Below are 70121 nucleotides of genomic sequence, written 5' to 3'. Positions count from 1 at the left end.
CAGGAGGACTGCCGTCACGGGAGCAGGAGGACTGAGGTCACGGGAGCAGGAGGACTGAGGTCTCGGGAGCAGGAGGACTGAGGTCACGGGAGCAGGAGGACTGAGGTCACGGGAGCAGGAGGACTGAGGTCTTGGGAGCAGGAGGACTGAGGTCACGGGAGCAGGAGGACTGAGGTCTCGGGAGCAGGAGGACTGCCGTCACGGGAGCAGGAGGACTGAGGTCTCGGGAGCAGGAGGACTGAGGTCACGGGAGCAGGAGGACTGCCGTCACGGGAGCAGGAGGACTGAGGTCACGGGAGCAGGAGGACTGAGGTCACGGGAGCAGGAGGACTGAGGTCTCGGGAGCAGGAGGACTACCTTCATGGGAGCAGGAGGACTGAGGTCACGGGAGCAGGAAGTGGCTGTCTCTGGGCGAGAAGAGCTTGATTTTCGGGTACTGGGAACCTTCTAGAGTGATAGAAATGTTCCATCCCTCGTTTGGGCTGTTGTATGTAATTGTCAAAATGAATCACAGCAAGCAGGTAAGAGCTGTACATCTTTGTGTAAATTATATTCCAATTTAAAGATAAATTTAAGGTGGGGTGTGGTGGTTCACGTCTATAATCACAGCACTTTGGGAGGCTGTGGCAGGTGGATCACCTGAGGTCAGGAGTTTGAGACCAGCCTGGCCAACATGGCAAAACCCTGTCTCTACTAGAAATACAAAAATTAGCTGGGCATGGTGGCGTGCACCTGTAGTCCCAGCTACTTGAGAGGCTGAGGCAGAAGAATTTCTTGAACCTGGGAGGCGGAGGTTGCTGTGAGCCGAGATGGCGACATTGCACTCCAGCCTTGGCGACAGAGCTACACTCTATCTCAAAAAAAATAATAATAATAAAGTAACTTTTAAGCGGTAAATTCAAAAGTAAACTCTATGTCCACCATGCAGTTGCCCTCATGCTCTACTAAGAGCTATGACACGCATGTAGTGAAACGAACCCTGTGTCCAGAGGGACGGGTGAGACAGCAAGCCCCGTGGGCTCCAGCGTTCACTGCGGACCAAAATGCGCTGCTCTCTGCTTTTCTTTCCTGGTGGTGACTCTGCAGCTCACTCATCTCTTCGTTCTCCCACTCACTTGTCGGCTGCTGTTGTTTCACCTGTGGGTGGATTCCTGAGAGAGGGGGAGGATTTGCCTTCCCCTTCATGGAGAACGTATTCTAAGAGTTACTGGAAAGTGAGCCAGCGCAGGTAACCATTCCCTGGAGAGCGCGGCATGGAGGGTGGCTGAGGATGGGCAGCTGGGGGACCTGGGAGGTTTCCCTGAGATGACACTGAGTGGGGTGTGTGGCCGGCCAGGCCGGGGTGTGGAACGGGGAGGGAGTGCCAGGCAAGGCTTTGTTCTTGAGAGGGTGGGATTGGGAGCACAGTGGTCATGGGCTGGGTTCCTTCTCTGCAGCCACAGGATGCCTCAGGGTGGGTGCACCCACGAGGGTGGGAGAGGCGGGCCTGAGACCGTGAGGGCCCCCTGCCTCCCCTTCCCTCTGCTGTCTCTTGTTAATTTTCATTTTCATCCAAGAGCTGCATGGGCAGTAGGCACTAAAAACCGCCTGTCCTGGGAGACTCCCCTCCCGCCTCCTGGACCCACTCTGCCTTTGTCTCCCTTCTCCCCTCTTAGAATTCCTGCTGCCCGACACTTCTGCCAGTCCAGGTCCACTTCCCGTTTTTCCTATCTCTTATTTCTATTTCTTTTCTTTCTGTGGTAATTTCCTTCCTTCCTTCCTTCCTTCCTTCCTTCCTTCCTTCCTTCCTCTCTCTTTCTTTCTTTCTGAGACGCAGTGCAATGGCGCTATCTCAGCTCACTGCAACCTCTGCCTCCTGAGTTTAAGCGATTCTCCTGCCTCAGCCTCCTGAGTATCTGGGATTACAGGCACCTGCCACCAGGCTCGGCTAATTTATTTGTTTTTTTAAGTAGAGGGGATTTCACCATGTTGGCCAGGCTGGTCTTGAACTCCTGACTTCAGGTGATCCACCTGCCTCGGCCTCCCAAAGTGCTGGGATTACAGGCCTGAGCCACCACACATGGCCCCTTCTGTGGTAATTTCTGGACGATCTCCTTGAGTCTTTAATGTTTAGCGTTGACCTTCATGTTTTAATTTCTAAGCATTCTTTCGGGTCCTCTGGTCCTCCTTTTCCCCTACTCACTCTGTTCTAGTTTTGCGGGTGACACATCTTATTCCTCTGAGGATGATATAAAGGTCTCGTTTGAAGGTCTTCCTCTGCCGCCGATCTCTGAACTGTCGTTTCTTTTCTGTTAGTTTCCCGCCTCTTGTCCTGGAGGTTTCCTCAAATCTCTGCAAGCCTGAAGGTTCTTGGGGTTCTAGGGCTGTGGACCTCTCAGCCTCGCTGGTCACTTTCCCAAGGGGCCCCCGAATGCCAGTGGGTAGAAGAACCTGCAGGTCCTCTGCGTGGGGGATGGTGTTACATAAGATGCATCTGGCTGGTAGTGTTCTGGAAGGTGGGGCAGGACGGGGAGACGTGAGTCACGCTGGGATGTTCTGCAGGTCTTGGGATGCCCCGATGTAGCTGAGTGTGGAGCTTCTCAGGTTCACAGTCATGTGCATACACATACACACCCCTGCATGTACACCCATGAGCACAGAGCACGCTCACCCATGCACACATATGAACCAGCGCATGCGCACACACAGAGAAGAGAAAAGTAAAGAGGGGGGGAAAGACAGTCTAAGGATAAAATTGTTCATGGACGTTACAGTCAGACCTTTGATCTAGTCCTGCTTCCCACAGATAGATCTTAGACTAGAGCCACAGTCTTAATAATAAATATTGACTTTTCTTTCAACGAATTAAAAATGAGCATTTAAATAATGCCATACTTTGCTTAAGCTTTAAATTACAAATCAGAGGAGTCGTCATAAAGGTGTGTTTGAATCTAATGTAAAGGTTACATTAATTAAGGTCTCTTTGATCTGAGTTCCCAGCAGCACACGGCGACGTCCAGTGACCTCTCTGCTGGGGCAGGTGGGTGTGATGTCACCACACGTCTCCCAGACCTTGAGATCACAAGCCAGAACACATGCAGTTTGCCAAAATCACAGAACCCCTGATTTTAAAGGACACGTTTTGCACAGTCGTGTACATAACTTGGACCTGCTATTGTTTCATAACGTGTGTTTACTTTTCCCAAATATAGTGTGCATCACTACGTGCATCATCATCTCAGTTCTTTTCTTGGGTCAGCAATGTGTTTTATTGTTTTAAAAATGAAAATGGCATATATTTATATTGCATAAGATGATGTGTTTGTAGAGACATAGCGAAGTTACTGCAGTCAAGCAAATGAAGCTGTCCACCTCCCACGGTGGCCTTTGGTGTGTTTGTGTGGTGACAGCACCTGAAACCTCTTTTGATAAATTTCCAGGGTACAGCACAGAATTTTTTTTTTTTTAGAGGGAATTTCGCTCTGTCACCCAGGCTAGGTGTGATCTCAGCTTACTGCAACCTCTGCCTCCTAGGTTCAGGTGATTCTCCTGCCTCAGTAGCTAGAATTACACACATGAGCCACTATGCCTGGCTAATTTTTGTATTTTTTTTTTTTTTTTTTTTTTTTTTTTTTTAGTAGAGATGGGGTTTCGCCATGTCCGTCAGGCTGGTCTCGAACTCCTGACCTCAGGTGATCCACCCGCCTCGGCCTCCCAAAGTGCTGGGATTACAGGTGTGAGGCACCGTGCCCAGCCAGTTCTTAACTGCAGCCCTCAGGCTCTGCGCTGGACCTCTAGACTCAGTCTTCCTATGTAACTGCAGCTCTGTCCCCTTTTAAAATGATATATTGTTATAGGATAGAAAATATGTTTTGCTGACCTTTAAAATTGATAGTAGAAATAATTAAATCACGAAAATCTGTCCATTGCTAATGGGTAGAGGTAACTAACAGGCTTGGGGGGCGGTGGGAGAAAACGGAGGAAATCCACATTTTTAAAAACCGTAAGTAAACTTTGAATAATACATTTCCCCTTTCCTTCTCAGAGTAGCTGTCTCCCTAAAGGTTCATCCCAGTAACCACAGTGCAGCTCTCTTCGGGAGAAATGAGTTTCCCATTTATGTAAAATTAGTTGGCATAGATTGCAGAGGAGGAAGATCTTGAGAACATTGCTGTTTGCAGGAACAAGCCCTTCAAATATGTCTTTACATTATGATAAGAAGCCTAATTAATAGAATGCTTGCATTATCAATTTTTGTTGATTTTAATTATTATTTTGCATTGATATTTTCCTTGTCTTTTAAGAGTTTTTATTTTTTTGAGACAGGGTCTCACTTTGTCACCCAGGCCGGAGTGCAGTGGTGTGATCATGGCTGACTGCAGACTCCAACTCCTGGGCTCAAGCAATCCTCCCACCTCGGCCTCTATAATAGCTGGGATCACAGGTGCATGTCACCATGTTTGCTAATTTTGTTTATTTTGGAGGGAGATGGGGTCTCACTGTGTTGCCCAGCCTAGTCTTGAATTCCTGGGCTTGAGTGATCCTTCCACTTCTCAAAGTGCTGGGATTACAGGTGTGAGCCACTGTGCCTGGCATATATATATATATATATATATTTTTTTTTTTTTTTTTTTGAGATGGAGTCTCACTCTGTAGCCCAGGCAGGAGTGCAATGGCTCGATCTCAGCTCACTGCAACCTCTGCCTCCTGGGTTCAAGAGATTCTCCAGCCTCAGTCTTCCAAGTAGCCGGGATTACAGGTGCCTGCCACTACACCTGGCTAATTTTTTTTTTGTATTTTAGTAGAGACAGGGTTTCACCATGTTGGTCAGGCTTGTCTTGAACTCCTGACCTCAGGTGATCCACACCCCTCGGCCTCCCAAAGTGTTGGGATTACAGATGTGAGCCACCATGCCTGGCTTATTTTTCTTTTCAATTACAGCTCCTTCACTTTTATTTTCTCATGCCAAAAATCTCCATTCTTTACCATGCAGCTAATGATAGAGTTTCAATACCAAATTTACTTTGTCCTTCAACACACACAGGGCAGTCTCAGGATAACAACACCAACACTCAGCCAATAGCATGATTGTAGGAAAGGGGTTAAGATGCCTGCCTGCCTGCCTACTTTCCTCCCTCCCTCCCTCCCTCCTTCCCTCCCTCCTTCCCTCCCTCCTTCCCTCCCTCCTCTCCCTTCCTCCCTCCTTCCCTCCCTCCTCTCCCTTCCTCCTTCCCTCCCTCCTCTCCCTCCCTCCCTCTTTCCCTTCCTCCTCTCCCTCCCTCCCTCTTTCCCTCCCTCCCTCTTTCCCTCCCTCCCTCTTTCCCTCCCTCCCTCTTTCCCTCCCTCCCTCCTTCCCTCCCTCCCTCCTTCCCTCCCTCCTTCCCTCCCTCCTTCCCTCCCTCCCTCCTTCCCTCCCTCCTTCCCTCCTTCCCTCCTTCCCTCCCTCCTCTCCCTCCCTCCCTCTTTCCCTCCCTTCCCTCCCTCCCTCTTTCCCTCCCTCCTTCCCTCCCTCCCTCCTTCCCTCCCTCCCTCCTCTCCCTCCCTTCCTCCTTCCCTCCCTCCCTCCTTCCCTCCCTTCTCTCCCTCCCTCCTTCCCTCCCTCCCTCCTCTCCCTCCCTTTCTCCTTCCCTCCCTCCCTCCTTCCCTCCTTTCCTCCTTCCTTCCTTTTCTTTCTTCCCTCCTTCCCTCTCCTCCCCTCCCCTCCCGTCCACTCTCTTCCCCTACCCTCCTCTCATTTCTTTTTCTTTCTCTTCTTTCTTCTTTCCTTGTTCTTTTTGCCCTTAGTGTATTTTCCACTGGGAATCACTTTTAAAGTCAATTGGAATAGCTGCTCCCTGGTTGGTCAGGCCACCAAATGGATACACATTTGGTTCATTTGTCTTATTTTATATTTGGTATTTAGAAATTGCTTTGTAAAGTTAATTGTGATTTATATAAGTGTGTGAAATATTTGCATGGTTCCTAAGTCAAATCTAGAAAACAGGGCATGTGCAGCTAGGAGTCGTGGCTTCCCCCAGAGCCTTCCAGCCCCTCCCTGCAGGCATCCTTGGACACACACTGCGGACTGTGCTCACACTATTTCTTTTTAAAATGTAAGCGGATAGGGAGAGATAGATTGACTGATGGTACATAGTGATGGATAACAGGCAGGTAGACCGAAAGGTAGTGCATAGATGATAGATAGATCGATACACCAATAGATAGACGATAGATGGATGGGAAGAGGTAATAAATAGATAGACTGATAAATAATAAAGAGGTAATAAATAGATAGACAGACGGATGGGTCCCTATTTCCTGCCTGTCCTGGAAAAATGGAAGATTTCCTCCACCTTACTCTGTTCAGTGGTCTGTGCAGTGGTTCCAGAGCCACGTGTGGACACAGTCCTCCTCCCACTTGCACAATTCCATGGTCATCTTTCCTGTGGATGAATGATAATAATTCAACAATCGCCCGTTCATGGGGATTTGGGGTGCTTCCCATCTTTTACTTTTACAGACTATATAATATGTCCACAGAAGTGGGTCTCATTATGTAAATGCCTGCACCTTGCTCTTTTTATTGAATATAATTGGATTTTATTATATTTGTTTTCAGTTTTTAAATGGCTGTGTATATGATGTATTTGATACGATCTCAATGGAAATAACATTTGGATTTGTTATCCCTGCGTTTTCCTTCCCCGCTGTTTTGAAAAGGCAGCCCTTTTTAGGCTTTTTTGCCTCAGAGACCACAGTCGCAGGTGCAAAGGTCCTCCCTCGAAGCCCGGGCTGACTGCAGCCAAGCCATTAGGAGCGAGCGGTTCTGTCACCGGTCGGGGTCAGAACTGCAAGTTATCCGGGTTCTTGGCATTTTGAACAAAGCATTGGACAAAACGCCCAGCAAAGCAAAGAAAGAATGAAGCAACGAAAGAACGGAAGCAGATATTTATAGAAAACCAAACTCCCCCCCACAGTATGGGAGCAGACCCGAGCAGCGTCTCTAGGGCCTGGATGCAGAATCTTCTTGGGTCTAGTACCCTCTAGAAGTTTCCATTGACCACTTCATGCTCACCTCAATGAAGGTGCAAAAAGCAACCAATCGGAGGCCAGGGTGAAGTTACACGGTAACTTCTATGCAAACCAAGACTCAGACCCCAATCAGTCTTCTTCGTTGTGGACAGTAACCATTCAGAGGCTGGAGCGAAGTCACGGAGTTGAAAACAAGACTCCACCCACAATCAGTCTGATTTTTGGGGACAGCCAATTTCCCATCAGCCTCACAGAAAAGGTGGGGGGTTTGCAAAGGGAGTAGCCTCTGGTCCTTCTGTTGCTTAGGGGTGGAAAGTTAGGGTGTTCCTTTCAATTTAGTTCTAGGAAGTCGGCGTGGAACAGCCCTAGGTTTCCTGCCTCCGGACCCTATTCTCCTGCCTCCGTACCTGGAGAAATGCATGTGTGAGGGACTGTCCCTTTAGCACTGGAAACCACTAATGTGCATGGGGGGCGGGGATAAAGCAAGTGCTGTGTGTTTTATGCAAAGGGGTGTTACACAGCAGTTACAGGAAATGTCTCAGAGCCATAGTGCATCTTCATGGACACGTCCCCAAAGCAAAATTCAAAAATGAAAAAGTAAACAATATGACACAATATTAGTGGTTATTAGTTGTGGATGACAGGAATGTGTTTCTTAATATTATAAAACAGTCACACAGCAATCAGAAGATTAAGGACTGCTGGCTTTTAAAAAAAATCTCTAAAATTAAAAACAATCGAATAAAAACCAAACCAACTGCCCCTGCCAAAAAAAAAAAAACCAGAAAAACACACAAAAAAAAACAAAAACAAGCAAAATCCCTAAAATTTTCTTTGCAAAAACAAAGATAAAATCAATAATGGATTGGAAAGAAGAGGCTACGTGTGGGTGGAGGATGAGCTGACTGGTGCAGGCATTATGTTTCTGAAGAAAATCACAGAATACGCGGAACAGAAATGTAACAAGTCCTATTTCCCGAGTCCCTGGAGGGCAGGCCCTGTGCCTGGACCATGCTGCCTCTGTTTCCCTAAGGCTGGGTCCCTGGGTTTCTGCTGAGCTTGGGCTGAGAGGCGGGGAGGGCAGACGCCAGGCCAGGAGGTGTGCCTACAGCAGTGCCCGGAGCCAGGAGGGCGGCCCTGAGTGTGTGTTGAGGGAATGAATGACGGCCGGTTGGGAGCTGGGACATCCTGATTCCGAAACAGTGGTGGCCGCAGTTCCCAACGCCGCCCACAGATGGCAGGAGGTGCCCCATGGAAAGGCTCCCTGGAGAATTCGGCAAAGCTGAGCCTGGAGCGTTTCTGAGCAGAATTCAAGGAGTGTTCTTGTCCAGATTGAGAGCTCCAAGAGAAAGGTCTTGGCTGGCTATGTCGGATCTGGAGCGAGACAGCAGAGGCTCCACTGACCCACTGGGGGCAGGCTGGACCCCCACCCTGGGCCAGGCGTGCCTCCCCGGGGTGGGCACAGGCAGCCTGGCCCCTGAGCTGCATGCCGGGCAGTGGATCAGGAAGAGCCAGGCCTCGAACCCACAGGGCAGTCCCTCTGCCGGCACTTCCTCCTGAGATCCTTGTCTCACGGCCTGGCCCGGCCTCCGACAGGGAGCGCCTGGGTCCTTGATTCTCTGCGTTTTTGTCTGGGGACCTGTCCAGGCAGGCCGAGTCCCGTCCTCAAATGTTCATGTCACTGACCGTGAACGGCAGCGTCAGGCTTCACTGCCCTGGCTTAGAAATGCTTTTAAAAATGAAAGAAAATAAAACACAAAACAGTCTGCAAAAAAAAAAAAAAAAGTGAGCCTACCAGTTTTGCAATAAAAAGACTAGCCTCCTGCTAGAAAACAGGATTACAATGAAATAGGAAACATTTAAGACCCTGAATTCGTCAGGGTTCTCCAGAGAAACAGAACCAATGAGGGGTGTGTGTGTGTGTGTGTGTGTGTGTGAGATTGTGTGTGTGAGGACAGTGTGTGACAGTGTGTATGAATGAGTGTAAGAATATGAGTGTGTCTGTGTGTGCAAGTGTGTGATTGCATGTCTGTGACTATGTGACTGAGCATGTGTATGAGTGTGTAGAATGTGTAAATGTGTCTGTGCAAGTGTGTGATTGTGTGCATGCGTGACTATGTGACTGTGTGTGTGTGAGCACCAGTGTGTATGAGTGTTTGTAAGAATGAGTGTATATGAGTGTGTCTGTGTGCAAGTGACTGCATGTGTGACTTTATATGTGACTGTGTGTGTGCGAATGTGAGCATGAGTGTGCGTGTCTGTGCCGAACTTGCTCACGGGATGATGGTGGCTGACGAGTCCCACAGTCTATCTGCAGGGTAGTTCACAAGCTGGGTCCCCGGGTTGATTGTTCAGCTTAGGTCTAAAGGCAAGAAAAAGTCAATGTCTCAGTTGAACGGTCGTCGGGTAGGAGGGATTCTCTCTTACACGGGGATGATCAGCTTTCCGTTCTTTTTAGGCCTTCAGCTGCACGGACAAGACCCACCCGCATTGGGGAGGACGATTTGCTTGACTCGTGTATTGATTTACATGTTAAACTCATCCAAAGGCAGCCTCACAGAAACACCTGGAATAATGTCTCGTCAAATACCCCATGGCTCAGTCGAAGGGACACAAAAATTCACCAGCACAGACCCCGACACGCGCTTATAGACCAGCTACAATCGGCAGGCCCGGAATTAACACAGAAAACCAGTGTCTCTTGGTTTTGGATAAAATAAAGACTCCTGTAACTGTGACAAAGATACTGATCTAGGTGGGTATATTAGTTTGTTGTGGCTGCCACAGCAAAGCGACACAAAGCAGGTGGCTTAGAACCACAGACTTTTAGTCTCTCTCAGCTCTAGGGGCCAGCAGTCCAAAACTGGTAGGTGTCAGCAGGGCACTGCTCCCTGACAGCTCCCGGGGAGAGTCCTTCCTGGCCTCTCTCAGCCTCAAGAAGACTCTTGCCCAAATGTCCAGCCCCGCCTTGAGGAGTTGGTGAAAGCTTCTAGCCATTTGTGCACGCATTAGAGCTGCTGTCTCCCTCTAGGGAGCTCATCGGCCGAGCTGCACCCAGTGCTGCCCATTGGCTGTAACTGGCCTTGGACTGGACTCTAGAGTAGGTTTGGATCCCAAAGTGTAGCCCCTTCCTATGCCTGGGGTGTCATTTGGAGCTTAGGGGTCATGCAGGAACCCTCTCCCCAGCATGAACCCTCTGAGAGAGGGTGGGCCAGCCATTCTTAGAGGGCACTTTAATAGCTCAGGCCTTCCCTGGCATACTGAGTAAAAATAAGCCAGGGGCTGTGGGGCACTTGCTGGCTCCCGGGACCACGGTGTGGCTGGGCGCTGCTGCCCTGCTCTTTGAAGTCAATTCTGCTTTCAGGCGCCCTCCTGGAATTTGCATCCAGCTGCTGCAAGAGCCCCGTGGCCGTGTTTCTGAACCCTTTGCTGGGCCTCCCCATCAGATATAAGGTGGGTCCAGCCTCTGCCTTTCTCCTGAGACCACCGTTCATGGCCCAAGATCAGATCTGCATCTGATTACCCAGAGCAGACAACTTTATGTGGCTTCACTACAAGCTCAAGGCCTATGCCCATCTTGGAAAGAAAAGTGGCTTTCAGGATGCTTGTATGAGTGTGAGGAGGGAAGGGCTCTCCTCGCTCCACCTGCCCCGGATTATTTTCAGACTCTCAGGCATACATCCTGCTCCTCCACTCCTTTCCCGTGAAGAAACGTGCAGGGCTAGACCCGGGTCAGGGACACTGGAGATCCTCAGCCCAGAAAGCACCGATGCTTCTCCCAGCCACTGTCTCTCAAAATAATTCAGGCTGGTTTTCAGGGTTGTAGAGTTTCACTTTTCCTCAATATGCTTTGTCACCATAAAATATACTTGAAATCTGTTAAGTATTAGGAAGAGATGTTCAGGGTTCACTCTTCCCGCCCAGCGCTGTGACATTCTTCATGGTGGCACGTGGAGCTGGTCTTATGCCTCTTTCTTCCGTCTTCAGCGCCACGGGAGCAGGTGACTTTTGCTTGTGTTGTGGTTTAAAAACCTCTGGGCTCATTTGATTCCTTGGGCTCTGGGTGTCTGCTGATGCAAACAGCTGGCCTGTGGCACGCTCCCATCCACCTCTGTTGAGAGAGGTGTCAGTGAGTGTGAAGAAATCTCCCAGGGTGTGTAATGGGTCTTCCAGAAGTGGGTGTTTTAGGGAAGAAATTGGCCCATATTTACCAGATTATTTGAAAGGTAAGGCTGATTACAAAACAAAAAGAGGGAGAAGCAGCGATGGACGGACATCTTAAGGATGTATTTACGAGTTGACTTTACAGTTCATTGAATCCAGTTCTCAGGCTGGGTGCTGTGGCACTGGGGGGCAGCACGGGCAACTCCCGCAGGTGCAGCAGGAGATTGTGATTTTGGAGGGAACCCGCAAAGTCCCTGAGAAACCACAGGAACCGCTAGCTCCAGGCAACTTACGCTTTCAACATTAGATTGCGTATCTTCTGATGATGGCCTATCTCCTCACGCTTTCAACATTAGATTGCATATCCTCTGATGATGCCCCATCTCCTCACGCTTTCAACATTAGATTGTGTATCTTCTGATGATGACCTATCTTTGCAAAGTTGGGATTTTGGAGGTTGCGGTGACAAAAAGCAGTAAGTGAAAATCAGTGTAGAATAGGTTTGTGAAGTTGTATAATGCCAAGTGGGGGAAAGCATCCCATAAGTGTGTAACTGTTTCTAAAAATGAGATAAAAATAATTTTTTAAAAATTTATGCATATCATTTTTTACAAAGCGACTAAGTTGTTATGATGTAACTTTTTTTAAAAAAGTTGAGATGAAATTCACGTCACCTAAAACTAACCATCTAAAAACGTACAATTCAACTGGGCAGGGTGTTGTGCACCTGTACACCTGTAGCGACCTGGGAAGCTGAGGCGAGGAGGGTTGCTGGAGCCCAGGGGTTCAAGGCCAGGCTAGGCAACATAACAACATCCCCATCTCTAAAGAAATGTAAAAATATACATGTACAATTTGTTTATTGCAGCGCATTCACAGTGAAGTGCAACCATCATCACCACCATCCAATTCTAAAATGCTGTCGTTATCGGAAAGGAAACTCCAGTCCGTTAACTCCCCCTTCCCTCTGTCCCTCAGCTCCTGGAACCACCCACCTACTTTCTGTCCCTGTGGGTTTCCCTGTTCTGAATATTGGATCTAAATGTCCCATAGGAATGTATGCACACCTATCATACAATAGAATATTTGATCTAAATGTACCATACGAATGTATGCACACATATAATACAATAGAATAAGCTATAAATGGACCATATGAATACATATATACATATCATACATATAGAATATTTGATATGAATGTATCATACAACTGTATCATACATGTGAAGCTATTTAAGCTTCATCCATGCTGCAACGTGTATCAGAACTTCCTTTGGGGATCCAGTGAATTTTCCCTGCATGAACAGACTGCATTTTGTTTATCCATCCATTCACGGATGGACAGTTGGGTGCTTTCCACCTTTTGCTATTATGAATACTGCTGCTGTGAATGTACAAGTTTATGTGTGAATACCTGTTTTCACTTCCATAGGGTAATTCTACATTCAACTTTTTGAGAAACTGCTAGACCATTTTTCCACCAATATTTTTAAAATGGCTGGATCCTAACTACTGAATAAATGGCTGGATCTTAACTACTGAATAAATGGCTGGATCTTAGCTACTGAATAAATGGCTGGATCTTAACTACTGAATAAATGGCTGGATCCTAACTACTGAATAAGTGACTGGATCCTAACTACTGAATAAGTGACTGGATCCTAACTACTGAATAAGTGACTGGATCCTAACTACTGAATAAGTGACTGGATCCTAACTACTGAATAAATGGCTGGATCCTAACTACTGAATAAATGGCTGGATCCTAACTACTGAATAAGTGGCTGGATCCTAACTGCTGATTAAATGAAACTGTTGGACATTTCCTTGGTCTAGAGTTGCCATAAAAAGATTACTGATGTACTAAGAGCGCTATGTGCAAAGAAAGTCTGGGAACCTCTCATTTGGCGGCATTTGCTGTACTTCTCAGGAGGCACTGTGCGGGGGGGCGCTCTGGAGGGACTCTAAGTGGGGGTCACCCTTGAGTAACCAAAATATGTACTCAAGTTAATAGTATCATGCATTTTAGGGTGCGCACCAGCAGAGAGGCAACCCCTAAACTCTTGAGTGGTTCCCAGGAGAGTGATGGCCAGTGGGAGGGGACCAGCGCTGTCTTAGATGGGTCACCCAGGAGTGCAGCTGTGAGACGTGATGTGAAACTGGAAGCAGTAGGGCAGAGGGACGACACAGCCCCCAGGAAAAGGCCGCAGCCATGCAGAGGGCCTGGCGGGGAGGGCGCCGGGTTGGAGAAGAAAGCAAGGAGGGTCTGTGTGACTGCAGCAGAGAGAGTGGGGGAGCAGAGGCCGCCCAGAGAGGTGGGCAGGGGTGGGTCATGGAGAGCTTCTGCGTGGTGGGGGAAGGGGCAGAGACTGCTCCACCCCACGAAGTGGAGGAGACAGGGCAACGAGTGCATGGGCTCGTGAGCTTGTAACAGAAGAAGGTGAGCAAGACTGGGGCTGGGGGAAGACACCTGTGTCGGGCTGAGCGGGGCAGACCAGGCAGGAACAGGGAGAGGTGCAAGGAGAGAGATTTCCAGGCCCAGGACAGCGGGAGCCACGGCCCTGCAGCACCTCCTTGGAGGAACCGGGAGGGGCCGGTCAGGGGAGAGGCGGCTGGAGGGCGGGGAGCTGCAGAGGCTGCAGGCCGAAGCTGGAGGGACCAGGCTCAGTTCCACCCTGAAAGCGAGGCCAGGGCTGAATTTTCCAGACACCCCGCTGCAAGTGAAGAATGGGACCAAGAGGGCCAGGGTTGAGAGGAGTAGCCGTCGGTGGTTGTGGGAGGATGGAAAAACCCAGCCCATAGCTAAAACAAGTGCGAGGCAAAGAAACCTCAGGATAATTGAAAACCCAAAATAGCAGAGAGAAAATGGCAGAAACCCCCATCAGGGTGACAGGTCCAGGATGCTGCCAGATGACGGAGCAAAAGGGGGGTAATTGGGAGGTCCCTGAAATCCCCTCTTTTTCTAAAATACTTAATGATTATTCTACCCCTTAATTAAAGAAAAGCCCACAAAATCAGAAACCCAAACTTCGCTGTGTGACTTGTTCTCCCTCACAAGTCAGCTCTGCTCTCAAGTGCCCACCTTCTCTTTGCCAGAAGAGCTTCTTGCCTGTCTTGTAAGTGTTCTTGGGTTCTTGCCGAGTTTAAAAGGAAGAAACTGAGGCCAGCACGAGACGATCCAATGCGAATTTATTCAGGCTCCCGGGTGAGGTTCCGCGGTCCGACAGGAGGGGCCGGAGAAGTCGCATGGACGCCTCTCAGACGTGGGGTTTTATAGGGAGTGGAAGCGTTTGATTGGTTGTGCCCAAGGTGACTGGGGCCCGGATGGGACAAAATACTAGGCGAGGAGTGGGGCCCAGATGGGACAAAATACTATTGGGTAGCTACTGGTGGGGCTTTTTTTCCCGGGATCCTGGTGAGGGGAGGGGGGGGGTGTCCGAGCTTCTGGCGTGGGAAGGAGTTGTGTCCGAGCTCCCGGCGAGGGAGCGGGGGTTGTCTGAACTTCCGGCGAGTCGACCAGCCTTACATGTCTCACTATTGTGGGAGGGAACCAGTGAATTCTTTCTCTAGGCTGTGTCAAGACACAGCGGCTGGGGCTAGGGTATTATGGGTGTCTGGACCCTCCTGAGCCCCCTGGGGACACAGTGACTGCCCTTATGACCAGATGGCAGTGACCATGATTGGGGTGCAGGCACTGGCACAGGGGACAGAGTCACAGCCACAGGGACTCAGGATGGACGCACTGCCAGGCTTGGTGACCAGACCTGTGCCGATGCTTCTGGACCCCAGTGGAGGGTGAAATAACCGGGCCAAGGAACCACGTGTCTGAGTTGTTGAAAGTTCTACATCAAGCTAACGAAGTGTTAAATGAAGTGAGTTCTGTCCTCTGAGTCTGACACATGCACTGTCACACCTATAGCACAGCTGAGGAATCTCAGCTCCTGCCCCCAAACAGCCCCTGTCTCTTTCTGCCTGCAGCTCCGGCCTAACCCGAGAGTGGCCTCACTGGCCACTGTGTGGACATCGGGGCTTCATGCCAAGCTCTGCCCATGGCCCTTGCATGCAGCTTGCTCTCCGCTACACCTGGGGGCTTGGGGTGCTCACGCTGGTTGTGCAGTTGCCCTTGGGAGAATGAGCATGTGCAGGGGCTGGAGGTGACTGAGGGACATTTGGGCTGGGAATTTCAGGGTCCCCAGAGCTTGCCTGATCTATGGGAGTGGGTGTCTCCTGGCCCCACTGACTCCAGGCACAGGGTAGACAGGAAGGGCCAAGGAGTTCCAGAGTGGAGCCTTTTAACATTCAGGGCCAGGCCGGGTTTGCCTCTTGTCCTGGTCAGGGTGGTCCTGAGACATAGGCCTGTATCAAGTGTGCAGTGGGGGCCATGAGCTACTCTGTCCCGGCCTTCAGGGTGGGGAGGGAGTCAGAGTCAGGAAAGCTGGGAAGGAATTTGGGAGTGAAAATCATTGGCTTATTTCAAATGGTACGGGTGCCTTAGGGACATCCTAATGCGGGCACCACATTAAGTTTGAGGGTGTGAGGCTCAGAGGAGAGGTCTGGGCTGCAGAGAGAAGCTGGGGGATCTTTGTAGAGTACACGGAAGCTGAGGCTGTGGGCTTGAATGAGCCGCCTGGGGAAAGAGGGGACGATCAGGGAAGCCCCAGGTTGGGGTTTTAAGGAGCCCCAAATGTAAAGACAATGGAGTGGAGGATGAGGGCAGAAGGAGATGAGGACGTAGCATTGTTACAGTGAGAATTCACATCTGCTCGGTGGCTTCGACTCTCAGGCACAAGCTCCTAGCGGTGAACAGCACTCTTCCCGCTGTGTTCCCGGCAGGGGATCAGTGATCCTGCGGGAAGACTCAGGAACCACTGGGTCAGAGGAGGAGCTGTCTCTGATAAGGAAGTGTTTGTGTAAATAGGAAGTATTTGCTTGAGTGAGAGCTCAGAGTTGGGCGTCAGGTGGAGATGGGTCTCCCAGAGGTGAGAGTCAGGCCCTCAATGCCTCCCCTAGATCGCTTTGTCAGAATTAATGAAGGCAGCATCTCTGCAGTGAACAAGTTATGTTCTTTTAGAAAATAGCACAACACGCAGGAAATTCTCAAAAACAACCCTGCAAGTCATGGCAGGAGCTACCATTGTAGGGGAGGGAGGAGTCTGTCAGGTAGGGAGGAGGCTGGGCACAGAGGCCCGGCGGGAGGGGACAGTGTTCCCAGGTGGCCTGCCTAGCTCAGCTCCGCTCCCCTGCCCCAAGGTCATGCCGGCAAGCGGACCACGGTGACTCCGGCTTTATTCTGGGGTCTCTGAGGGCCAGGTCAGCCCTACGTCAGCCCCACATCTCACTGAGCCACGCACTTCCGAGGGCTGAGTTGCTCCAGACCCTGAGAAGGACAAAGATGAAAGTTTAAAATCTCACTATTCATTCACGGCCTGGCAGGTGCCACACATGCACAATTTTCATCTCCTGGGATCCCCATAGACGTCCTGAAGCAGGTACCTATGTCCCCCAGGTCAGGGGTGGGCAAATGCACCACAGTCACATCCTGTCCTGGGACCTCCCGTGAGGCAGGCTGGCTGCAAGCCCAGAGACCTCTCTCTCCTGTCTTCTCCCTGGCCTGCAACCTTCACTGTTCCCTACAGTAGGAAGTTAAAGGTGGCTTCCCAGTGCTTCCCAGACCAGGGACCTTGGCCGCCTGCTGGGTCAATGCTAAATGGCCCCCTGTGAAGAAGGGCACAGCTTGAGGAACTGAAGCTCAAGAGTCACCTATTTAGATTCACTGTCAGGACATCCAGTATAGGACTTTGGAATTCTTCTGAGAAAGGGGCCAGGAGGAGGGTGGGGGAGTGGGGGAGTGGGGCCTTGCAAAGGCCGGCTGACAGCTCCCTTCCCCTCCCTCCCCTTCCCAGCTCTCACCTCCCATGGCTCTTGTTGTCTCCCCTTGTCATCCTTCCCCTCCTCACCCGCACTCCCAGGCAGGCCAGCTCTGTGGAGCTTCCTGCCCCATCTCCTAAAAACCTTCAGGTCGGCACCCCTACTGTGCAGCCACGGCTGCGCCCAGCTTTCCGCCCAGGATCTGTGCTGATTGATTTCTTTGTAACCACACTGGGCACGTTGTTCATGCAGGAACTTCATGGGGTTAATTAATGTTGTCCCATTAATTCTCAGGACAGCCACCTCCCAAGCCTGAGATGCAAATCTTGCCCTGTTATTCACTTCATCTTTTTCTTTAGATTGGTCCACTTTTCTTTGGACCTAAAATGTATTTAAAGCCAAACTTTAAATTAGTTTTGTACTTGGAAATGCTAACCTTACCAGCCTGGAACCAATGACTATTAACATAAATAGCAATTGCACGCCCGTAATCCCAGAGGGTCTGGAACTCGAATTCACAACTCCTGCAAAGGCGTTTGTTTTCCTTTTCCCAGTTATCATATGAATCGGTAAAGCACCTCAAAGTCCGCAGGAACCAAACCAGGTTGCTGCGGCCCAGTCCGTGATCTTTGTACCCGATCTGCCTCGCAGCTGGGAGCTGCAATTCGGTCTCCCTGGGCTCTGGTGCCCCGTCCAGGCACCCAGTACACTAGCAGCAGACACTCCATAAATATTTGTCGAATGAAGCACACAGATGATTAAATAAATGAAATTGGAGCGTTTTATTACTTGAATGGTGTGGGCTGTTAGTCAGCCCCAGCTGCGGAGCTGTGTGCTGTGGAGAGAAAGGCATCTCGCTAGTGCTGGGCCGGGAAACGGCGCATGACTCACTTTCCAGTCCATTCATTTTTTTCCCACCAAAATAATGACTATGTTTACTTCCAAGTTATCTTCATAGATTCAAAACCCCAATTGCTTTTTAAAACATTAGTTTAAATGTAAGTTACATTTGTGATAAAAAGCTTCAAACAACTATTTGCCAAGGAAACCAATTTTAATTTCCAGAGTATGTGGGAAAGGAAGTGGCTCCCTGGTTCCCCCAGGAGGCTCCCGAGCAAGCATCGCCACGTTGGGATGTGTGAGTTCCCTTCGAAGAGGGGCCGGATGGGAGCGGGGAGGCAGTGGGGAGACGTAGCTCCCCGCTACAGGCTGTGAAAGGAGGTCCCTGCGCGTGTGGAAGGGGGAGCCTGGAGACTCCCAGGTCTGAGGCTTCCAATGGGCTGACTTGGGACAGCCTCTCTCTTTCCAGGTGACTAACACAAAAACACCAGTTAATGTCGTTAAAATACCCTCTCCTTTAGCTCCGCCCTCCTGTCTTCATTATTCATCTCCTGTGGCCAAAAATCAGCCTTCACTCACTGTGCAGTCTCAGGAATGAGTGAGCGTTTTCTGAGGCGTGGACGTGTGCGTGATCTGTGATACACTTCAGCCTCTAAACCAAGTATCCTTCCAAGGCTGGGAATTTTTTTCCCCATACGTAAAAAACATCTTTCCTTTTCAAACCATTTATCAGTTCTACCTGTGAAAAGAGGCTGTTATTTAGGAAAGGATGAAGGAACTCTTGTATTTGAAATGGACTTTAGATTTGCTGTTGGGGCAATTTTTTAAGAAGTTATTTTCTAAGAGGAAACTCGTGTAAAAAAGCAAGACATGAACCTGCAGGGAATGAGGCTGACGACTGAAAAATGCCAGTTTCAAAGAATTCGGCGCTGTACGGTCCTGTATCTAAACATAGCATTTCTGAAATAGAACAATTTTAGAAATAGAGGAAAGATGAGTGATGCCAGGACTCCGGGGCGCGGCTGTAAAGCGCCACAGGAGGGGCCAGGTGGGGGATACAGGAAGCTACACAGGTGATTCCATTGTGTAAAACTAACACACTGACACACAAGGAAAACGAGTAAAATAGAGCGAAACTGAACAAGATCGGTGACTGTATCAAAGTCAATATCCTGGTTGTGAGATCGTACTTATTTTTCTTTGCAAAGTTTTGCAAAGTGTTAGCACTGGGGGAAACTGGGCAAAGTGAATGATTTCTTACAATGGCATGTGACTCTGCAAGAAGAGAAAAAAAGCAGAGGAAAGCAGGCCAGCTGATGCGCACGTCGAGGCCCTTCGCACGCGCTGAGCACCCAGGGGAGAACGCAGTGACCCGGCGCGTCTGTCCGTCAGCCCGCAGTCATCCGGCGGGGGCGGGGAGGGAGCCGGGGGGCGGGGAATAGACGGAAGTGACGTAACAGGGCGGGGCGCGCACCTGGGCACCTGGGCGGCCGCGGCGGCGCGGGCTAGAACCGCACGATGGAGGGCGACGGCGGGACTCCGTGGGCCCTGGGGCTGCTGCGCACCTTCGACGCGGGCGAGTTCACGGGCTGGGAGAAGGTGGGCTCGGGCGGCTTCGGGCAGGTGTACAAGGTGCGCCACATCCACTGGAAGACCTGGCTCGCCATCAAGTGCTCGCCCAGCCTGCACGTCGACAACAGGTGAGCGGCCCGGGCGGGGCGCTGGGGCGGGCGGGCGGCACCGGGGTCGGGGTGTCCGGGTCCCGGGGTCCCGCTTATCTCCCCCGGACTCACCCCTGGGGCAGCCTCGGCAGGGAAATCGGTTACCGGCGAGTCCACCGGGCCCCGGCAGTGTCCAGTCGGCCTCTCCCTGCCGGAGGGGCGCGGGGGTTTGGCGACCCCGGCGCAATCGCGCACGTCGGGGCCCGGTCAGGCGGCTCCTCCATGGCCCCTCGGGGGCCGCGTCTGCCCGGACGTCGTAAGGCGCCCAGTCGTGCTTCCCGACACTCCCCGAGTGGCCCCGGTTTTCCGGGGTCCCCAGCTCGCCGTGTGCCCCTGACCCGCGCCGTTGGGAGGCGCGTTCGGCCCGCCCGGGACCCACCTGGGCGCTGCGTTCCTCGCAGGGATTAGGAAAATTGCCGTGTGGGCATCTGGTTTTTGTGAGTGGAGTTAGGCTCCATTCGACTTACTTAGTAATTTACGTTGGAACACAAATTGGTGTAAGACAATAATTATTTCGGTCGGAAGCTCCTGCTTGGCTCGGGTGAGGCTTCCTGGGCGCCTGGCGCTTGCGCGTTGGAGCTCCAGGGCTCGGGCCTGGCCATGGGGTCCCTCAGGGGGTCCGGCAGGGGGTCCGGGGTCTTGATCCGCCGAGCGCTTCCTCGCCGCACATTCTCGTTTTAGCTGACTTAATTTCGAACCGCTGGGGAAGAACCTTGAATTAGCGCTCTGTGGCCGTGCCATGGGGCCCTCCTGCACCCCAGTATCCCTGTCCAAAAGCCAGAATGGAACCTGTCTTTCCCTACCCTGCAGGAGCGCTTAGGGTAACAAAGGCGCATGGGAAGGACGCAGAGCCGCCCCTGTTACATTCGGTGGGTCAGTTGTCATCTGTGCATAATTTGAGAGGTAGGGAGAATATTCTTGAACAACACCTCTTTGTTTTTGTAGATTTCACTGTTTACCGTTGATTTTGATGGTTTATAGGTAAGGCTCAGTGTAGAACATTTTAATTACGTATTCTTTAATGAAGCTTACATTTTACATTGAAGTCACGCTTGTATTTTACCTAGAGATTCCCTGGACACACTCAGAAGCGGCTCCTTTTAAATACCGTTTAGCCTTTGCTGCTGGCAGGTCTGGTTTCGAATGCTTGGCTGATTGAGTGATGGGGCTGCAAAGCCCCAGCTTTTCTGCAGAATGGTTGTGATGCTGGTGTCTGGGGTGGCAGTGCGTGCTGTGGCCCCACACGGTGACTATGAGGTCTCTGCTGATAAGAGGCCCAAGTCCACGCCCTTTGCATTTTCGTCCGGTAGGAGACTACCCAGCAGAGCTACTGATGGCTTTTGCCGTAACCTCAAATCCAGTGTTTCTTGGAAACATCAGTAGAGTCGTGACAAGTGTTATAAAATCACCATTAGTTCAAAGGTGAGACATTGGCCGAGGCTCTGCGCTTTCTCTCCCCGTCCCAGATCTCGGGAACTTCTCAGGCCAGGAGGGGCGCTGTGGTTATTTTGATGAAATCCAAACCACTGTGAATACCAGCCAGTGGTTAGGTGCTGAAAGGGAACCCTCTCCAGAGGGGCATTTGTTTGCTCTCTTGGGGATGTTTGTCTGATGCAGTCTTCTAGGTGCAGCAAACTTTAATCATCAGCGAACATTTTCACACAGTGGTGTGAAAGCAAGCACCTCCCTGGCCTGACTCACCAGCTCACGTGCTTAGGCTCTTCTGTTATTTCTAGCGACCAGTCCCTTATTTCTTGGGTGGCCTAGTTGGAGGTAGGGTTTCTCCACTTGAGGCGGATTGCTTAGGATATTGCATAGCTTGGTTGAAAAGTGTTTTGTCCTTTGACTGGAAGCCTTTCCTGCCCTGCCCAAAGCAGACAGGTGATGACATGTCAGGTGGCTAGGTCGAGGTCAGCATCGCCTGGCAGGAAGCACTTCACCTCCTGTACTCTGCTGGACCTGGTAGAGCAGGTTGGGTTTTCATGTGCAGCAGTGGCTGATTTTTCTGAGAAGATGGGCAGACCCCAGCTCTTTGTGAAGCTGATTCCTTTAGGTTAATTATTGACTGTATTTGCTTGAGGTCCTTGTGAGGAATGTACATGCATCCCACTTTGCTCCAGGAGGAGCTAGTTGCATTGCAGTCTCACAGGGTTGCACCCAGGCCTCGAAGTAGTCCCTGTGCCCCTTGCCCTGCCATATTTTCCAGTGCTTTTCTGAAGAGTTGCCTCTCACCCCAGCCCCTCATATCTGTAAGACGTTTCCTGAATTGCGGGACAGGATTTTCCTAGGGTCTTTGTGTGCAGCCCCAGCCCTTTACCCCTTCTGCCTACATCTTGCTTCTCCTCTTGGAGGGTCAGCGGCTCTGACCCCCACCACAGGGGCCTGGGGCTTTTCCAGGCTGTCTGGGGTCATTTATGGCCCTCTCCACTTGTTGCATAGGACCCACCACAGGTCCAGGTCCAGGTCCAGGCGAGGCTCATTTTCATCGGCAAAGGCTGCTTGCCTCTCAAGGTGGTCTGGGTTCTCCTGGCTTCCTGCAGCTCCCCTGGCCCTGGCCTTTAGCCACCCATTGGCCACAGCACCTGCCTGGGGCTTCTCTGAGTAGCAGGCCGTGCCAGGCCTTGTGAGCATGCTTTTCTGTGCAGGAAAGTTGAGGGGCTGCCTAGCCCCTGGACACTTAGCTCCCCAGGGACAGGAAGAGCCTGCCAAGGGGCCCTTTCAGTAGTTCACAGGTGACACCCCACTGGTCTGAGATTCCCTTCGTCATGGGGCCTGGTGCCTTGGAGGGTCTTGTGGGGTGGCTTTGGAGAGACAGCCGGCCTCCCTGGCCGACCCTCACCGTGGGGGCCACAGGGCCTAGGGTGGGGTGTAGGGATGGGTGCTGTGACTAGTTTGGAGACCATATTCTTTATTCACTTTATTCTTGGAGAGAATAAAGTGATCTCAAAGCCCCGTTCCTCCCCTGCCAGCCCCTAGCTAAGAAGATGCTTGGAAGAAGCCAGTGCCTGCGGGGCGTTAGCTGGCAGCAGCTCCTACCGCATTCAGCCCCGGCTGGTCGGGGCGAGCCTGAGCAAACTCTAGGTTTGTAACAACAGAGCTGACAATTGGACAAGCCCGTTTCTTGTCAGTTTTAAAAATAGCCGTGTGGGAACCCCTCCGAGGCTCCCTGGGAACATAATTGGATTAGTGTGCAGAAGGCCTCGCTGAGAGGCATCGGCTAACAGATGATGAAACTCACTTTCCGGCTGCGCTTCCTGAAGGTAGTTCCTAGGTTTCCCCTTCGGAGCTCTGTGTTACCTGAGCAGTGTCACCGCCTCCCCCACCTCCCTGCTTCTCCCCGCTTCCCTTCGCGTATTTCGTCCCCGCTTGCACAAGACCACGTCCTGGGGCCATTTTTTCCCCCTTTCCAGGATGCGTGCTTCCAGGGAAAACCGCAGCCGGCCTGGTCCACGGGTCTTTGGAAATTCTGAGCCTGGAGGAGAACCTTGGGGCTTCTCCAGGAAGTTTCTTTTAGAAATGATTGGTGTGATGATATTTCTGGTATTTCTCACTACTCCAGCGCCCTCCCTGGGAGGGGGAAGTCCACTTTGGCTAGCCCTAAATGAGGAGAAAACCAAATTCATGTAAGTGCTACTCAGCGTGTCTTTGAAAAGTTGAACCCCGAGTTAATCCTAATTAATGTCCAGAAGTTTTTCATGTGGAACCTAAAACGGGGTTCAGGGGACTGTAGGGGAGCTTTCCCTGTTCCTGCGCAGAAGCAGAATTGGCAATGCTTTCCCCAGCAGCGAAGGAGACGAATAGGGCGCCACCCCCACTGAACTGTGCCTAAGCGCAGCTGTGCTTGGAGCGAGGCACAGTTTTTAGGTTGCATTTTAATGAACACCGATGAGGGGGGTTCTGGTCAACCCAGAAATGCTGGCTCCACTGTCAGCCGTAAGAAATGTGATTTGGGGGCAGTGCGCATGTGACCGTGCGATGCTCTGTGTTCCCGGCCGCCACTCCAGCACCTCGGCTGGTTTTGGCATCTCTACACGTCTTAAAATAATGGTCATAATAATAAATCTGCAGTTCCTTTTGTGTGGTTATCAAAATAAGCCAGAAACACTACTTAAAAGAAAAAAATGCGTCGAAAAATAGTGCCATTGCTAAAAAGCAAGTGGTGGGTTCTTTCTGTGGTCCTAGTACCTGAGAACTTCTTAACCTCTCTGATCAGAAAGGCCTCTTCCTGCAGCTTGCAAGGAGGCCCTTTTAGGCTTATTGAATTGCAAATGCCGCCGGGTGACACCTGACCCCAGAAGGGCTGGAGCTTCCTAAAGCTGCTGGGGTTTCACAAGTGTGCACCTGGGGAGCCCCTGAAGAGTGGCTAGAAGGAGGGGTCGGGTGGGTTTTGGACCCTTGGTTAGCGGATGGTAAACAGTATGGAAAGTTCTGAGGATATGCCGATGCTTCTGAATGAAATCCAGGCTGGTAGGAAGGGAGCCCCCCTACCTCCACTCCTGAACCTCAAATCTCCCACGGGGCGGTCCCAGGACTGGCTGGAATCCTGTCTGCCCCAAGCCAGTTTGGATCATGCTGTCACAGAGAAGAGACTCTTGTCCATGGAAACAATGACTTGTTTTCTGGGGCAGCTGGTTTTCCTTGAGAAAATGCCCTGAAATGTGTGGCCCGTGGAAGGGGGAAGTCGAGTCCGGCCCCCGTCAGGCAGCTGTGCAAAGCCGGGGTGGACTGTTAGGAGAGTCAAGCCGGGATCGGCTTTCGGGAGGCGGCCGGCAGCAGTGGCCCTCGTTTGTTCGTTTATTGCACAGTGAGGTGAATGGGGTCTCTGTTCCGTGGAAAGGGCCCGGGGCAGGGAGAGTCAAGAACTTGCTGAACTTGGTGCGCTGCGGAGGGTGTGCTCTGCTGCCAGCCTGTGGCTGTAGGAGTCGCTAATGAGCTCGCTATGCCATCAGAAGTCACCTGGGTTTTATGTATTAAGCCCTTTGGGCAAATAGAAGAAAACACTTTATTTGGAGAGTGGTTCAGAGCTCCCGCTTAATAAGCTGTTCAGCCTTCCTTTGACTGACTTTGGTCTCAGAATACTACTTGTTATCAACAGCTTTGGCTTAGAGACTTCACTCAGAATGTTTACTTAATATGGAAAAATGACGCTTGCGGTAGCTGGCCTCTGAACACCTGAATTGTCAGCGCCTCAAAACCTTCTGGCCAGGAGGGTGTGCCTCCCATGGTTGCACCGTGGAAGTGGGTCTTAGTCCTGTGGAGGGACTTTCTCCAGTGCCCCGGGCAGTGTCGGAGAAGGGAGGCCACACGGGTCGGCGGGGCAGCAGGCTGGCCACATGTGAGCAGTAGGAAACAGACACATCGCAATTTTGATTCTTAACAAGACAAAACAGAAGCAGCAGCTGGTACTGAGTCCCAGTCCAACAGTTTGGAAGTCCGTGGCTGTTGCTGGAGTGGAAGTTGTGCTGGTGCTCCTTTAAATCCTTTAGATCGCTGAGGAGGGCCTCAGCCACCGGCGTTCCCAGAGGAGGAGAAAGGCCTGGAGCTGAGAGGTGTCATTTTCCTTCCTCGGTGCCTGGTTTCATTTTGGCTGATGCTTGGCCTTGGCTTCCTTTCAGGCCCTCTGCTTCCTCTTTTCCCAGTGCTTACTGAGGCTGTGAACAGGGTTGAGAGGCTCACGATCTGCACCCCCATCCCCAGGTGGGTCCCAGAGCCTGGCCCAAGCTCCTGGCTTCAGGGAGGGGGATTTCCCCAGGAGTGAGGGAGCAGCTGACAGTATGCTGGGAATGGGGCAGCCTTTCAGCTCAACCTAGGGACCCCCACAGGCCAGCACTGCACACTGGTGGGCATCTTGTTCCCATTCATTGGTCCTTTAACCAGAGCGCTAGGAAAGTAGGCCACGCCGGCCTCAGCATTGTCTCCTCATAATTTCACATTCATTCCTGATACTTGCTTCGCTCGTTCCCAGGGCCCGTGGGATTCTTTGCTCCTTGAGTGTATTCAGATCCACTTTTGACCTGCCCACTCCCACACCCACCCAGCTGCTCCTCCTGGGGTGCTCCCACGTCCGCTGTGGGGGACCGCCCAGCGACCCCTGGCGCAGCTCCAGAGGTGTCCTGCGGGTCTCTCTCCTCCCACGTGCAACCAATGGACCGGCCTGTAGATTCTTCCAGCAGAGTGTGGTGTCCTGCTGGCTTCCCCCTCTGCTCTGCCAGGCCCAAGGGGGTCCACGGTGACCCCTCTGCTCCGCTCCGCTGGCCTCCCAGGTGCCCCTGGACTCTGCAGGTCTCAGCTTCCCCACTCTCTCGGGGGCCCTTTCCTATGTTGCCTTCTGACTTTGGGTCTCTCTTAATTCTCCAGAGCTCCCTGGAACTTCCTTTCAAGGGGCTTAGATTTTTCGACCACACTTCTCTTCTGGGGGTGATTCTCCGTCTTCTCCCTTAGAGGGTAAATGTGAACACCATGAAGACAGGAAAGGGGCCTCTTGTCCTTAGTTCTAACATATAATGGATTCAAGCGAGCACTTGCCAGTACACAGAACTGCTTGAAATAAAGGTCAGGTAGTGCTGGGAGTACTGAAGTGGTGATCCTAGGCTGCAGTAGTTTATTGGCTGAAAATGCATTCGCTGGTTTACATCGGGATTATTAAACTTGGCACCATTGGCATCTGGGGCTGAGTAATTCTTAGCCTTGGGGCTGTCTTGTGCATGGGATGTTGGTAGCATCCTCCAGTTGTGACAGCCAGAATCTCTCCAGACATTGCCCAGTGTTTCTTGGGGGGTGAAGTGTCTCTAGTTGAGAACGGCGGGCTACGTCCTGAGACACAGAGGCCTAGCTGCAGTTTCACATTCCGGGGGGCGGAGGCGCGGGGGCAACAGGCTGAGATCTCTAAGCCTTTGGCACCTGTACCACGTATGGGAATTTCCACAGCGAGAGCTAAACAGTAGGATCCAGGGGTTCCTGCTGGCCTTTCCTTTAGGGGAAGTGTCTTCACAGGTAAGGGCAGCCTGGGAGGGGCTGAAGTCTCTCAGGGGAGGTCAGATCTTTAAGACATGGATGTGTTCTGTTGGCACTGTTTTGGCGTCTCCAGCAGGCGAGGAAATGGGAACCACTGAGTGATTTCCAAGCACCTGCTCCAGGTTTGTCACTGGGAGGAGCAGGCTGTGTCCAAGCTCCAGGCTGTGCCCCTGCTGTGGCAGCCAAGACTGGGTTATGGGCAGGGGCTTGGGCTGGACTCTGGATTCTGTGGGAATTACCCGGAGGCCACCCCAGCCAACTGCCTGCTGGCCTGTGTGTGGACGTGGAGCTGCCTCCTGGACTGTGTGTGGACATGGAGCTGCCTCCTGGCCTGTGTGTGGACATGGAGCTGCCTCCTGGCCTGTGTGCGGACATGGAGCTGCCTGTTGGCCTGTGTGCGGACGTGGAGCTGCCTCCTGGCCTGTGTGCGGACGTGGAGCTGCCTGCTGGCCTGTGTGCGGACGTGGAGCTGCCTGCTGGCCTGTGCGGACGTGGAGCTGCCTCCTGGCCTGTGTGTGGACATGGAGCTGCCTCCTGGCCTGTGCGGACATGGAGCTGCTGGGTTTCCTGCTCTAGGAGGTTGGCTCTCTCCAAGTGTGCTTCTGAACATTTCCTTTAGGGAACTTATGATTATATTATTAGAAAGCAGATTGGCCGGGCACGGTGACTCACGCCTGCAATCACAGCACTTTGGGAGCTGAGGCGGACGAATCACTTGAGCCCAGGAGTTCAAGACCAGCCTGGCCAACATAGCGAAATCCCATCTCTACTAAAAAATACAAAAAATTAGCTGACTGTGGCACGCCTGTAATCCCAGCTACTCTAGAGGCTGAGGCATGAGAATCACTTGAACCTGGGAGGTGGAGGTTGCAATAAGCCAAGATCATGCCACTGTACTCCAGCCTGGGTGACAGAGCAAGACTGTTTCGAAAAAGGTGAAAAAAGGAAAAGAAAAAGAAAAGAAAAGCAGATTTTCCAGCCCCAACCTGGAGCACATTCTCAAGGGGTGAGGCCTGGGAACCAGCATTCCAGCCAACTTCCTACCATGTCTGTGTTCAGGAACTGGTGACCTAGAACCTCCGTGGCCAACATGCGTCCTCGTGGGATCCAGCCTTTTACCCTGAACGTGTGCTGAGACTTTTGATCCATGACGCTAACACAGACCATTGCTCTGGGATTCTAGTCTGAAAACACAGGCTGCACCAGGGAAGTGACCTTAGACCAGAGGCTGGCAAGCTTTCTCCACCAAGGGCTGGAGGGCAGTGTTTTGGGCTTTGCAGGCCGCAGGGCCTCTGTTGCAAGGGTGCCTTTCCGCTTTGAAGTGCAGAAGCAGCCGCAGCCGTATTTAAATGAATGGGTGAGGCTTTCTTCCAGTAAAAGTTTATACAAACAAGGTGGCAGGCTGTGGGCAACCATTTGGCAGATTCTCAAAATGTTACACAAAGAACGTGACCAAGCAATTCTACTCCTAGGTGTATGTCCAAAAGGATCGAAAGCCAGGACTCCAGGTGTTTGTACACCAATGTGTGCAGCTGTACAGCATTATCCACAGAGCCGAAAGGTGGAAGTGGCTGCGTCCACCAACAGCTGGCTGGACAAACAGCAGGCGGTGTATTCATGCAGCGGAGTATTACTCGGCCATGAAAAGGAAGTTTTGATATATGTTACAGTGTGAATAGACCTTGAAAACATGCTTAATGAAATAAGCCAGACACAGAAGGACACATTTTATATGCTTGCACTTATATGAATTTGCCTAGAATATAGCAAAGAGGTTACTGAGGATGGGGGTGAGGGAAGGAGTTACTGGTTAATGGGTGCAGCGTTTTTGTTGAGGATGATGGGAAAGTTTTGGGTGTAGATAGTAGTGATGGTTGTTCCACACTGTGAATGTGTGTAACACCAGGGAATTGTACACCTGTGAATGGCTAAAATGATAAGTACTATGTTATATCTATTTAACTTATATATATATAAAAATTTTTTTTTTTGAGACAGAGTCTCACTCTGTTACCCAGGCTGGAGTGCAGTGGTGTGATCTCAGCTCACTGCATCCTCCACCTCCTGGGTTCAAGTGATTCTTCTGCCTCAGCCTCCTGAGTAGCTGGGATTACAGACACATGCCACCACGCATGGCTAATTTTTGTATTTTTAGTGACAACGTGGTTTCACCAGTTGGTCAGGTTGGTCTTGAAGTCCTGACCTCCTGATCTGCCTGTCTTGGCCTCCCAAAGTGCCGGGATTACAGGTGTGAGCCACCGCACCCAGCCTATATTTTTTATTTTAAAAAAATGGCTGGTTGGATTTGGCCCTTGGTAACCCCATGCTTTGGACTCATGCTGTTTCATTAGTTTGAGTGTGAGGTTGGATTCTGGACTAACTGGGCCACTCAGGTATTGGGCTTAAACCAAGAAGGTGAGTTGGGTTCTTTGAACTAACTAGTTACAACTTTTTTCATGGTTTTTGGGTTTTTTTGAGATGGAGTTTCCCTCTGTCACCCAGGCTGGAGTGCAGTGGCATGATCTCGGCTCACTGCCACTTCTGCCTCCCTGATTCAAGCAATTTTCCTGCCTCAGCCTCCCGAGTAGCTGGGATTACAGACATCCACCACCATGCCCAACTAATTTTTGTATTGTTAACAGAGACAGGGTTTCACTATGTTGGCCAGGCTGGTCTTGAACTCCTGACCTCAGGTGATCCACCCGCCTCGGCCTCTCAAGTGCTGGGATTGCAGGCGTGAGCCACCGTGCCCGGCCTAGTTACAACTTTGAGTGGAACCTCAGCTTCTTTTTCCTCCTCAGGAGGAGGGATTGTTGCCTGCACCTGCAGACTCTGAGACTCCCGAGCCTTGGCTCATGGCTGCCTGTGGAATTATCATTCACACAGGTGGACCCTCCACACGCGTTGTCAGTGGTACCTGTAAAACAGTTAGAATTCCCTCCTCCTCACTTCTGAGAACGTTCTCAGCAGCTCAGGCCTGAGACTCTGCAAAGCCTGCATTAGTGCTGTGACGTTAATGCGTGCCCCGCGTGTGTGCACTTGAAGCACTGGCTCAGCCCTCTGCAGCCAGTCGTCTTCGGGCCGGGGTGCTGTTTGTGCTTGTGGCTGAGTGACCACTGCATGTTCTTCATGCCTTTGAACTTTTCCAGGGAGCGCCTGGAGCTTTTGGAAGAAGCCAAGAAGATGGAGATGGCCAAGTTTCGCTACATCCTGCCTGTGTACGGCATCTGCCACGAACCTGTCGGCCTGGTCATGGAGTACATGGAGACGGGCTCCCTGGAGAAGCTGCTGGCCTCGGAGCCGCTGCCGTGGGATCTGCGGTTCCGCATCATCCACGAGACCGCGGTGGGCATGAACTTCCTGCACTGCATGTCCCCGCCGCTCCTGCACCTGGACCTCAAGCCCGCCAACATCCTCCTGGATGCCCACTACCACGTCAAGGTGGGGACCCGCACGGTGCCCGAGGGAGCTGGGCAGGGAGGGCCTGGGTCTTGGGGAGCAGCGTATCCAGGGGTGAAGCCCTGAGGTCGGGATAAGGGTGGAAGAGGAGGTGGCTCTTCTCGGAGGACAGAACTTGAAACCAAGGCCTTTGCAACCTAAGGGCGCTAGGCGTCTGAGCTTGTCCTGGTCGGTATGGAACCGCACACCGTGTAGCTGGAGGGTGGGCTTGGTGACCGTGGGGGCTGCTCCCCCAGATCCTGGCATATGACTCGTTCTGAAGAAAGATTACAGGTTTGTGGGTTTTGTTCTTATGAAATCAACCTGTCGGCCAGGCATGTCCTCGTGAGACCTCAGGCTCTGCAATGAAGGGACGCATTTCCTCTGTTTTCAGGGCCTCGGGGTGGTGGGAATGTGGGGGTCCCCTGCAATGGGGTCCTTAAAGTGCTGCGGAAGAAGCTGTCAGGCGGGGTGGAGAGTGTGGGGCGGCAGCACGTTGTGTCAGCGCGGGCCTGGGAGCTGGAGCTTGCTTTGGCTTCGTGATAGGTTTTTGAAACAGAAAAGTGAGAGGGATAATAAAACCGGAAGCTGCATCGCTGCTGGGCCTCGGCAGGTGTCAGCATCACCACCTTTGCATCAGGCTGCATTTCCTGTATCTCCTTTGCTGGCCTTCATGGCCAGGCCTGTACTGTTGTTGACACGTCGTGGTTACACCTGACACATGGTTTTTCCCCACGCGGTGATGTTCACACGCTCTCGAGAGGCCCGGCGTGAATGGCTGGTCCACATAACACTCGTGTCTTCGCTGGGAGCAAGAAGGAGCCGAGAGCCTTGACCCGGATTCATGCAGTTCACGCAGGGGACAAGCAGAGGAATCCCCCGCCTGCCTTGGCTGCGCTGCTGTTCCTAGTGGCACGGCACTTCCAGGCCTCTCTTGTGGCCGGGCCATTAATTAGGAGAGACCTGAATTCAGGGCCTGGCCCTGCCCCTGAGCTCTCGGGTGAGACGGGCGTGGTGGCCCGTGTGGCATGCGCACGGCCGCTCCCTGCGTGGACTCTGCAGCCGAGTGCATCTCGCGTGCCTGGCTCAGCCAAGGCGGCAGTGGGGAGGCCAAATTTTCACTTTGGGCAGTAACTATAAGTTGTTTCTTAGGTAGGTGTTGCCCAGTAATACGATTGCAGCCAGAAGATTTCAGCACCGTCCTGCTAAGTGAAGTAGGAAATTGAGATGATGGAGACAAAAATCAAGTGACTTGGCTTGAATGGGCTCTAGGGTGGTTTCTGCATCTGCTCATGTTCTGGGATTCCCATTTTCTGTGGTGGGCAGGACTGGGTTTCACATGTGGACCCTCCATTCCTGCCAATGTTTACGGGCTTCTTCCCAGGTCGAGCAGGCCCCAGGGCCCTAATGACTAGGAAGGTCTGCTGTCCAGCATGCACTCAATACCGGGAAGGGCGTGCCGGAGGCGTCCCCTGCGGGAGCTGCCCTCATCCTCAGAGCAGACGTGCAGGGTGGACGGTGGCCTCTGCTTCTCACTGAGTCTGGGCTTAGAGTGGTTAAATTAGCAGCCAGGATCGCCCAGCTGTAAGTCACATAGTGGAGACCAGAACACAATCCTGCAGCCTCCACAGACCTTGATTTTACCTGGGTTGCCACTGTGGTTGACATGAAAGAAACCAAGTGACCACCATATGCAGCGGTCACTTGGGGGCAGAGTATGTGGCCCATAGGCAGGGCCTGGAGGCAGTCCCGGGGGATGGGGTGGGAGTGCTCCTGGGGGTGGGCCTACACAGGGCTGGGCTTTATCTGCCCTCAGGAGTCGGGGTAGGCAGCAGCAGAGCCTTTAGGTGAAGGAAACAGCCCAGGAGATGCAGAGAGAGCTCTGGGTTTCCTGCCGGGGTAGCAGGCAGCTGGAATTCTCTGTCTGTAAGGATGGCTGCAGCGGGTGGATGCCGCCTGGATCTGCTTTCTCAGGGAGGCTGCTGTGGAAGGCTCGCTGGGGCCTGGCCAGGAAGTGATGGGACATCTGCGTGGTGCCCCTGGGGTCTCTTAGGGCCCTGTGTACCCTGACAGGCTGCAGGAAATATCGCTTTGGTGTGACTCGCTTCTTAATCAGGCGTGTTAGTCACCATCAAGAAGCCCAGAAACAAACAGAAAAATGTATTTACATGACATACCTCTTTTTTCTTAGAAATAGCTACTGTGTGTGTAGAGCGCAGCAGGGAGTGTTGGGGATCTGAAAGTCAGCACTTTCGTTCCTGAAAACAAAGTGTGAAAGTTGTGCGTGGACTGGCCACTGGGCGTCTGGGTGTCCTCAGTAGATGGTTATTCAGAACAGGAATAGTTTAATCTAGAATCCTGAAATTAGACCGTAGATTGCCATTCCAGCTCTGACATTTGCCTCTGAGATGGGCTACCCCGGTGTCCAGGGATTGAGTGAAACTGAGAATACCGCAGCAACTGTCCGCTTCACACAGCTTATACAGAGAAATAGTATATAAAGTAACAGAATCAAGTTAATGCTTGATGTTATTCAACATTAAATATACTAAATACCCATAGTAAAATATTAGTTGGAATCGATTTCAAGTTAAAAACGAAATAACTTAGTCTAACATCTCAGGCTGCTTTTATGTGTCCAGTTTGCCGGGAACACACGCTTTTCAAAGGGTTATACGTGGGTCGCGTCCTGCTGTGTCTTCTTTAGAGCAGATAACGACCTGCTGTGTCTTTCTTTGAAAGCCAGCAAAGCCCCTGCAGGCTGCTTTCTCAGGCTTGACAGCTGGACCTTGAAGTTGAAGGGCCACGTGCTTGGGGGCAGCTGTGAGCCCTCAACTCTCGGAGATGCAGAGTCGGGTGCTGAAGAGAGTGTTTGGAAGCCGTGAGGCATTTGCCGGTCAGGGTGGTTGCCACGGTGGCGGTGGCTGGCCGTGGAGGACGCGGGCGAGGGGCAGCCCTGGGAGGTGAGATGAGGAAGGGTGGAGGGGAGATGCAGCCGTGAGGGTCAGCGACCCTGCCGGAATTCTCAATTCCGAGCTTGCATTCTGTTGCCAGAGGTTTTGCAGAGAATTTCGCCTTGTTTTCTTTTCACCAAGTATGGTTTGGAGGGACTGGCTCTTTCTGACAAAGACACAGAGAAGGAGGAAAGGCTGCAGGCCTGGGGAGGCGCCCGGCCGAGACCTCTGCGCCTCAGTCCCTCTCCTGTCTTCCTTTTCTTCTCTTCTTCTTTTCAAAGTGATACTAGATCTCATTTTATTTTCACAACAAAGCTACTTTTATTGCCTCCTTTTATGAAAAAAGGAAACAGGCACAGAGAGGCTAATCGTCCAGGACCACAGAACTTTAACTTGTACGTGCAAGATTAGAACAGCGAGTCTGATCCTTAGCTGACGGTGGGAGGGAGATGCTTTTCTTCTGTAGTCAGCCATACAAGGGGAGAAGGAATTACCTAGAAAGTGTGTGATGCTTTCTTCACTTTTACTTTCGGGATACGTGTGCAGAGTGTGCAGGTTTGTTACACAGGTGTGCATGTGCCATGGTGGTTTGCTGCACCCGTCAGCCCTCTAGGCTATCGTCTAGGTTTTAAGCCCCGCATGCATTAGGTGTTTGTCCTGACGCACTCCCTGCCCTCTCCCCGCACCTCCCAACAGGGCCCGTGTGTGATGTTCCCCTCCCTGTGTCCTTGTGTTCTCATTGTTCAACTCATTTCTGAATTTGAAACCTTTGAAGCCGCTGATGACGGTTGAACTGAAGCTTCCTGTGCTCTTGAGCTTATTTTGAGAGTTAGGACACATTATTGTGTCCCAGTGTCCGGCTGCCGTCGAGGTTTACAGGATCAGGTGATGGTGGTATTCTGGGGAGCTGGCGCTTTCCCTAAAGGAGTGTGGCTCTCGAGGGCGGTGCAGGCCTGAAGGCCCTGGGACCAACAGAAGTGAGAGGAAATGAGAGTCGGGGCCTTGTCCTGGTGCTGCTGGCTGCAGAGGAGGCCGGTCTCTTCTCGCAGGCCTCCCCCGCAGGCCTCCCCCCACTCCCTGCGGGTGTGCTCAGGATCCTGGAAGCCCAGTCGTAAAGTCTCCCTGCCTGCCGCTCGGTGCTGGTGCCGATGACAGCAGCCCCATTGGCTCACCGCTTGGGCACGGCCAGCCCAGAATGAAGGCCTGACTCAGCCTCATTTCCTGTCACTCCATGGGTGTGTTTGAGAGGAGCCCAGGAGTTAATGAAAAGGTTTTTAAAAAAAATCCATATGCCTTGAAGGAGAGTTGAGGGTGGTGCTCCCCCTGGATCCGGAGTCCCATTAATGCTAATGAGCCGTGGCTTCTCCCACACACTGTCTTCAGCAGCTTCAAAGGGGTCTGAGTTACACTGGAGAGGAGAGGACACTGGCAGGAAAGGGGACGCTCCCATCCCCCACAGAGAGGTCAGCCTGGGAAAGTGGCATCTAGTGAGCTCCAAGGGCACCTTTGCTGGAAGGAGACCTGAGCCTGCCTCCCCCGAGTGCAGACGCCGAGGGCGTTCCTGGAGGAGCTGGTGGCTGGTGCTCCCTGGGGCCTGGGCCCTGCCAGCGAAGGTGTATATCAGACCTTCACTTGAATGCATGTGTTTGAAGCAGCCAGCGAGTGTCTGCTGATCACAAAACACCCTAGGTGGATGGGGCTGCCAGGCGTGTGTTTTGTTTGCTTTCAAGTTTAAAGAGCTTCTGAAGGTGTGTTTCCCTTTAAAGGACTTGCAGCCACTTGCCCGCCAGCCTTCCCAGCTGGCAGGTTGCACAACCGGCTCCCCGGCTTCTCTAGGAGCAGACCTGATCTTCACATGCGCTGCTCTTTACCTGAACCCTCTAAGGCTTGCCTATTCCCCTTTATGCCAACTGGCTGTCACCACAATGGCAAACATGATGCCTTCCAGAAGGTGGATTCTAATTCTTCCCGAGTTCTGTTCCAGAGAATTCCTTCCTTACAGCCCGATCCTTTAACCTGCCCACCAAATGTGCTGCTCCGAAAGCCTCCAGGCTCGCTTCTGCCCCAGAATCTGCCCCTCCATGCCGGGGTCAGCGCTCCTGGAAAGCTCTCACCCACCGTCTGGGATTGCCAAAGGGAGCTTTTGATAAAGCATCTGAAAGCATCACTGTTGGAGGCTAATGAGCCCTGCTCCCATGGCTGTGTTGCAGATCTCTGATTTTGGGCTGGCCAAGTGCAACGGGCTGTCCCACTCACACGACCTCAGCATGGACGGCCTGTTTGGCACCATCGCCTACCTCCCTCCAGAGCGCATCAGGGAGAAGAGCCGGCTCTTCGACACCAAGCACGATGTATACAGGTATGTGACATGCCGACCCCCACCCCCCACAGAGGCCAGGGCCTCTGAACCTTGAAGCTTCATGCCCTGAGCTGCAGCTTTCAGAAAGGCCTCTTACTGCCAGTCAGAAGCGGGGTTCAGGCCAGGTGCAGCGGCTCACGCCTATAATCCCAGCACTGTGGGAGGCTGAGGTGGGAGGATCGCTTGAACCCAGGAGTTTGACACCAGCCTGGGCAACATGGTGAAACCTCGTCTCGACAAAAAATACAAAAATAAGCCTGGCATGGTGGCATGCACCTGTAGTTCCAGCTACTCGGGAGGATTGCTTGAGCCCAGGAGGTGGAGATTGCAGTGAGCCATGATCGCATCACCGAATTCTAGCCTGGGCAACAGAGCGAGACTCTGTCTCAAAAAAAAAAAAAAAAAAAAAAATGACAAGGGTGGTGCTGGAAGAGTTTGGGGATTTCTTTGCTGTGAGTGTTGCTGGCCGAAGAGGAGGAGTGTTCCCAGGCGCACGGTAGAGCCACGCTGAGAGCCCTGCACTGCTGGAGCCTTGGCGTTTTTGTGACCCGTGGGTTTTATGGCTTGTCTGCTGGAAGAACCTGCTGCTTTCAGTGGTCTGGGTGTCTGTGTGCATGTGTGTTTGGACTTTCTGAAATTCACTCTGATTCTGTGAGGGGAGCAGCTCATCTTCTTCATGGCAGTTACCTTTGTTGGTCAGATATCAATACCCAGGTCACCTAGTCCCTTCCTTTTTCAAATTGTAAAGATCTTAATCCAGACTTTGGAGAAGAAAAGTGGGCGGGAGCATGTGAGCAGGCACTAAGCCTCCCACCGTGGCTCTCACCCTGCAGCTCTGAGGGTCTGACTCAGCATTTGAGCACTAAGCCTCCCACTGCGGCTCTCACCCTCAGCTCTGCGGGTCTGACCCAGCATTTGAGCTCTGCGTTTTGTCATGGCCACCCCTGCAGCCCAGGCCGACTGGTTTGACAGTAGCCATTGTGCATGTGCTTAGCTGGGGCTTTAAGCTGAGAGTTGCCTGAAGTGTCACTTTGGAGACTAGTCACAGCTTGTAGAGTTTGAGGAGAGTAAGAGCCTCTCCATTTATTCTGGAGTTTCAACTTTTGAACCTGCAGCTTGAACCAGTTTTCAATGGTGAATTGGGTGTCTCTGTAAACAGCCGCTCCCACCAACTCAGTGCTCCGTGGCGGCTCAGTTTTGGGACTTGTGTTTTTTTGTGTGTTTGTTTTTTATCAGTTTGGGTACTTTTCTGGTGTATCCAGAGTAATGTACATGAACATATCCCTGATACATCTATGTATTTCTAAACAGCCCCCTAAAAAGGCTTTGAGGCGTTCGACTGGATTGCCTCCATGTGTTCTATGCGCTTTCTTTAACAACGCTCTGATGATGAAATCTCAGCGAGCCTGTTAGGAACGCTGCTTGGAATTGGAATCCGTGTTTTCAGAGAATAAAATCATTGTTGAGGGGGCATGGCAGTAGCCCATTCATTCATTCACCTACTCATCCATTTCTTCAGTAAATGCCTGTGCAGGTGCTCTGTGCCCGGCGCTTGAGAGGCGATGATAGGCACGCAGGTGCTGTCCCCAGGAGCTCACTCCCCGCCTAGGGTGGCACCCCCTTTGGGAGTCCCTCATGCTGTCTGAAGATTTGCAGCCTAGTTGGTGGAGTTACTTGAGTCTGTCTGACATCTGAGCCATCAGCTTGCTGGGCTTCACTGTAGAGAGTTTTCTCTTTGTAAAAACAGGAGAAATCTCTCAGTGTTGTGGCTCTGTCTTTGGAAAGCTTCAGAGCAGGTTTCTTCACGCCTGTTGCTGAGGGTGAGAGCTTTCGGCTTCGAGTCTCTGGCTGTCAGATGCTAACGCGCCTGGTTTCTCTTGCAGCTTTGCCATTGTCATCTGGGGCGTGCTCACGCAGAAGAAGCCGTTTGCAGGTGAGTGGACCCGTCTTTGAGGTGTAGTGTGCTTATCTTTCCTGGAATAATGGGGGGACATCTTGTTGTCCTTTCTCTGTCCTAAAACAGGGCCTGTGACCCACGCTCCCATAGCTGCTGCTCTGTGGTATAATTTGCATGCAGGAAAATGCACAGATCTGAAGGGGCCTGTTCAATGAATTTTTTTAGGTGCCAGCTAGATTTTTTTGGGTAGTAAAATGTATATAACATAAAATTGGTCATGTTAGCCATTGAAAGTCTATAATTCAGTGACATTAAGTACATTGGCACTGTTCAACAAGCGTCACCACCGTCTAATTCCAGAACATTCTCGTCATGCCCAAAGGCAAAGCCCATGCCCATTCCACAGTCCCTCTCCGTTCCTCCTGCTCAAGCCCCAGCAACCACCCATCTGCTCTCTGTCTCCAGGGGTTTGCCTGTGCTGGTATTTCCATCTAATTCTGTTTGTTTACTTTTTAAAAAGTGTGGTAAAATATACATAACAAAGCTTAGCATGTCACCGTGTTAAGCATGAAGTTCGGGAGCGTTCGGTGTACCCACGTGCTTAGAAACCAAGCCCCAGAGCCGCCCAGTGCTGTGCATTTGCACGAGGGAGTGCCCCCCTGCCCAGCTTGAGAGCTGTGGCGTTTCCTTCCCCTGCCAGGCAGCCACTGCTCCGAACACCGTCTTCAAAGTTACCATACCTTGACTTATTTATCATAAAAATAAGTATGTTTTTAGCTTTGTTAGAGAGATTCCCCTTTCCTCTAAAAACATTTCCAGGCTACTCATGGCATTTTTTGGTGTGACCTAAAATGTCTAAAGATGAGAGTCAAGGCCTAGCCCCTTGCTAGTTGGGGCTCAGACTAGGAGCCGATGTATGGGGAAGGTGCTGGGTGAGAAGAGATCTTCCCAGCATCGCGAGATCGAGTATCTCGGCAGCTTTTTAATTTTTTTTGAGACAGAGTCTTGCTCTGTTGCCCAGGCTGGAGTACAGTGGCGTGATCTCAGCTCACTGCAACCTCTGCCTCTCGTGTTCAAGTGATTCTCCCTGCCTCAGCCTCCCGAGTAGCTGGGATTACAGGCATCTGCCACTATGCTTGACTAATTTTTGTATTTTTAATAGAGACAGGATTTCGCCATGTTGGCCAGTCTGGTCTCAAACTCCTGACCTCAGGTGATCCGCCCGCCTCAGCCTCCCAAAGTGCTGGGATTACAGGCATGAGCCACCACACCCGGCCATCCTGGGAGCTGTAAAAGAATGCTAATTGAAAGCGTGGACATGCTTCACCAGGCCTCTGCCCGCAGGTGTCCGTCCATGTTGTCTGACCGCCCGTCACCTTTCTTGCCTTCTGTGCATTCTCCCAAACAGTGGCCTGTGGCCCGAGTGCCTGTGAAACGTGGCGGTGTGACAGGTGGTGTGAGGGGGTCTGATAGATGTGACACCCGAAGCCAGGCACAGGGGACAGGTCAAGGCTCAAGCCCCTGTGCTTTATTGCTGAATATGCCTAGTGTTCCATTACTGGAATGCCAAGCATTTGGGAGTTAATAATCTGCTCAAGGTCATCGCCAAGGTCTGACTTTTCAAATTCAAAAAATTGCAATCTCAAGTATAAATGGGTTAATAGATAGGAGGGGTTCAAGGTGCAGGAGAGCAAGGCCTCTCCCCAGCTTTTCCAGTCTGTGTTTGGCGGCAGGAAGTATTCCCGGTGTTTCCTTCAGTTCGCTTTCATTTTATTTAGAGGATCAGTTGGTTTTGGAAGTCTGAATAATCATGGAAATAGAAATACTTAAGATATTTATTGCACAAGATTTAATGGGAAAGTGGAGCAAAGCGTTGTGTGGAATCCTGGCAGCTGTGGGTGATTCTCGGCTGATTTTCTACCCCTGCTGAGGCACGTGGTCTCTCCAAAGAGCTGCCATTCCATGGGCAGTGTGTTTGGATCTGGAAGGCGGAGAGGGCTGTCGGGAACGAGAATCTTGAAGTCCACCTTGAGGGTTCCAGGCTGAGCAGAAAAAAGAATGTGACCCACTGAAGGCCACCCTGGGCCCTTCCCAGTCAGTAGAAGTCATGGCAATAATAATGATAATATACTAGGGCCCACGCATGTGTGTGAAGGAGGTCGGAAAGGACAGGCGGGGCCCCACATTGTGAATTGAAGGGAAAGACCCCTCCCACACCCCAACCCTGGTGCATCTGCAGGGCAGGCCAGCTGGGGGCCTGAGCTTGGGACTGGAGTTGAAGCTGAGGAAGCCTTCTTCAGACTGTAGACAGAGTTGGGTCCCATGGGTGCAGGGCTCCACAGCTCCTCCATGGTGTGTGACCCTTGTTCCCTTTCTGGCATGGGCCGTTGATGGAAAGAGCCTCATAAGATATTGTTCTCTCTTGAACCTCATCTTCCCTTGGATGAGATGCCCAGAAAGATCTGCTCTGTGACCAAACCCACGGGCTCCATCTGGCAGATCAGAACCCAGGGAAGGAAGTAGATTTCACAACCAGGATGAGAGAGCACCGTGCCCCATGAGGATGAGGGTTACAGGAAGCTCTGGCTGTGAAGCTGAGGGAAGCTGGCTTCCTGGGATGGTGTGGGGACGGCCCCATTGTGGCCCCCCGCGACTGTGGTGTTTCCTCCCGAGGGTGAGATGCTGCCACGCAGCCCCACAGAGCCCCTGACTGTCGCCCTTCCCTTGGCAGATGAGAAGAACATCCTGCACATCATGGTGAAGGTGGTGAAGGGCCACCGCCCCGAGCTGCCGCCTGTGTGCAGAGCCCGGCCGCGTGCCTGCAGCCACCTGATGCTTCTCATGCAGCGGTGCTGGCAGGGGGACCCGCGAGTCCGGCCCACCTTCCAAGGTGAGCACCCCGGGGTTTCCCCGGCACGCTCTGCAAGTGTCACAGGAGACAGAGGTGACAGCCAGGGCAGGGGCAGGGACCAGGCCTGGGTGAGGAACCGGGCGTGTAACAGGTGGGCCGAAATGAGCCCTGCACAGATAGGTTGTCCCGGCACCTGCCTGTGGCCTCTGGTACCCATGGCTGGGCTAAAGCGACTGGAAGTGAGTTGCCTCCAACCATCTGCCCCCTGCTCCCAGCCAGGGCTGGGCTTGCTGCCCAGAGGAATCTGTTTGGGAGCCTGAGGTTCAGGCGCAGCCATGCTCTTCTCGCAGACTCACCTGGCCGATGGCTGGAGGCGTCACCCTTCTCTTGGGGAATTGAATTCCTGGGAAAGATGTGTCTCTGGGATAGGTTTGCATTTAAAGCTTATGGCAGAAAATGTATGCATGGGAGCTTACCCGCCAGGTGCTGGCCGCTCTGCTCCCTGCATCTGGCAGGTGGGGCTCCCCCGGGAAGACTTTTGCTTTGAGTCTGATGAGGCCTGCAAATGATAACTGATGGGGGGCTGGGTTTGGCCAGCAAATCGCCCATGGGGGACTCCTGGGCTTGCCTGGCGAGCTCAGCCTGGGCTGAGGCGTGTGAGAAATCCCCAGCACCTGGAAGCCCAGCGTTTAAATCGAACGTGTGTGTATGCAGAAGTTGTCATCCGAGTAACATGTCCCCTTTTCTGCCCAAAAGAAATTACTTCTGAAACCGAGGACCTGTGTGAAAAGCCTGATGATGAAGTGAAAGAAACTGCTCATGACCTGGACGTGAAAAGCCCCCTGGAGCCCAGGAGTGAGGTAACGGGCCCTTCCCACAGGGGTCTTTTGTCTCCTCGGCTTCCAGGGAGGGGTTTCCAAACCACTCCTCCTCTGTGCAGAACCCCCCGCTGCCCAGACCACTCTGCCTTTCTTCTGAGCGCATCCCGCACCCAATTCCATTAGAAGCGTAGGTCCCACGGGGCCTCAGGTCCCCTGCCCCGCTGCATCCCGGCCCCACCTCCTGTGTGCATGAGTGGTGTAAGGGTTTCCCTGACACCAAACAGCCACTCATGCGATGTGTGTGGAACCATGGGATCAGAAGGTCCAGCCCCTGCCAGGGAGGGAGAGCTGGTGTGTGGGCGTCTTTGGCGATCCAGTCCCTTTGTAGCTGCTCATAAGTGGTCTGTACTCTGATGAGTGCCACCGAGGTGATTTCAGATGTGATGAGAAATTCCAAGTGCCAAGGCTGGCTCAATAGCCTTTCAGGTAATGAGACTGGAGCAGACCTGTGAGGCAGAGCCTGATAAGTGAGCTTTATAACGTGTTATCTGGTGTTGGGCAATTGCTCCCAGACTGTTGGTGTGAGCTCAGGAGATCAGGAAACACTCAGGGTGCGCCCACTGTCTAAACATAAAGGTGTACATGTGCCAGTGAGTCTGGGAGCAAAGGTGCCCGGGGGACTGCTGATAAAGAGGCAGACTTGGGCCCTGATAAGGGAGAGAAGGCGACCTGCATGTGGAGGTTGCTCGGACACCCAGCAACAGTGCAGGACGTCGAGCCGTTCCCCGAAGTGTGGGGATCTGGAGCAGACAGGCGAGCCTAAGGGAAGGGGCGTGAAATCCTGTCAGATTCCACTCACTTACCGGAAACCTGCTGCCCTCCAGTCCCTGAAGCAAGACCCTTTAAAAGGTCCCATTGGTGTACGTTGGATTGGATCAGCCCTCGCCCCTGTGGCTGGGCCCTTCCCCCCTCCCCCGTCCACACAGTCCCCAGGCCAGCCCCACGTGGCTCCGCGGGGAGGTGGCAGTTGTGGCCACGCGTGGGGGTCCTGCCCATTTCCTCTCTGTCGTCTGGTTTCCTGCTAATGCTGGCCTGTGCTGGGCAGGCTGTGCCCCGCCACGCATGCCTCTCACTCTAGCTTGACACCGTCTACCTTTGTTTGGGTGTGCGGTGCTCCTGAGCAGGCAGTATCCAGAGCTGCCTGAGGCTGGATTTTGCACTTTAATGAAGTCGATCTTTCCTTAAGATGTCTCTGTGCTGGGTGGGCCACGCCAGCCTTTGTAGCTCCGTCTTTGAGCTCCCTAGCTGTGCAGACGTGGTGGCCGATCCGTTATCTGCGTTGCTTCCAGGGTCCTCCTTTCCTCCCCCACCTCGCTCCCATGGCCCATCTGGCTCTTCGGTGTTTGTGTCACACGGGCGGGCCGTTCAGGGTATGGCAGGGTCTTCACCTGCCCCCCTTCTGCGTCTTTGCAGGTGGTGCCTGTGTCTTCGAGGCTCAAGCGGGCCTCCGCCCCCACCTTCGATAATGACCACAGCCTCTCTGAGCTGCTCTCGCAGCTGGACTCCGGAGTTTCCCAGGCCGTCGAGGGCCCGGAGGAGCTCAGCCGCAGCTCCTCTGAGTCCAAGCTGCCGTCGACCGGCAGTGGCAAGAGGCTCTCGGGGGTGTCCTCGGTGGACTCCGCTTTCTCTTCCAGAGGGTCGCTGTCGCTGTCCTTTGAGCGGGAGCCTTCGACTAGCGGTGAGTGGGGACGGCTCTTTGTGTCCCGAGAGATGTGGGGCTCGGCAGGACAGTTGACTGGACTCAGTGGGCAGCTACACAGAATCAAGGGGACAGTTTCCTGACCCGGCAAGATGCTTCTTTGTGTTCTGTCTTAACTAATTAATTTTGGGTGTTGGGCGTTTGGCTGTGTCCTGTGTCACTTAGAATGTGAGAGGAACAGGCCACATCACCAGCTCGTGCAGCTGTCTTGCTTGTGCCAATGCCATGGGCAGAGGCTGACCTCAGGGCTACAGATGAAAAACCCCACCCAGTCCAGTGAGCCTGGGGAGGAGTCGAGCCCCACTCCCTGCTGGGCTTCCTGCCTCGGGGATGGAAGTCCTGCACCCTCTGCTCAGACACTGCTGTGCCAGGACAGGACCACATCTGATCCCTGCATCTGGCAGAGAGGAGGCCAGAATGAGCACCAGGCCCAGCACCCTGGGGCTGGGAAAAAAGCACCTTCCAAACACAAAAGCCATCAAAGTTAACATAAAAAGGCAAGATTCGCTAAGTGAGAAGAGCGCCGCCCTCACAAGTAGTTTGCGAGGGTGGCCTGGTGTTAAAACCTCCAAGGATAACCACCACGTTACAAGGCCTGGGCGGGCCTTTTGCATGTGTGGGCTCTCCGTTCACGGTAGCCCATCGCCCATGGAGAAATATGTTCTAGAACATTCTCTTTGGGTCTCGTACTCTGAAATGACATCTCGTCTTCATGCTCGAGAGAGGATTACTTTCCTGGCTCAACTCGGAACGCTGGTGTTGAAACACTGAGCCTGACTGGGAGGATCCGTTTTCTTAACGCCTTGACCCCCACCTCCTTCCACATCCCCCGTGCTTCACACGAGGGTGGAGGAGAGTCGCTTCAGGGACTCGGAATTCCAGACACGACAGTAGGATTTTTGTGGTAAATAAAACTTTTCATCCTGAGTGCTGGACTGACGTCCTCCTGAAACGAGAGGCTTGTTCCCTTCAGGATTGTCATAGAAAATGTGCCTCTCGACCTCCCCAGGTCAGGAGGTGCCACTTTGAGGTGGGGCAGGAGCTGCAGCTGCTCCTTCCAGCTCTGGGCAGCAGCTCTGCAGGCCGCTAGGCCGGGGCGTCGCAGGTGTTAAGGCTTCCGGGTGAAGGGACTCCTGCCCGGTCTTTTTAGTCTATGCCCTGTTTTCTTCTTTCTTCAGTGAAGGAATGTCTGAGGTCACTATCATCTCTAAGCACCAGGGGGGCTCGCCACCCTGCAGGACAGGCAGGGCCAGTTTTCTTCTGCTAACCCACTAACAAGCACCTGGGAGACATTCGCTGGCCTGCCCTGGGGCTCTCCGCTAGGACCAACCTTAATAAGGAGGCTCACACAGCGCTCAAACATGGTCAGATGACCAGCGAGCAGCCTGGAGGCTACGGCGCTCCTCCCGCTGAGGGCCACAGCCAGGTTCCCCGAGACACCGCGTCCCTGGGTGTGCAGCCGCACTCTGACCCTTGCCTCTCCTCTCCCTGCAGATCTGGGCACCACAGACGTCCAGAAGAAGAAGCTCGTGGATGCCATCGTGTCCGGGGACACCAGCAAGCTGATGAAGATCCTGCAGCCACAGGACGTGGACCTGGTGCTGGACAGCGGCGCCAGCCTGCTGCATCTGGCGGTGGAGGCCGGGCAGGAGGAGTGTGTCAAGTGGCTGCTGCTCAACAACGCCAACCCCAACCTGACCAACCGCAGGGGCTCCACCCCGCTGCACACGGCCGTGGAGAGGCGGGGGCGGGGCCTTGTGGAGCTCCTGCTGGCGCGGAAGATCAGCGTCAACGCCAAGGATGAGGACCAGTGGACCGCCCTCCACTTTGCCGCCCAGAGCGGGGACGAGTCTAGCACGCGGCTGCTGCTGGAGAAGAACGCCTCGGTCAACGAGGTGGACTTCGAGGGCCGGACGCCCATGCACGTGGCCTGCCAGCACGGGCAGGAGAACATCGTGCGCATCCTGCTGCGCCGAGGCGTGGACGTGAGCCTGCCGGGCAAGGACGCCTGGCTGCCGCTGCACTACGCGGCCTGGCAGGGCCACCTGCCCATCGTCAAGCTGCTGGCCAAGCAGCCGGGGGTGAGTGTGAATGCGCAGACGCTGGACGGGAGGACGCCCCTGCACCTGGCCGCACAGCGCGGGCACTACCGCGTGGCCCGCATCCTCATCGACCTGTGCTCTGACGTCAATGTCTGCAGCCTACTGGCGCAGACACCCCTGCACGTGGCCGCTGAGACGGGGCACACCAGCACCGCCAGGCTGCTCCTGCATCGGGGCGCCGGCAAGGAGGCTGTGACCGCGGACGGCTACACTGCCCTGCACCTGGCTGCCCGCAACGGACACCTGGCCACCGTCAAGCTGCTTGTTGAGGAGAAGGCCAATGTGCTGGCCCGGGGACCCCTGAACCAGACGGCACTGCACCTGGCTGCCGCCCACGGGCACTCAGAGGTGGTGGAGGAGTTGGTCAGCGCCGACGTCATCGACCTGTTTGACGAGCAGGGGCTCAGTGCGCTGCACCTGGCCGCCCAGGGCCGGCACGCACAGACGGTGGAGACCCTGCTCAGGCACGGGGCCTACATCAACCTGCAGAGCCTCAAGTTCCAGGGCGGCCACGGCCCTGCTGCCACGCTCCTTCGGCGAAGCAACACCTAGCTGGCTGCCTGCGGAGACCAGGGGTCCGTGTGGGGCTCCTGTCCTGTCCTTGTGTTCCTTGTGAGGATGAAACGATGCTGCGTGGGGCCCTGTCGTGGCTTGCCTAAACATTGACGGAGTGGAGGTGACGTGGTGGCATCAGGAGGCTGGTGCTGCTGACCGGAGCGTCCCCTCCAGGCAAAGCTGGCTCAGGTGCACTTGACCGCTCCCCAATCACCGATCTAGGCACCTGCTGTCTGAAGGGACCATGGGTCAGAATCATTTCCTTGTGCTCCTAATGGACCGCTGAGGCTGGTCCCTTGGTGAGGAAGCCCCAGGTGAGGAGGCGTCCACTCTCCTGAGGCGAGCCACCTCGGGTCACTGGAACTCACCAGTCTTGAGGGAGGAGGTGCAGGAGCAACTGTGTTTTTTATCTTCATACACGGCGGTGAGCAGAGAGGCCTGTCTCAAGGTTTTCCACGGAATTGTTGTATCTGTAAGAGATGAATGCCTTATCAGCTGTTGCTTGAGACCTGTTAAAAACATTCATAACATTGGACAGTCTAGTCTGTAAATGATGACTGAGTAGTAGGTTGGCCTTGAAAACAAACAATGTTTTATGCAACAAGGAATGAACGGTAGCAGCCAGCATTATGGGGACGTGTGTGTGGCCAGCTCCTAACTGTTCCAGTCTGTTCTTCTTCGGTGAGTCCCTGTGGACAGCTGCACACACGTGGCCACGTGCTACTAGCTGCTGTTCCTTGCTCTTTGCCTAAGATGTTTGGGGAACTCTAGAGCCACAGGCATAAGAGCCATTAAAAATTCTCCCTTTGTAACCTCAGTTCTGGGGACTGAGGCGAGCCCCCTCAGGTGGCTGGAGTGCACAGTTTTTGGGGAAGAGGTGCAGAAGAAACTTTTTTATCTTCAGACTGCATATGAAGATAACATCACATAGAATTACCTGGACACAGTATTACCCGGGTGGACACGCAGTTCATCTGCACCCTTTCCAGCTCTCATCTTTGATAGGTGGTTGTTCATGCCAAGGGATAGTGTTTTGGGGTTTTGAGGGGAGGGCTTCTGACCTGCTTTCAGACATGCATCCACACCTCAGCTGTTTGAGGTGTGGCCCCAGGGAAGTTCTTGGTTGTAGAAGATGTGGCCATCTAGTGTCGTAACTTCACTGTCACCTGTGTCCCATAGGGTGCCTTCTGAATACTGTTATTAGAATAAGTTTGTTGGAGAACGTGACCCTGTGTGCAAACACATACTGTGGCCTGGTATAGGATAGAGATTGATATTAATGTACTGTGTATGTTAATGTGAATCTGGGCAGGATACTTCTTTTCCATGACAGGAAATATCTACTCTGTTGAAACTGGCTATGTTTTAATATGCCTCATTGTGCCTTTACTGTGTTGTGCTACCATTGTGTGGACTGTGTGGGAGACAAAACGTTCCATTTGATGTCAATAAAGCAAAGTACTTGGTGCTTTTTTGAAGCTGGTTGAGACTGCTTTTTCTTATAAACAAGCTCAAGTCATCTGATTTCTGAAAACCAAAGGCTGGAGGCAGTGATGGGAGCTTGCAGAGGCCCTTCTGGAAGGCACCCGTGCCCGGAATTAACCGAGGCCTTGGGGCCCCGAGAAAGCAGGGTGGTTGGGTGTCGTCCTCAGCCTGGGCTTCTCTACACACAGGTGATCCAGTGGGGAGAGAAGCGTGTCTGGATGAAAGCTCCTAACTTGAACATTTTATTTAAATGTTTATATAGTTCTTACGTTCTGTATTTTGAAATAATTTTCAGATTACAGAAGAGTGACAGGAATAGTACATAGAACTCTGGTAACCCTCCAGCCAGGTTCCCTGTTTGCTTATATCTGATTGCACCTGCCTGATCTTTCTCACCCACCCACCCACCTGTTTGAGAGTAGGTCACAGACAGTGTGCCCTGTTAATCCTAAATCCTGCCATGTACATTTCCTAAAACAAGAGTTTCTCCTACATCTCCACAGTTTACCCATCAAATTCAGGAAGTTAACATTGGCACAGTATTACCGTTAAATCCACAAATTCTCTTCCAATTTATTGATTGTCTCAGAACTGTCCTTTATAGAAGAAGGAAGTTTAAAAACACAGCAAGGGGTGCCTCTTTCTTTCCACTCTGGCCCGGCTCCCTGTGGTGCTCAGTTGCTGCGTGGCTTCGGTTTTCATCAATCCTCTATTCCTCGGTCTTCTCTTTTCTGACTTTGAATTGTGGCATGGGCTCCTTCATGGGTTCCTTCAGGCCTTTTGGGAAGTATGGCCAGTTATTTGGTGGAATCTCTTCAGTTTAGGTTTATCTCATTTTCCTCAAGATACAGTTTAGGTTACACATTTTTGGCAGAAATACCACAGACATGATACTGTGTATCAAGGAGGGCTTTTTCCTCTCCCACTTTTGTTTATTTATGTCAATATGCAGTCTCGGATCCCTGTTTAATCGATGGGTTATACTCTGTGACTATTTTGGTGGTCAGCTTAGCCCGGATTTGGCCGGTTTGAGCACCTCCACGGAGGCTCCTGTGCCCCTCACCTCCCATTCTTCCCCGGGTGCTTCCTTGCTTTCTGACACAGTTCCAGGCCCATCTTGTACTTACTTCCCCAGCCTCAGAAGCAGCCATTTCTCCAAGGAAACCATTTCTCTGAGTGGAGAATGGTTCTTAGATGCCAAGATCTGGGTGCTGGAGGTGCTCATTGTTACTGGGCTGTCATTGCTTCTGGGCCCTCAGCAGACAGACCTAGGAATTGGCATGTGACCTACGCGAATATCACATACACATTTCCATGTCTTACCAAAAACTGTGATTTCACATCCATGCCTTCGGTTACGGCCCAGCACCCCAGGGGTCACTCTTGCTGGTTGGTATTTGTATATCCTTTCTCTGTCTGTGAGAGCCGTTCCCATCATCCTCAACACATGCACGAGGTCAGTCTCAGTGTGTGATGATCTCCCTGACACACTGTGGCCTTCTCAGCTGCACTGTGCCTAGTGACCCTGCCAGCGGGGCTCCCCAGCCCTGCAAAACGGTGACTCACCCTTGAAGATTTTTATGCCAGGTAGCAATGCCTAGGAACTGTTCCTCACTAAGACTGTCATTTGGCTTAACTTCCCTTTGTTTCCATTTAGGAACCTACATTAGTTCCTCACCTGTCTTGAAATGGTGATAATTTAACAAGGCTCCCATTTTTCTTCTTCATTTCCCAGAAAATTTGGGTATTTTCCTTCCCCTCTGATCCCTATTCTGTGTTTTTTCACTCAGGAGCATCTTCGGGTTTGCAGATTGAATGCATTTTTATATCTTCCACATTAGGAAAAGTCTGCCCCTTTGTTCCCAGAAGGAAACAAAAGTAGGTCTGTGCTTCACATGCTCTGCAGTTTTTCTGGGGCTGAGGGTCTTCTAGTAAACCCCTCGTTATTCCCTCAAGAACCCCAGCCCTGAGCAATGTCAGAGAGATGATGCTGCCTGCTTTCATCAGCTCTGAGATGTGGAGATCGTAGGTTCTAGAAGAAAAATGGTTCTTCCTGGCTGGAGCAAGCCAAGATGCAAACAGGTCCTCATGCACTGACATCCAGGCCCCTAGACCATCTAGCTTACTGCAGCCCTCCCAGTGGCCCGGGGATGAGCTGAGGACCAGGGGATGTGGCACCAAACATCCCCTCATTACTGACCAGGGTAGCCAGTTCAGGGACCAGCAAAAGAGTAGTAGCAGAGGACTCCCCCAAGGCTTCCCTCTCAGCCTCGCTTCATTCCACCTCCATGACCCTGGGCTCAGAAAACCCCTGTCCTTGGGATGCTTTCTTCCTGTCCTCCTTCATTGTCAGCTCCAGCCAAGTGAGACAGGGCCTGCTGGGCTCAGATGCACCATGATATCGTCAGCACCCCACCTAGACCCACACGTGAAGCCACGCTCTCGGAGAGCAGAGGGGGAACGCCTGACCCACGATTGGCCTGTCTCTTCCGGTTCCATGGTTTCAGTACACTGTCCTACAGATCTTAGGAAATTTGGGGCCCCACTTCAGGGTCCTTCTGAAGTCCCTCTTGAGCAGAGGGCAGTGGCCAGTTGACCTCTTGGTGGTTCACCAGGATGGCTGACAGCACCGGGACCTGTGTCCCTGAGGGTTTCCTTGGCAAAAAACTGGTTTACCCAGACTGCTCCACTCCCAGGCTGTTGAGTCAAGAGTTGCCGTCTTCTCCCAGGCCCTTGAACCTGACCTACCCCAGTACTCAGGGGGCTTTGTTTACCAGGATCATCCATAGTGCCAAGGTTAGCTGCTCATTTCAAGAGTGAGTGTGATGTGTGAAGGCCTCCTGCTGGCACTGCAGGGCGGGGGCAGGCACTGGCAGAAGATGGCATGTGGAGGACAGAATCCCTGCCCTCAGCCAACACTTTGGATGCCAGGTCCTTCACATCTTAGACTATGAGCCCTGGACAAGTTTTCCTCCCTCCCTCATTCTGTCCTCCTTTCTTCCCTCTCTCCCTCTCCTTCTCCCCACTTCTCCCATCATTTTTAACTAATTGTCGCATGAGGTCAGGAGTTCAGAACTCCACTGCATGAGGCACTGGGCCTCTGTTCTTGGGTAGCTGGGCTCTGGCCTTCTCTGCACCGCACACCTGTCCACAGACATTGATGTTCAGGAGGGCAGTGGCACCAGTGTTTACAGCAGAATGAGGAGGTGCCAGGGGGCCAGTCTGTTCTAGGAATGGTGCTAGTCACTGCTTTAGGCCCTGCAGGCAAAAAAAAAAAAAAGAAAAAAAAATTACTGCTTCATGAAATCCAGTGTCAGAAATGGCTGGATCCAGGTGTTCAGTGTCTCCTTTCCCCTGTCGCCTTAAGCAATGGGTGAGCCCTTCGCAAAATATATCCCTGTCTTCTTGTCTCCGAGGTTCAATGACCTGAGGATCTCAGTAGAAAGAGAACTCCTTTCTCCCAATAATTCCCCTTTTCCAAGCCCCAAATTAAACATCATTCACAGTTTCTTAGATGTGTTCATACTTTCTTAGATGCTGTTTTTTCTGTGTTCTAACAGCTATGAGGGAGGCGATGGCCTCTTACAATCATCATTGGCAGCATTTCTTCCTGTTTTGGAGGTGATCAGGACAATGGTACATTTAGAATTCATGGTGTCTTGGAGTGGATGTAGTGTGGTGGCCCTGTGGCAGGCTGTGCCCATCCCAAAACCAGGCATGGCAGCCAGGGGAGGGAGTGTTCCCAAGGCCCGGGCTGGGCCAGGCTGGCAGACGCCACCCTGAATGTGGAGGTGGTGGTTTCCCAAGGGAGAATCAGGGATCCTGTTATTGGAAAAGGTGGCCAAAAGGCCAGCTGTCATGGCCACAGAGGTCCCCACTCAGGGTCCCTCACAGGGGCCCTATGGAGGTCTCAGGGAGCCACTGTGGAGTGACCTGGAGTTGTGTGTAGAACATTTGCATTTGCTCAGAAAAATGGAGGACTCCCTGATCCAGGATGTCTTCCCTCTGAATCATGGGATGTTCTGGAGGGTTCTGGAAGGCCTGCCCAGCAGTGGAAACTGTGGACAGCAGCTTTGAAGCCATAGTGGGTGGGTCAGAGTGAGAATCTGGGACCACCGACTGGATCCATCAGAGGTGAGGGAAGAGCCCCTGGCCGCAATCCTCGGTGAAGTTCCCAAACTGCATCCAGAGTGAGGAAGAAAGTCGTCTCCACACACTGAACTCCAAGAGAGTCGAGGTGACCCAGGGGGGACCTCAGAGAGTGTATGCTTACCGGAAAAAGCCACAGGCCTGAATGAGGGTGAGCCCTGGGGAGAACAACCCCCTTGCTCAGGTGACCGCCTCAGCTGGCTTCAAGAGCCAAAGAACCTTCCGGAAGCTCCCAGGCAACTGCAGTGGCCGTGATGAAGGCGCTCAGCAAAGGGTCTGTTTCTCTGCCTGATGAAAAGTGCTAGGATCAGCATGTAAAATGTGAGCACACAAAGGGAGGAAGCTGAAATTTTAAAAATCGCGTTGCATGCTGGATGAAGAAGAAAATGCAAGAGAAGGTGCATTTGATACAGTATGAACCCAACAGTATCAATGTACGGCTGCATGGAGCACTTCAGAAAGGCGCTCCCCAAAGCCTGAGCTGGGCTGGCTGGCCCCAGAGAGTGGGACTCCAGGGTCGTGGGAGGACCCCTTTTACCTTGTCGTGCCTGGGCCAACCTCACCCCTTGGAATGGAGCCTGGAGGTTTCAGCAGCCTCGGCCCCTCTGAGGCAACCCAGAGGAAGTTGGCCTCCCTCCCTGCGGTGTCTTCCTTCCTCCTTACATCACTGCCTGGTCCCAGCGGTGCTACTGGAAAAACAAGACCCAGGGAGGTGGCACCCGGCAGCTCTGTGGGTGGGGCCGGTGGGGAGGCTGCTGGTGCTCCAGGAGAAAGGACAAGCTGGCCTCCTCCTGGGCTGCGGAACTCAGGCTGAGCCTCTCCTTTTTCTTTCCATCTTTCCTGGCAGCTGTAGGGGAGGACTAGCTCTTCAAGGGCTGCCTTGATTGGCGCGGGGAAGGACACTGAGTGACGTGGGACCCCATCTTTGCCTTCAGGGAATGACCCTTTAAGTGGGAAAGGCAAATGACGTGGGATGATGCTGGAGCCCAGGGGAGGGCTTGGCCACATGCTGGCCCATCAGCCAAACCCATCACCTCTGTGAGCTCAGTGAGGCCAGCCCCAGCCCAGCTGGCCTCCCAGGGTACATGGGAAGGGGTGCATGGAGGAGGAGGAAGGGAGGGAGGGTGTAGAGGAATGTGTCCCAGAAGAAGAGCAGAAAAGTACCCTGTCATGATAATGCTGAAAGATTTGCTGGTGTTTCCCTTCATTTGGCAATCAAGTGACCCGACAACTCCACCTGGTGCCCTAATGGGGCTGTGGCTGGATGTCGTGGCCTGTAGGCCAGCCGTGACCCGGTGGAGATGCATGTGGAGGTGGTGTGAGTCCGTCTGTGGGCCATGCGGTTCTGTGAACCATGTGTTCCTAGACCACGAGGAACTGAACAGGCATTTTGAAAATTTATACTCGTTAGAAATGAGCACAAGACACTACCAAGAGAACAAGGCGGATTCAGAAGGAACGGAGTAGAAGCTTTGGAAATGGAAAGTGTAGTGGGTGAACTATAAATCTCAGTGGATATCTTAACTACAGGACAGACATGGCCTCATTATAACAGAGTTAGCTCAACTCAGCAACTGGAAGGGGCAGTTCCCATTTAAAGGTAACGCAGAATATAGCACCAAGAGAAAGATGGAAATATGAACAGGAAGTTGAGATTTAAAGGATGAAATTAAAAGGAATTCTGAACTGAAAATCACTTTCCTTAGAACGTCGACAGCATTGTTCCCTTGCCCCCAAGCTTCCCTCTCTGCTGTTTAGAAGTCTGATTCGGCATCTTCTTGCACTCCACATGGAGGCGTTCAGGAACACCCCTCCAGCCCCATCCCAGCACCACCTCCTCTTCTCCTCTTCTCTTTTCTTTTCTTCTTCTTTTTATCTTTGCTCCGGGCATGGGCTGAGATAGATATGCTTTCAGGTCATCCTCCTCTGCTGGCGGGTGAATATATCTTCTCAGGGTTGGCCCTTCAAGGGTTTTGCTTTTAATGCCCTGTCTCACTTGGGGCCCTGGCCTTATCTTCTGTCTATGGGCTGTTCATCCCAAGGCCCCTGGGTGCCAACATCAGTGCAATCCTCATGGCAGTCTAAGCCCAGCTGGTGTTCACTACGCAGGCTTTATTTCCCTCTTCCTTTGGACCCTGGAGATTTTGTCCCCTTTCTTCATGTATGTTTAGCTAGTTATTTAAAAGGAGTCTCACATTTTATCCAACACTTCTAGCTGTGCAGCAGTAATGTTTTCATGTTTAGTCCATGCAGTTGGCAGCAAAGAATGCCTCCTCCAAGCTAGAGCTCAACATCCAGCCAAATGAACAGGCCTGGGTTGGGTGGAATCATACTGAATCATAGTGATGGACAAACAGTGGATTTTGATTTCATTGTGAATGATGACATAACTCTATAGGGTGGCTGTGGGTGTGGGCGAGGCTGTTATGAAAGCACCAAATCTTCATCTTCCTTAGTTTGTAATAAATACATAAAATCTTAGACGAAAAAGCGAACAAACATCAGTGTACGCATGCGACGGGGGAATACTGGAAGAAAATGCTGCAAGATTGGAGCGTGACTGCCTGCGGTGTGACACTTGGATTTGGGGGATGAGCAGGCACGAGGGCGGGGCTGCCTGCGGTGTGTTTTCTTGCCATGAGTTTTTCACTTTTTGCACTGTGTACATTTACTGATTTGGTAAAACACAGACAATAAAAAGGGAAGCTTGAAGGCAAGAGAAAAATGCTGTCAATGTTCTAAGGAAAGTAACTTTCAGTCTAGAACTCCTTTCAATTTTGTCCTTCAAATCTCAACTTCTTGTTCAATATCCATCTTCTATCTCTTTGTGCTATATTCTGCATAAGTTGCCTTTAAATGGGAACTGTCTCTTCAAGTTGATGAGTTGAGCTAACTTTGTTATGAGGCCTTGTCTATGCCGTGGTTAGGATATCCCCTGAGATATTAACATGAGAGGGGGAAAATGCCGCCTAAGCTTGTTTTTGCTGGAAGGAGGGTCCAAAGGGGCTCAGAACATGAGTGAGCCTGGCGGTGAGGGTGAGGGGGAGAGTGGGGCGGGGAGAGTGGTGGGTGCGCCTTTGCTCCGAGGGATCCCAGAATGACACGCATCAAGGGCATCCGCTTTTACTTTCTCTGAAGGCTACCTTGGGTTTCAGCATTACTTCCTACAAGAAGCATTTCTTCCACGCCCCCCACGCACCAGCTACCGGGCTAGGTGTTGAGATTTTCATGGCTTTCATGGAGGAGCACAGGTGACATCCCAGGCACATAAGTGACCTCCCCCTAAGGGACACCATAAAACCCGCTCCACTGATTTAGAGCTGATCCATTGACTTTACAACCATCCACACCAGATTCCTCTTTTCATGAAAACGAACCCTCAAATGCTCACGGTGGCTGCTTGGTGAGGTGGCGTTACAGGGAATTTTCCTTCCCTCTCCTTTAGCCCCGAGTGGGAATAATCGATGTTTACCAGGTGCTGAGTAACTGGGTGGGGCTTCTCTAATGAGCCTGTTCCTCCTGCTCGCCTTCATGCTCCCAGACTCTGGACTCGCTGCTGAAGGAAGGAGAGGCCCCTTTGCCTCCTGCCTCTGACCCCTCAGGCGGCTCCAACCTTGACCCCTCTCTGAAGCCCTAACTAGGTTCTAGCTGCACCCATGTGTGGGCCAGCCTGGCTGCCTCCTGTGATCTTAGTGGGTGGTGGGAGGTGATGGGGCCCTACCTTCAACAGCACTGCCTACGGCCTGGCCTGGTGGGTGTCGCCCCATCTGCTAAGGTGAGTGGGCCACACCCTCCATTTCCTTCCACAGGGACCTTCATCCTCGTGGCAGTGGAGGGCGTGGTCAGGAGACCTGGTCCCAGGCCTGGCCTCGCCATTCCTGACCCTCTTGGTCAAGTCATGATGCCTTGGGAACGGAGGGGGTGGAGGTAGACAGTCTACAGATCCAATGTTTCATGAACTATGAGAAAACTGCTGATGGTACAAAGAACTGGGACTCTGATGAGTATATGCAAACTGTGTATTTGCATAGCAGCACCTCACAGCACGAAAAGAGGAAATAACCCCAGGCCCATCCACAGATCAGTGGACTCACAACATGCGGTCTACCCATACAGTGGGATATTATTCAGCCATATAAACGAATGCAGCTCTGATATTGGCCACCATGTGGATATGCCCTTCAAACACGATGCTGAGTAGAAGGTGGCAGCTGGAAAGGCCACATACGGTACCACCCATTTTACCTCAGAACAGGCGAATCCACAGAGATAGACTGGCGGCTGCAGGGGCCGGGGAGGAACTGCTTCACGGGGCCAGGGTTTTACTTGGGCGAGATGGGATGTTTTGGAGCTAGAAGCAGAGGCTGGTTGTGCGACATTGTGAGTGCACTCAGTGCCAGGGATTGCTCACTTTAGAACGCTCAGTTTTGTGCTATGTGAATTCTTCCTGAGTAAGTTAAACATAAATATGGCTGCGAAACAGAGGCAAGTCCTATATGGCCAGGACACAAGCTGAAACCAGCAAATGGGTGTGTGTCCACGTGACTCTTCCAGTCCCATTGGGCTGCTGTGAGGCCAGGCGTGCTCGTGACAGTTTTTTTTAACCTTTCTTTTTTTGTTTCATAATTTGCCCCGTTGCTTTTTAGCTGTGCTAACATCCTGAAACCTACTTATGTGGTATCAAGTCAGGCTAAAGGATTCATTCATTCATTCATTCATTCATTCATTCGTTTCTGCGGTTGTTTGATAGATGTGTACTGCAGGGGTCCACACGCCCAGGGAGCTGGCCGCCAACAGGACAGTCAGGGCCCCAGGGAGCCCAAAGTCTCCCAGAGGCACCCAGCTCAGCACACCGCTGGTCACTTGCTGTCCTCGGGTTTATAAGGGTCAGGACTGCCAGGTCCACTGCCTTCTTTCCTCTACCCACCTTCTGTGTGATGGCAGCTCACCCAGGGAACCACATGAGGAGGTGCCCAGGCTGCAGGGCCAGGCCTCAGACACCTGACTGTCTCGCAGGGCCGGGAGCAGCAGAAGCCCCATCTGCTGAGGAGCAGGAGGGCACGCATGCTGGGGAGTGCCCAGGGCTGGCTGCTGCTCACCAGAAATGGGGGGATGTGGGGGTGCACGGAGCACCCCAGGGTCACCCTCAAAGTGATTTCTGGACCCTTTTTAGCGCCAGCTGGGCAGTGGCTTAGAGCTTTCTCCCTGGGGCCCCAGCACAGGAAGGAGGTGCTAATGAGGAGAGCTTCTGGCCTGGTCTGGCTGGGAGACAGGCACCAGGTGGGGACACTCAGCTGAATCTTCATGGTCAGAGTTCCCTGTGTGGCCCAAACTTCAGCTCCCAGGAAACATCGTTGCAAGAAGAGGTGGCTCAGCGGGGCGCCCTGAAGACCACACCTTCCTGGGAGCACTTCTAAAACAGCAGATCAGAAAGACTCCCAAAGGGGCGGAGGAGGTCCCGGGCACAGAAGTGCTGTGTGGTGCGAGGCCCCGTGGGTGTTCCCGGAGGGCACTGGGGAGGCGTCTCTGGACTCAGCAAGGTCCAGGAGGAGCAGTGGGGTCGGCCCAGGCAGGAGAGGCCACAGTGGGCTCTATGGGGTCTGCCTGGTGATGTTTTGGTCACAATCTGACCCCTCCTGAAGGTCCTCTCCGCCCTCACGGTGCCTGGGGAGCTGTGACCCTGACGAGCCTGCCTGTGTCATTCCTGTCTGCACTGGGCTCAGGACTGTGCATGCCATCCCGCCTCCTATCGGCCTCCACTATGGGACGGGGGGTGGACAGGCAACATCTTTCCATTCCACAGGGGGTGAACTCAGGGGACCCAGTGTGCCCGGCTTCCCGGGGGGGCAGGGTGGCCTGGAAGTTCCATGTGTGTGCCGGGCCACGCTTCAGGAGGGAAGGGGTTAACTAGACAGCTGGGCAGCCTCTGAGGTTGCCAAGCCGCTAGGAACCGCTTCTGCTTATCCGGGCACATTTTTCCTTCATTTCTCAGAGCCATGCTGCCTGTTGTGACCTGCCACCGGAAATCATGACCCCTACCTACCTGAGCAGGCCTCCCTGGGGCGGTGCCGGCGTCCCCAGCTGGCGACCTCCCTGCAGGCTTCCCCCTCCCCTTACAGCTCAGGGGCAGGGGTCTTGCTGTCCCACCACCCACTAGGAGGGTTAGGACGTGACAGCCAGGGGACTGGTCTAGTCTGTGTCTGTTAAACCTGAGGTCATGGCTGTCTCTTCCTAGGACCTGGACTAGCTCAGGCAAAAAGGCTGAGAGTCCACCCTTGCATGCATCCTCACCAGGGGAGGCAGTAGCAGTGGGAGCCAGGCCTGAGCAGCCCGTGGATACCAGATGAGGGGCCTGGGGCTCCACTTCACCCAGTGCAGGGACGGGAGGCTTCTAGAGACAGAGTCTCACTATGTTGACTCAAGTGATCCTCCCACCTTGGACTCCCAAAATGCTGGGATTATGTCTATAATCCCATGATGGCTGTAATCCACGATGATGGCTGTAATCCACGATGGTGGCTATAGTCCACGATGATGGCTGTATTCCACGATGGTGGCTGTAATCCACGATGGTGGCGGTAGTCCACGATGGTGGCTGTAGTCCACGATGGTGGCGGTAGTCCACGATGGTGGCTGTAATCCACGATGGTGGCTGTTGTCCACGATGGTGGCGGTAGTCCACGATGGTGGCTATAATCCACGATGGTGGCGGTAGTCCACGATGGTGGCTATAATCCACGATGGTGGCGGTAGTCCACGATGGTGGCTGTAGTCCACGATGGTGACTGTAATCCACGATGGTGACTGTAGTCCACGATGATGGCTGTAGTCCACGATGGTGGCGGTAGTCCACGATGGTGACTGTAGTCCACGATGATGGCTGTAGTCCACGATGGTGGCTGTAGTCCACGATGGTGGCGGTAGTCCACGATGGTGGCGGTAGTCCACGATGGTGGCTGTAGTCCACGATGGTGGCGGTAGTCCACGATGGTGGCTGTAGTCCACGATGGTGGCGGTAGTCCACGATGGTGGTGGTAGTCCACGATGGTGACTGTAATCCACGATGGTGGCTGTAGTCCACGATGATGGCTGTAGTCCACGATGGTGGCGGTAGTCCACGATGGTGACTGTAGTCCACGATGATGGCTGTAATCCACGATGGTGGCTGTAGTCCACGATGGTGGCTGTAATCCACGATGGTGACTGTAGTCCACGATGATGGCTGTAATCCACGATGGTGGCTCGATGGTGGCTGTTGTCCATGATGGTGGCTGTAATCCACGATGGTGGCTGTAGTCCACGATGGTGGCTGTAATCCACGATGGTGGCTGTAGTCCACGATGGTGGCTATAATCCACGATGGTGGCTGTAATCCACGATGGTGGCTGTAGTCCATGATGATGGCTGTAATCCCTTTTGGGATTATAGACATGAGCCATCATGCTCAGCCTTTAAATTTTTTTTCTTTATAATTAGCTGAAATTCAAATTTAGCTGGGAGCCTTGTATTTTATCTGGCATATCTACTTATATCACACCTTCTTAGTAATGCTTGGTTATCAGAAAATAATAAAAGTCATTTTTAAATTCTCTGGAATTTGGATTTTTCCTCAATAAGTGTATTCCCCAGGTTGAACTGCACCCCGCTAGCAGAGCAGTTCCTTCCCTGCCGATAGAGACAGCATGCTCTGTGGCTTGCAAAGCTGCATACTGTGGGAGGGGAGTGGGGACGGACATTCCTCACAGTGTCCCTCACGGTGGCGAGTCTCCTGCTGTGCGTCGCTGACCACCACCAGCCAGGGACTGAGGAGAGTGCTGTGAGGGTCGCAGAATCCCAGGAGACCCACACCTGCATGCAGGGGCTGCAGACTCCACCGTGAGTGCTGGGCCAGAGGCCAGGGACCAGGGCACAGAACTGGACCTGGGCAAAGCCACCCCACAGTGGCCAGGTTCAGGAGCCTGGCAGTGCCAATCCTCTCCCAGTCTCAACCTTTCCCACAGGATGGAGTGAGGACAGTGCTGGCTGCAGAGGGTGCTGGGAGGACTGGATGAGCCTTTGGGTGGACAGTGTGATGCACATCTGGCTGGCAGGACCAGCTCCTGTCCTGTTAGCCGTTGGTCAAGAATGTCTGTTTCCTGCCCCAAGAGAACTTCAGCATTTTCCTATTAATGTCATTAGTGTCAGCCAGGATGGACGGTCCTGCAAGGTGAGGGAAGGATGAGGATTGTCACTGAAGGTGGAGGAAACACTGGGGGAGGGTGCCTAGCAGGGCAGGCATCAGCTGTCTCTTCCCTCTAAGGCTCTGATAGGGTCTGGCTGTGTCCCCACCCAAATCTCATCTTGAATTGTAGCTCCCATAATTCCCACGTGTTGTGGGAGGGACTTGGTGGGAGGTAGTTGAATCATGGGGGTGGTCCCCCCATTACTGTCTTCGTGGTAGTGAATAAGTTTCATGAGGTCTGATGGTTTGATAAGGGGAAACCCCTTTCGGTTGACTCTCATTCTCTCTTGCCTGCCACCATGTAAGACATGCCCTGTGCCTTCCAGCATGATTGTGAGGCCTCCCCAGCCACACAGAATTGTGAGTCTGTTAAACCTCTTTTTCTTTCTTTTTCTTTTTTCTTTTCTTTTCTTTCTTTTTTATTTTTTTTGAGATAGAATCTTCATCTGTTGCTAAGGCTGGAGTGCAGTGGCACAATTTTGACTCACTGCAGCCTCCACCTCCTGGGATCATGTGATTCTCCTGCCTCAGCCTACTGAGTAGTTAGGATTACAGGCACCCACCACCATGCCTGGGTAATCTATTTTTATTTTTAGTAGAGACAGGGTTTCACCATATTGGCCAGGCTGCTCTCGAACTCCTGATCTCAAATGATCTGCCCACCTTGGCCTCCCAAAATGCTGGGATCACAGGAGTGAGCCACCGCGTCCAGCCAAACCTCTTTTTCTTTTTCAATTACCCAGACTCGGGTATGTCTTTATCAGCAGCGTGAACCCAGCCTGCCTGCTGCACTAAGGCCACACGGGGGAGCGAGCATGCGTAGGGCCTGGAGCCGCAAGTCTGTGCACTCATGAAGGCTTTCAGCTGAGCTTGGTCCTCAGGCTTCCACCTGCCTCTTCACCCTTTCCTACGGAGCAAGGCCTGGATGTCGGAACTCTCACTCCTGTGCTCTGGCAAGGGAGCTGAGGATCAGGGAAGCCTCTCACCTTCCACAGAGCAGAGCTTCAGGGTGGAGGCCAGGTTCCCACCTGGGCTGTCAGACCCAGAGCGTGGGGCTGCAAAGCTCTGTGCCTCTGATTAAGCTGAGGGCAGATCTTATCTTATGGACTTTGGGGTCTTTTTTTTTTTTGTTGTTGTTTTTGAGATGGCGTTTCGCTCTTGTTACCCAGGCTGGAGTGCAATGGCGTGATCTCGGCTCACCGCAACCTCCACCTCCTGGGTTCAGGCAATTCTTCCTGCCTCAGCCTCCTGAGTAGCTGGGATTACAGGCTCATGCCACCATGCCCAGCTAATTTTTGTTTGTATTTTTAGTAGAGACGGGGTTTCACCATGTTGACCAGGATGGTCTCGATCTCTTGACCTCGTGATCCACCTGCCTCGGCCTCCCAAAGTGCTGGGATTGCAGGCGTGAGCCACCGCGCCAGGCCAGTGGTTTTTTTTTTTTTTTCAGACGAAGTTTCACTTTGTCACCCAGGCTGGAGTGCAGTGGCATGATCTTGGCTCACTGCAACCTCCGCCTCTCAGGTTCAAGCGATTCTACTGCCTCAACCTCCTGAGTAGCTGGAACTACAGGTGTGCGCCACCATGCCTGGCTAATTTTTGTATTTTCAGTAGAGGCAGGGTTTCACCATATTGGTCAGGATGGTCTCGATCTCTTAACCTCATGATCTGCCCACCTTGGCCTCCCAAAGTGCTGGGACTACAGGCGTGAGCCACCGTGCCCGGCCAACTTGAGGGTCTTAATGTGAATTCACCCTGTTGGAGCAGCTGGGGTGTGATGGGGTTGTTTCTCTCTTTCCTAAAGACTCAGCGAGCTGCTGATTGCCTTCCTGCTGCTTCAGTGCCCACCTCTCTCCCCCCGCACCCCGCATCGTGCTGAAATCCAGAGCTGTGCATCCATCCATTCTTCCTCCAGGCCTGCCCCTCGGATGACCTGTGTGGGAGTCGGGGAGGGGGTCGTCGAAGCAACAGGTGGCATGTGGAGGACGAGCCATCTGTCTTTTGACCTGCACCATGGGCTCTGCTCTCGCTGCCCCTTTGGGAGTCCCTGGTGTTCCCCTGCATCTGGGCAGCCTTCCTTCCCTTAACGCCCCTCCCCATCTCTAACCAAACACTGGTTTCTGCCCCGAATCTCCCTCAAACCCGAGCCCTGACCCCTGCTTTCCTTCTCCCTGGGGAGGGCTCTAAGGAACTCGAGGTCTCCGGGAAGCCTCGTAGCCCCACGTCCAGGTGTGATGCCCTTGCCTTAAGCCCTGTAAGAGGGGGTGCTTTTTCTCCGGGTTGTACTTCCCTGTGGATCTGCATCAAGGCAACCAGGGAGGGTGTGTCCCCAGACACCTCTTCCCTAGCTCCCAAGAGACTTCCAACAGAGGGCACCTCCCAACAAGAGAAAGGTCTTTCTCTTCCCAGCAGGTTCCGGTTAGATCGATGTAACAAATGGTGGAGAATTGGGAATGTTGAGGAGGAAGAAAGGGTGGGGGACAAGGGCCAGTAGCTCCTGCAAGGGACTTCAGTAAGATAGGATGGGGACCGGGCGTGGTGGCTCACACCTGTAATCCCAGCACTTGGGGATGCCAAGGTGGGTGGATCATCTGAGGTCAGGAGTTCAAGACCAACCTGGCCAACATGGTAAAACATCAGCTCTACTAAAAATACAAAATTAGCTGGGTGTAGTGGTGGGTGCCTGTAGTCCCAGCTCTTTGGTAGGCTGAGACAGGAGAATTGCTTGAACCTGGGAGGTGGAGGTTGCAGTGAACTGAGACTGCACCACTGCACTCCAGCCTGGGAGACAAGAGCGAGACTCCATCTCTCTCTCATACACACACATACACACACACACACACACACACAGACTGGACTGGGATTGGGACACCTGTATGTTCACTGAGGCATGAGAAGGAAGGCTGGCACACGTATGCGTGTGTGTGTGTGTGTGTGTGCATGAGGTGCTTTCTGAAATTCTCAACGCCCAGAATGCTAAGAGCCAATCACACTTATTTGGAACCCACTTTCCACCCTGCCCCTGTGGTGTCTGGATTGGGGTTGAGTGCAGGCTGGAGGAGCAGCGCTTTCTTCCCCACGTGTCCCCGTCCTAGATCCAGGCCTCACCCAGGGCACTCTCGGTAGTGATCTGTGGAGTGACGGTCAATGGGAGGCACGGCAGGCAGGATTCTGAGCTGGCTCCCAGGCTTTTCGGGCCTGGTGCACACACACCTTCCCCAGCTATTCAAACAGAACATAATTTAGGTGTTACCATGAAGGAGCTTTGTAGATGTAATTACGTTCCCAAATCAGTTGAGTTTAAGATGAGAAGGTCATGAGCTACTCCCATGACCCATTAAATTTGGGTCCGGAGGTTAGAGATAAAGGTCAGGAATTGGAAGTGCAGGATGTGGGTGGTCTCTGAGAGCTGAGAGTGTCCTCGGCCGACAGCCATTAAGGAAACAGGTTTTCAGCGCTACAGCTTGTGAAGAGCTGAAGTCTGCGAACTTCCTGAATGAGCTGGGAGGTGGACTGTATTAGCCAATTTTGACACTGCTATAAAGAAATACCTGAGACTGAGCAATTTATAAAGAAAAGAGGTGTGGGCCGGGCACGGGGAAGGCTGGGCACGGGGAAGGCCGGGCACGGGGAAGGCCGGGCACGGGGAAGGCCGGGCACAGAGATGGCCGGGCACGGGGAAGGCTGGGCACGGGGAAGGCCGGGCACGGGGACGGCCGGGCACGGGGAAGGCCCAGCACCAGGAGGCTCAGAAAGTCATGAGTGACTCAGACCACTCAGTGGCCAAGTGCAGGAGCACGCACGGAAGGCCAGGCCTCCCGCCTCCAGGGTTTCAGCTGCCCCCACGCCCTGTCGTCTCCAAGTTTACCTGACTATTTTCAAAATCATCGCAGCTCTCTCCAGGTAAGATATAAAAACGGCCCCCAAGGTCGTTAAAGGACGCGAATGAAAACCACAATGAGATGGCATCGCACACTTGCTGGAATGTCTGTAATCAAAAAGTCATACCATAGCAAGAGTTAGAGAAGACGTGGGGACGTCGGACCCTCGGCCCGGTGCAAACGTGACATGGCTGAAGTCGTTGCTCCTCAAATGAGTTAAGCGTAGAACTGCCACACGAGCCAGCCAGTCCACTGCTGGGTTTATGCCCAAGAGAAAGGGAAACATATGTTCACGCAAAAACTTGCACATGAATGTTCATAGCAGTCCTGTTCCTAAGAGCCAAAAGGTGGAAATGACCTACGTGTCCATCAACTGAGGGATGGATAGATGAATGCAGCCCGTCCATACGGTGGAGTATTACTCAGCCAGGAAGAAAGCAGTGACACACACTGTGGATGAACCCTGATAACACTGGGCTCAGTGACAGAAGCCAGACACAAAGATCACCGATGATACAATTCCATGTGTAGAAAATGACCAGGATGGGCGAATCCATGGAGACTGAAAGCAGACTGAGGGCTGCCAGGGGCTGGTGGGACACGGAGGAATGGTGAGGTGGTAGTGGAAGTCTACGGACTTTCATTAGAGGTGATAAAAATGTAGTCAAATCGACTGTGTTGATATTGTACTACTGAATATTCTAAAGGCCATTGAATTGGAGATTTTACATGGTGAATTGTATGGTGGATGAATTATATCTCAATAAAGCTGTTACCAAAAAATAAAAAATCATTGCTGCTGAAACCGAGCCCCCATTCTGTCCTGTTCCCTCCTGTCTGGCTGTGGGTATGGCAGCTCCCTGAACAGATGCCATCAGTCAAGGCAGGGAGCCTTTGAGGAGCCCCCTGGCCCCCCTCCTGCAGAAGGAACCCCCTCCCCGAGTGTCCCTGGGAGGCTCTGCTCCTCCTCAGCTTCTAGGTCTCCAAGTGGGCAGCCTGCAGCCTCCAGGGTCTGATGTTCTTGACCTTGACCTCACAGGGAGGGTGGCCCTGAGGACTTACAAGCCTGGATGAAATGTTTTGTTTGTTTGTTTGAGATGGAATCTGGCTCTGTTGCCCAGACTGGAGTGTAGTGGTGCGATCTCAGCTCATTGCAACCTCCGCCTCCCAGCTTCAAGACATTCTTCTGCCTCAGCCTCCCCAGTAGCTGGAATTACAGCCACACACCATGCCTGGCAGATTTTTTGTTTGTTTATTTTTGTATTTTTAGTAGGGATGGGGTTCCACCGTGTTGGCCAGGTGGGTCTCAAACTCCTGACCTCAAGTGATCCCCCCCAATCTTGGCTTCCCAAAGTGCTGGGATTATAGGCATGAGCCACTGCACCTGCCCTCTGGATGAAATGTTAACTGCTATTTTCTGAGCATTAATCTTGTGCAGGGCAAAGGACATTATCTCTGGCCACTGCGGTGGTGGCCACGCAGAGGAGATCTTCTACGCACATTTTGCAGGGAGAGCCTTTGGAGACCCTGTGGCAAAGAGGTTGAATGACACCCAAGGGGGCAGAGCCAGGGTACAGACCCCGGTCTCTGACACTGAGGGTCTTGCCCTCTGCCCCACGGCTTCCTGCTGTGGGTTGTTCTCAGGCGGACACCCCCTAGCCAGCCGCAGAGGGGCACCAGCGGCTGCCTCAAGGTCCAAGGCTTGGGGGAGCTGCTGTGGCTGAGCGCTGGCCTGTGTGTGAGGGCAGCGCCGTGAGGCTGGGCCTTATTCTCTCTGTAAAATGAGGAGTTGGTCTTGATCATAATTTCTCAGACCTAGTGTAGTAGATTGAGTAGTGGCCCCTCAAAAGATGTGTCCAAGCCCCACCCCCAGGGCCTGGGAGTGTGACCTATTTGCGAATAGTGTCTTTGCAGATGTGATTAAGAATCTTGGCTGGGCATGGGGGCTCACGCCTCTAATCCCTGCACTTTGGGAGGCCGAGGCAGGCAGATCACTTGAGATCAGGAGTTTGAGACCAGCCTGGCCAACATGGAGAAACCCCATATCTACAAAATTAGCGCTAATACAAAATACAAAAATTAGTGGTATGTCATGGCAGGCTTTTGTAATCCCAGCTTCTTGGGAGGCTGAGGCAGGAGAATCGCTTAGACCCGGGAGGTGGAGTTTGCAGGGAGCCGAGATCAGGCCACTGCACTGCAGCCTGGGCAACAGAGCCAGACTCCGTCTCAAAAAAAAAAAAAAAAAGTAGAATCTGGAGATGAGCTCATCTTGGATTCAGAGTGAGCCCTAAACCCAGTGAACGGTGTCCTCATGAGATTAGACAGACAGAAGGCGGCACCTCGTTTCTCTGGGCTGGGGCTTTGAGGTGGGCCAGTGTTGCTGGCGTGGGCCCCTAAGTTGTGGGCACTTGGAGGGATGGAGGCCTTAGGCTGCAGCAAGTTACCTGCCTCGGCTTCTGGTTCCTCAGCTGTAAAACCAGATGGTCAGAGCAGGGAGGCTGAGGGTCCCAACGAGGTCTGCAGGTGGATGACCTGTGTGCAGAGGCCGCACTGTGAGCGAAGCCCCGGGCCGGAGGATGTCTCCCGTGCCACCGCTGCAGGGAGGAAGAGAGTGAATCCCTGTGAATGGGCAGAGAAGGGCGAGGGGAGGGTGAAGATGCAGGTCGGGATGGGAGGGAGGTTAGGGAGGCTGGTCCGTTTCCCAAGGCCTCTGTAACGGACAGTCACAAACCTAGCGGCTTCAACAACACACACTCGTTACCTTGTGGTTCTCAGAATCAGAAGGCTGGAATGGGTCTTGTGGGGCAAAAAGCTGCCAACAGTCAGTTCCTCCCTCTCAAGGCCCTGACGGGGGAAGGGGCTCCGGCTAGCGTCAGCAGGGCCGGCTTCTTCTGGGGGCTCAGGGGAGAAGCCGCCTTGCCTTTCCCAGCCTCCTGTGGCTGCCTCTTGGCCTCCCCGCAGCAGGTCACGTCACTCCCTCTCTGCTTCGTCCTGAATCTCCGCCTCCACCTCCCCTCTTCCCTCTCATAAGGACCCTGGGATGACACAGGACCCCCCTCTGCCGCTAACCCCGGAGAATCTCCCCTCTCGGCATCAGTCACATCTGCAAGGTCTCTGCGGGAGCTCTGGAGACTGACATTGGCATCTTTGCAGGGGCCGATATTCTGCCCACCGCAGGGGCCCACCTGACGATAGAGAAAAGGCACGTAAGGAGGAGGGAAGAACGTGGTGAGTGAAAGAGTCAGAGGCTGTGTGGAGCCAAAACTAGGCTGGTGCGTGCAGGCGGTGTGTGTAACAAGAGCTGTGTCTTGTGTTTCTGCCTGCCTTCCTGCCTCAGCCATCGACTGGAGGTCGGCAGGTATGACAGTTCCAGAAATAGAACTTCTGGCCCGATCTGACCCACACACAGGTGACAGTCAGGTGCAGGAATCCCTGCCCCCACCTTGTGAGTTCTGGGGGTACTGAGCCAGGGCCCCACCTCTGCCCTGGGGACACCCCCTGCCAGGTTTGCTTGGAGGCTCCTTTGAGCTTAGGCACACCCGGGAGCCAGAAGGAGAGGACTTGTAAAGACAGAGACTGTGACCCGGGCAGGCTGGCAGGCTGGCGTCCTGGCCCTTAGGGAAGGAATAATGAGTAGATGATTGTGTGAGAAAGATGAGAATCAGGCAGAGGAAGAGAAGGCCGGTGCAGCTGCCAGCCCCACTCCCTACCCCCAGGACTGAACCTCAGACCCCACCTAACATTCCAGCTCCACTGCGCTGCCCTGGTCTCCGTGACAACCGGGAATCATTTTACAAATAGAAGATTGTGGATCGTGGGAATGCAGAGGTGAGGGGAGCAAAGGTTTCATTTACGGCACCTTGGTGTGAAGGTGTCAGGCCAGGCCTTGGAGCCAAATTCTATGCAGAATGACTGAGTGCAGAGGGCAGAAAACATGAGTGCTGTTCCTGGCCCTTTGCCTGGTAGCCTGTGGCTCTGGTTATGGAGCCAGGGCAGCAGCAGGGTGCTCTGGGCCTTAAGTGACATAATTCCTCACTCTCTGAGGCCAGAGCAAGGCTTTGGAAAGGCTGGAGGGAGGCCATGAAGTCAGTGAGGTTTTCTTGGCTTGCCCCATGGAGGCAAGATGGCTGCAGGGGCTCCAGGTATCACGTCTGTTGAGGACAACATCCAATCAGAAAGGAGGGCAGGCGGCAAAGGGGCTTCTCCTCTCACAGCTCTTTTATCGCAAACTCTTGCCTTGTCCAGAAGCCCTTAAAGACTTTGCTGCGTTTTCCATCAGCAGGAATGCGAGGCAGGAAGGAATCTCACAGGGATTCCCAGTTTACCCCTAAATCAATCCCTGGGGCCCGAGGGGCAGTGTCTGAGCCGCCCAGGCCACAGTCCTGTGTCCTGAGAAGGAGGCCAGCCTTGCCCCTTAGGAACTGCATGTGCCCAGTATGAGTGTGTGTGCCCACCTGAGCGTGGCTGTTCACCTCAGTGAGTGTGTACATGTGTGAAAGCGGATGTTTGCATATGCACAGGTGTGTGCTGTGTGTATACAAAGCAGGGGCAGGGCGTGTAGGGAGGTGGGGTGATTGTGCAAAGCAGACTGAGCTGGAAGAGTTGCTGGAAGACATGGACGGAGGCATGACACAGACTGCCTGCTGCAGAGACCACGGACAGAGGCGTGACACAGATGTCCGCTGCAGAGACCACGGACGGAGGCGTGACACAGACTGCCCGCTGCAGAGACCACGGACGGAGGCGTGACACAGACTGCCCGCTGCAGAGACCACGGACGGAGGCGTGACACAGACTGCCTGCTACAGAGACCACGGACGGAGGCGTGACACAGACTGCCTGCTGCAGAGACCACGGACGGAGGCGTGACACAGACTGCCTGCTGCAGAGACCACGGACGGAGGCGTGACACAGACTGCCTGCTGCAGAGACCACGGACGGAGGCGTGACACAGACTGCCTGCTGCAGAGACCACGGACGGAGGCGTGACACAGACTGCCTGCTGCAGAGACCACGGACGGAGGCGTGACACAGACTGTCCGCTGCAGAGACCAGCCCTTCCAGCACCTGCCTGCCCATCTTCTTGGCGATGGTCCCATTTTCTGTAAAGGGCCTGGTCCAGGAGCTGACGTACCGCTCTCTCCTGCTCTCCCTGAGTTCTGGACTTGCTGCAAAACAGTGATCAGGAGATTTGCAGCAGGCCCTGGTTAGATTTGAGATTTCTTCTGAGGCGTTCAACACAGGTCACCTGAAGTCACTTTCAGACCTGTTTTCAGTCCCTTCTACACAGATGATCTCCTCCCTTCCATTAAGAGAGTGTCATTTTAATGATTAAAAAATGTTGTTTGTTCATTGTAGCAAAACTGGAAGATACATGGAAAAAAATCATCTCTTTCTACAAATTAACATTTTGCAGATTCTTTTCTATGCAGATGAATTCATATTCTGTTCCTTTCTGATAAATGGGTGTCAAAATCCACGGACCACCTTGTGATACCCGCTTTCCTTTCGGTAACAGGTGCTGAATGCTTTCTTACGCCAGCGAGCGTTCTTCTGCAGCGTGACTTCCGGTAGTACTCCATTGAATAGACGCGACACGGCTTAGTTAGCCGCCGCTTTGTCTCCTGCAAATTTGGGTTTCCCTGAGTTCCTTGTCAGCAGCAACTCCGCCTGAGTTTTATGGGCACGAGGCAGGCAGCCCCACCTGCCAACCATACAGTCCACTCACATGAAATGTCCCAACTCAGAAACTGGCACCCGAAACCTTCCAATCACCACCTCCATCACCTCCACTCTTCAGAAGCAATGGGACCCGGTGAAAGGGACTTGCAAGCTCCTGGGGGCGGAGGTCACCTTCCCCATGCCCTGCACGCCTCTCTTCCTCTCCCGCCCCCTCCTCCTCTCAGCACAGGAGACACGTGGACCTGCCTGATCCTGGACACGGAGGGGCCCCGGTGGGGTGGAGAGAGGAGAGAAGGGGGAAAGGAGGAGGCTGGAGGAGCCACTCTGGTGGGGAGGGGAGCAGGAGCTGGGAGATCCCACAGGGGCTTGTCTTTACAATGCTGCTCTGTGACCCTGGGAAATCACCAGCTTTTCCGTGCCTCAGTTTCCTTATCTATAAACAGAGAGCCTGGGAGGAGAGACCTCCAAGGTGGCCCTGGGGCTGACATCCTTAGAGGAAGGAGACAGTAAGGGCCTTCCTCTCTCGGGGTTCCTTGTAAGCAGGGTGCAACTTGCCAAAGGTGCGGGCTCCTCTCTGCAGGGCGCCGGCCCTCACTCCTCAGGAGACTTATCCCTCACTGTGGGGTCTGGTGGGAGCCTCGGAGCCTGCCCAGCAGCTCTCCTGTGAGTGGGGCCAGCGCGGTCCCTGGGTGCTTGTGCCACTGGTGCTGTAGAAGGGCAGGGACAGCACGTGGGGGCTTCCGAAGCACTGGAGGGGCCGACAGGGCAGGGCTGGCTGCTTGTCCCGTGCTGGAGGTGAGACTGGAGCACCAGGATTCTCTGCTGGATGCGGTCACCTGGCCTGGAGGGTTCAAAGTGCCTAGCACAGGTGCTCACCCCTTTCCCCCCGACCGCTGCCTGGACCTCGGGCAAGGAGCCCTCCTCTAAGCCTGGTCTCCTTGCTCCCCCAGGAAGGTTCTGGAGGGGATGGCCTGGGATCAGACAGGACTCAGTTCCCACCTCAGGAGGCCTCTGGCCATGGAGGTGGTAAGGTGCCTGGTGTCCGTCTGTCTGGGTGTCTGTCTGACTTGGGAGCTGGGCAGCCCTGCCTGTGTCCAGCAACATGGGGAGGTGTGTGCGGAAAAGCGGGTGCCACCTCACTCACATGGGGGGAGTGGCTGGGGTGGGGGCTGACAGCTACTGGTTCCTTCCCCAGACCATTTCCGGGGACCCTGGCACCCACAAGCCCGGATCCTGGCATGCTTGGCTGCTTTCCTTCAAGCCGTGGCCTCATCAGACCCCAAGGCTCCCTAGACAGGGTTAATTATTCACGTGGCCGGGGACCCATGTACAAAATCTTCTCCCTCCCACACCTGCAGAAGCTGCTC

General features: G+C 53.0%; 1 protein-coding gene across 1 annotated transcript; it reads left to right on the top strand.

Annotated features, from left to right (window-relative positions):
• The first annotated feature begins 19383 nt into the window (after window positions 1-19383).
• RIPK4 (receptor interacting serine/threonine kinase 4) lies at window positions 19384-46818 on the top strand. The gene is made up of 8 exons (XM_012445088.2): window positions 19384-19565; window positions 29750-30041; window positions 35203-35351; window positions 37235-37284; window positions 39980-40138; window positions 40856-40959; window positions 42394-42658; window positions 44174-46818. The coding sequence occupies exons 1-8, from the start codon at window positions 19384-19386 to the stop codon at window positions 45331-45333; spliced, it is 2361 nt and encodes a 786-aa protein (XP_012300511.2). The 3' UTR covers window positions 45334-46818.
• The last annotated feature ends 23303 nt before the right edge of the window (window positions 46819-70121 follow it).

Source organism: Aotus nancymaae, unplaced genomic scaffold, assembly GCF_030222135.1.
Source record: "Aotus nancymaae isolate 86718 unplaced genomic scaffold, 86718_ANA_hifiasm-v0.15.2.pri h1tg000022l_1, whole genome shotgun sequence".
NCBI lineage: Eukaryota > Metazoa > Chordata > Mammalia > Primates > Aotidae > Aotus > Aotus nancymaae.
The sequence above is the reverse complement of the archived record's forward strand: the minus strand, read 5'-3'. Positions and strand labels throughout refer to the sequence as shown.

Bases quoted from the DNA above. Each gene is read 5' to 3' on its own strand.
- RIPK4 (XM_012445088.2), top strand. From the start codon at position 19,384: ATGGAGGGCGACGGCGGGACTCCGTGGGCCCTGGGGCTGCTGCGCACC. The intron at 30,042-35,202 runs GTGGGGACCCGC...GCTGTGTTGCAG, and splicing joins ATGCCCACTACCACGTCAAG to ATCTCTGATTTTGGGCTGGC. The intron at 40,960-42,393 runs GTAACGGGCCCT...GCGTCTTTGCAG, and splicing joins CCCTGGAGCCCAGGAGTGAG to GTGGTGCCTGTGTCTTCGAG.